The following is a 60948-nucleotide window of genomic DNA, read 5'->3' on the forward strand; positions in this document are numbered from 1 at the left end:
CCTACGTCACATGCCGGCCTCATGACTCGGTCTCGGCACGCTTCCTCTTACAGCGTTAACCTTCGGCACGTGATGCTTATCTGGAGATATGACCGTTCTGTTTAAATCGGAGAGCACAAACCCGATTCTCCCAAAGAAATAGGAACATGTTTACAGAATCTTTCTAGAACGAAACAAGTATGTTAGAATGTTTCTCAAATGGATGCTAATATCTCAGAGATCAATTATTATAACAAGGTAACTCATGCCCATGGGTACATGTACGGACACATAAACTTTAACTTTTCCAAGTCATTAAACTTCTTGTGTCGAACCATAACTTAAGCGTCGGAGTGACTTGCCGGAATCCACTCCTGATGTCATTCTAACCCTCTTTTTGAGTATTTTGCAGGCCTCTTCTTCTCCTTCCGCAGTCTCATCACAGGAGTGTGCACGTCGACAAACCTTGAATCAGTGTTAGAATCATCCATGGTATATTGGTCAGAACAGGTATAATAAAGTGGTAACACATTTGGGAAACAAACAAGAGAATTAATTCAAATCTTAACAAGGATGAATATTCAGTTTTGAATTTATGGTGGATCAATGAGAAAGATTATCTATCTATAGCATTAATCGTGCAAAGCGACTCTTAGAATTCTGCATGCTAATTGCAGTCAAAGCACGCACGTACGGCTTCTCCAAAAATCTTTTAAAGTCCCATAAGATTCTTTGGTTAATTAACTTCTTAAGCAGTCCCCATGGCAAGTTACCTGTTACCATAAATATGCCACAATATTTGCACAAAATCCAAACCAAGTTCTCTGCTCCATCTCCTCCACCGATCGGACGTTGCCTGAGCTAATTAGACATATATGGCCACTGATCAGCAGCAAATCACCTTCAAAGTCTTTGTGAACAAGACCAAGAACTGCGTAGCTTTTGTGGAATCGGACTTGGATTTCGTGGATGTTCTCCTCAGCTTCCTCACGCTGCCTGTTGGCACCGTCGTCCGTCTTCTCAACAAGCAGTCGTCCTTGGCTTGCTTCGATAAGCTTTATGAAAGCGTTGAGCAGCTCGATGAGAAGTACCTGGTGACGGCAGCCTGCAGGTCGATGTTGGCCAACCCAGTGAATTCATCTGGAGTTAAATGCCAGAAACTTAGGATTAATATCGATGAAATGGGAGAGCTATATAAATGCATTTCCGATAGTTGCCATCGGCCTCGCTACAGCTATTATTCAGGCCTCAAATGCCAGTGTGGTGGTGACATTAATAAGGCAGCTAGTTAGTTATGATCTGAATCGAGATGATGTTAATTATGAAGAACTTCATGGCGTATTCATCCAAGGGGCTAAATTTGTCGTTACAGATGCTCTTTGTATACATTTGGTTGACGACCTCATTTCGACTTTAAACAAGTGTGGTAATGGTGACTGTAACCACCTGGAAGAGAGATTGGTAAAGATTGAACGAGAACAGGTAATCAAGTTTTCATCTATTTTTCTTCGGCATCTTCTAATTCCTTGTCGTTCTACTTCATTGGCTGATGGTAATCCAATTGATAAATTCAATGCATTCAGGTTTTACTTATTCTTAAAAGGTCCCTCATTTCCGACACTCCGCTAACTGATGTTTGATTGCAAAATGGAGAAGGCACCATACCCAAGTTTTCAGATCCTTCAGTTGAAAAAACGGTTGAAAAAAAGGCGTTTGATAAGGAGAAGAAGATCTACAAACTCAACATGGTTCTTACTCGTAAAAAGGTGTTGTATGCTGTGGCGAATCAGGACTTCGTTGATTTAATTTTCAGTTTTCTAACCTTTCCATTGGGTTCTCTGAAGAGGCACTTGGGCAGTCGATTCCGATCCATTGGATGTCTTAATAACTTGTATGGTAGTGCAGAGTGTTTGCGGTCATCAGGTTATATGGTTGCAGGCTGCGAAGAGAGACTGCTTAATCCTAAGCTTGCGCCATATTTCAACTGCAAGAATCAAGTCATAGGAGTGGAGGAGGAGAAGCAAGTTATCTACTATACATGTTTCTACAGGTGCAAACTAAGTGCGACGGCTTTCTACTGCCAACCAGTGTTTTAAAAGGCGTTTTGGAGGCGCGCCTCGGGGCGCGATCCGGGGCGAGGCGTTCCAATACTGCCCTTGGGCGATGGAATAGGGCGTAAGGAATTAAAATAAATAATTAAACAAGTTATTTATTCAATAAAATCACATAGCGCGGTCGATTAGCATGTCTCACTGGGAATGGGAGATCATGGGTTCGATTTCCACTGCAGTCATTTTTGTAAAAATTCTTCATTCCTAATAAAGAATTTAAATTAATTCAATAAATAAATAGAAAATTCCTAATAAAAAATTTAAATTAATTCAGTAAATAAATATAAAATTTTCTTAACATGGATGGGGCTTATTTCAATTTAGAATTATTTGTTTTTTTAATAATTAATATTGAAAAGTATGTTTTTTTAATTATTATTTAGAATTGTATAATGATAATTTTGTGTTTATATAGTTTTTTTTAATTTTATTATATCTATTTATATTTTTAAAGTATTTTATAATATATATCATATTTTTATATATTTAAAAATTAAAAATTTATGGGACTTACGCCCGACGCCTCGGGGCTTTCGCCCCGTGTGGACGGATGGTAAACGCCTCGCCCAACGCCTTCGCCTTTTAAAACACTGCTGCCAACCAGGTAACCATTTCGGGCCATATACGGCAACACTTATAGACCCCAAAAGTCAACCCAGAGGAACAATTTCTTCACGTGGAAGCTACTGTCAGGAACTAATGTACATGGTCACCGACGAACTCGTAGTCAACCCACTATCCCTCACAGAAGTCGTTTCATTTCGCAAGGAAATCTCTGATCCAATCGAGATGGCAGAGTTGAGCGTAGCTGAAGAGGAGGTCAGTCTGGTCGCTTCGCCTTTAATTTGTGTTGGTGCAACTACAAAAGTATGAGATCTATCTAATTGTTGCTCTTGTTTCAGATTCTTGATTTTCTTGCTGTTGCTTTGACGTCCAACACAGCGCTAACTGACGCCTTCTTAGCCAGGGCCGTTGGCGTGTTCACTTCAGTGGACGTGAAGGGTGAATGATCCATCAGAAGGAGAGGAGAGGAGGGAGGGAGAGGGTTGGAAGTAGATGAAGGAAACTGATTAATATTAATTACTTGTAGGTTGTGCTCTCGTTTAATTTCTTATCAGAAAAATTACTAATCGCGTGGTTTTTTGTTTTTGTTTTTGTTTTTGATAATATTTAGCTAAATCTCATGTATACTATCCGATTGTCTTGCTCGACTTTGATAGCCAAGACCTAGCAGTCTTGCTCAATCGATTAGTCTCACCTTCAGACAGGCTATTGGCGAATGGATTGATTGGGTTAGACTGATCGAATTAGGTTTAATGTTTTGTTCATGTTAACTAATTTTGAATCAATTTTATTCTTCAATTAATAGGGATGGTCAGCTTGGTCAGTCTAAATCATCTAAAGTTCCTTCGGCAATTTAGTGAATAACACACGTAAATTTTTTAAATTTCTTAATTACACGCTTTACTTTTAAAATAATAACATACATTTATTTCCTAAAATATCCTCTTTCCTTTCCTGTTTATCATTCTTTGTAATGCAGTTAAACATGATAAGACTATTAATCTATCAAAAATCTATACAGAATATTATGGATCAGCATGTTATCTTGGTAGATTAAGAAATTTTCAATCCAATTTAAGTAGGTTGTCGATTAGACAGATCAATCCACTTATCTATTAAAAAATTTAAAAAGATTAGGTAGATTAAATTCATGAATTCATTAAAAAAGAAAAAAATATATATAGAAAATAATGAAAAATTATAAATTTAGTTGTAGATTAAGTAAGTTAAGCACACGAATCTATTAAAAAAAATTTTATTTTAAATTTAAAAAAAATTTCAACCCATGCAGACCGACTCGTGTGGGTCGTGGGCTTAAGTGGATCAATCCACTTAGATCCACTTTAAAATAGATTGATAATATCAATCCAAATCATTTGAATTATTTGACGGGACAGATCAACTCAATAGACCTAATTTAAATGGGTGACTCTAATTCTTTGCAAACAGACGACAACTCGAATAGTGGTAGATGTGGCTGTGAAATAGTAGTCAGGCAATCGTAAAATAAAATTAAAGCTGAGTTATCTGCGAATTTATGATTAAGCTGATGTGAAATCATGACCAGGTTTGGTTGTGGAACTGTGGCCAAGACTAGTAGCGATGTCATAATCGAGCCTAAATGTGAAATTGCAGTCTAGCTAACTATGAAGTTGTGACAGACTTGGCCACAACATCACAGCTAAGCGGCCACTCAATCAGTTCGACTGGAATCTTGTGACCCACCCCTTTGTTGTTTGTTTGTTTGAGTGGCCGAGCAAGATAAGAAATAAGGAAATGAGTATTCTAGAAAATAAATAAAAGATTATAATTTAAAAAGTAGGATGGGCTATTTAAATATTTAAACATTTTAGGTGCTGCATTCAGTAAACTATTTTGATTTTAATTTTCATTTGTTTCCATTTGTGATTCGAATTTAAGTTAAATCCAAAATTTACCATTTTGTGACCGATCGGGTTCAATTTATAAATCTATGCATTTGTGAAATTGGGTTGCATGGTCTCCGATATTTTGGTTTTAAATCCATTCTTGGTTGGTTATGAACTGAGCTAATTATTTCATGCTCAATAAGTTTTGAACTCTCAGTAATTTTGCGGCAATTAAATTTATTTTTTCTACATTGTATAAAAATTGAGTTATGATTTATCAAATATCAATTGTCTTGATTAATTAAAATTTTTTATTTATAAATTAATTAAAATATTTTCCTAATAATTTTGAAAATGAATTTAATTTTGTAAAATAATTTTAAAGATATTTTTATAATTCTCATCGATTAACATCAACATCTTTTGCGGTTAGTGAAAAATATTTCCACGAATAATTGTGAGTCAGAAGAAGTTGGAAATGTTCTTTTGACCATGGAAGAAATGAAAAACAGAAAACTGCAACGATTAGAGATTTGGACCTACCCAGCAAATGCATAAACTTTACGCTTTTTCCGGAAGAGATAAGGGAACAGAAGAGGAAATGATAAAGAAGGAGAAAGAGAATCTCCATCTTTATTTAGGATGAAGTGAGTTAAAGAGAAAGAGGATACTATAAAAATATTCGTCAAATCATATTAACGATTGAGTAGTGACCGAATTTTTTTGTTGCTATATTTTTTATCACTGACATCAATTAATGATGGAATTTCAAAATCATAAATTTCATCGTTAAATGTAGCTACGGAAATAATATTCCATCGTTAGATTTAGTGACAAAATTTTCAAACTGTCGCTAATTTTAACAACGGATATTTTATTTCGATCACTATAAATTCCATCACAAACACGGCAAATGGAAACATTATTCCATCTCAGTTCTAGCAATGAATATTTATTTCCGTCACTATATATAGCGATGGAATCCTAAAGTCCATTGCTAATATTCAAAATTTTTGCTAAATTTTTTCCGTTTATCCCAATTTTTTATTTATATTTTCATCAACAATCTCTTCTTCTTTTGTAAAAAGGTGGAATCCGCCACCTTAGCGGCCCCACACGGTCGGTCCCACGACCATTTGTAAGGAGGTAAATCGAGAAACTGCAGTTGGTCACGACGCAGGAGGGTATTGCCTGACTTCGTCAGGATTCGAACCTTTGCCCTCTTCTACAACTCTGCTACATCGTAACCAACTCAGCTATGCCCCGGGAGCTTCATCAACAATCTAAAACTATCATAGGTGATAATTTAACAGGAATAAACAACACTACAATTTACCAATTTGATCATAACATATTAAACATGAATCTTAAACAATTTTGACAACACAATAATCTAATCACAAAATAATTTAACAACTTAACATATTCAATATCTGAAACATTCGAATCACGATACAAGTTCTCAATCTCGTAAATCAATTCAGTCACAATATATAAAACATAACATATTAAATATATGAACGAAACTAATTAAATCACAATACAAATATAAATATCAAATATCTGATTACAAAGATTTTAATACAATGATATTATATCAAATGTTTAAATACAATCAAACCTATGAAAAATATCTAAACTCACCAAGTCAAAGTATCCAATCCCGAAAAAAAATATAATAAGATAGGTTAGTAATAAATCAATGATATGTTTCTATTTTGAAAATGCATGTTTACGAGTCATAATTAAAAAAAAATTGCAAATATTAATATACCTCGCAAACAGCTACTAATCAGAGTCATCAGGGTCCTAAGTCTCTTGTGAGTCAAAGTCATGCTGCGGTTGCCACGTTTGACTCATGTCAACCATGAATTCACGCATCTCCTGCACAATCTCCTCGTATCGCAACTGGGCTTAGCGAGACTCTTGAAATGCCGCATCTAATGTGGAGAGTCGATTCTTTAATTCTTGATTTTCTTGCTCTAAGGCTTCTATCCTAGTAGATGATCCGCTGGGATTATTGAGATCGTCATGGTGCAATGCGCGTGTTTATACGTTTCAGAAACATGCGCAATGGAAATAAATAAATAATTAAAATTAATTATTATAACACACGCATGCAAATATATGATAAAATAGTGTATAAGACATGACTGAAATTAAAATTTTCAGAATAATAAATAATTATGTGCGTACCTCGTAGATGATGTCGAGCGGTGTTGGCCTCAATCGAGCAGTCCTTGTCGAAGTCCAGCCTCTATTGATGATCCACGCCAAGCTCTCGTCAGGATGACTTCCTAAGTCACGAGTCGCATCACTGTCTTTGGTACTAATCGACGAACAACAACGATCAAATCGAGAGAAAACTTAATTCTGAAAACACGCAATAATATTTGTCGTGATCGTTTTCCAGGGTTTTCTTGTTGTCACAGAAAATCATATTCCTAGTGTAGTTATCGGTGGTCATCCATTGACCGTGATAAAGATAAATGATCGGAATCCCTTTTCGGTGATGATGGAATAATTCTCTGAAAGCTTCATAAGCTTCCGACAACAATTTGACGACTATTCCGACAGTGATTTCACAAATCACTTCGAAAAAAGATAAAATGGTGATCTTTTCTTCTTCGACAACTGTTGTTCACAAGAATCAATTGTTGGTGTCTAACATTGGTAAGAAAGGTGTTGAAGATCGTGAGATGGCTAGAGGGGGGGGTGAATAGCCCTTTTTCGAAATCGAACATTTTACCTCCTACAAATGGTTAGTACGCAGCGGAAAATAGAAGAAAAACAAATCAAGAAGACACAAAATATACGAGGTTCGGGGATAACTTGCCCCTACTCCTCGGCGTGTCCGTAAGGTGGACGATCCCTTGATCTTCGGTAGATCGAACCCCGGATAAATCCGGCTATATGAATCTCCTTCTCGGTGGAGTTACCTCTCCACAACCAATCTCACAGATAAATGTTAAGTGCAGAAATTATAGAAGGAAATGAGGCAAACAAGTAAAGCTTACAGCACAGCCTCAATCAGTGAATCACTACCCTCAAAAACCTTCCCGAGAGCAAGGCACCACTCCTTGCACCACCTCAGGCCGAAAGCTTCAGGAGGGAGTCGTGAACGTGAGGAAGCAGAGAGCACAACAATCGCAAGCACAGCACCAGCACTTCGTTAGGGTTTCAGAATGAGCGATCCCCCTCTTCCTCTTCCTCTCTTCCTTTTAGCTAACGTACGTCCTCTGAGTCCACTGCACTGATCACCTGATCATCCTCGGTGCAGCTCAGAGCGCCGTTGCCTTGTCTTTTACCTGAAAGCAGTATGTAATCACAAATCGACAAACCTGCGCACAAGGAAAGCAATCCCTTGACTCTCCTTTCTCTTCATCAAATTCAAACTCCACCTGCAATCTCCACAGATGATTAGCAAAGCATATCAGAAGAAACAGTACAATCAGAGATCAGAGCAGAAACCTGAGCGCGCGATCAGAAACATCTTAATCGATCGAACAATCGATTAACTATCGTAATTGTTCCTCAGTGAGCGGAATCAATTCAAATCTTAACTAAGGATGAATATTCAGCTTCGAATTTATGGCGAATCGATGAGAAAGATTATCTATCTCTAGCATTAATCGTGCAAAGCGAAACCTACACTTGAATCATCACAAAAAATAAATTTTTAAGTCCTTTAAAATTTCTCAGCTACCATTGACTCTTAGAATTCTGCATGCTTGCAGTCAAAGCACGCACGGCGGCTCCAAAGATCTTTTAAAGTCCCATAAGATTCTTTGGTTAACTTCTTAAGCAGTCCCCATGGCAAGTTAGTTACCTGTTACCATAAATATGCCACAATATTTGCACAAAATCCAAACCAAGTTCTCTGCTCCATCTCCTCCACCGATCGGACGTTGCCTGAGCTAATTAGACATATATGGCCACTGATCCGCAGCAAATCACCCTCAAAGTCTTTGTGAACAAGGCCAAAAACTGCGTAGCTTTTGTGGAATCGGACTTGGATTTCGTGGATGTTCTCCTCAGCTTCCTCACTCTGCCTGTTGGCACCGTCGTCCGTCTTCTCGACAAGCAGTCGTCCCTGGGTTGCTTCGACAAGCTTTACCAAGGCGTCGAGCAGCTCGACAAGAAATACCTGGTAACGGCTGCGTGCAAGTCGATGTTGACCAACCCAGTGAACTCATCTGCAATAAAATGCCAGAAACTTAAGATTAATATTGATGAAAAGGGAGAGCTATATATATGCTTATCTTATAGCTGCTTTCATCGTCCGTTGAGTTATTACTCAGGCTTCGAATGCCAGTGTGGTTATGGCATTGATAAGCCAATTACATATGATCAGAATCGAGATGATGTTAATCATGAAGAATTTCATGGCGTATTCGTCAAAGGGGCTAAATTTGTTGTTACAGATGATCTTTGTATAGCTTTCGCTGCGGACTTCATTTCGACTTTACACCAGGGTGGCAATGGTGATTGTAACCACCTGGAAGAGAGATTGGTAAAGATTGAACGAGAACAGGCAAGTTTTCTTTTTTCCTTTTGTTCGGCGTCTTCTAATTTCTTGTTGTTCTACTTCATTAGCTAATGGTAATTTAATTCAATTGATAAATTCAATGCATTCAGGTTGTATGTATTCTTAAAAGGTCTCTCATTTCCGACACTCCACTAACTGATGTTTTATTGCAAAATGGAGAAGGCATCATACCCAAGTTTAATTCAACCCCTTCAGTTGAAAAAACGGTTGAAAAAAGGGCGTTTGATAAGGAGAAGAAGATCTACAAACTCAACATGGTTCTTACTCGTAAAAAGGTGTTGTATGCTGTGGCGAATCAGGACTTCGTTGATTTAATTTTCAGTTTTCTCACATTTCCATTGGGTTCTCTGAAGAAGCACTTGGGCAGTCGATTCCGGCCGATTGGATGTCTTAATAACTTGTATGGTAGCGCAGAGCGTTTGTGGGCATCAGGTAACGTGGTTGCAGGCTGCGAAGAGAGACTGCTCGATCCTAAGCTTCCACCATATTTCAACTGCAAGAATCAAGTCATTGGTGTGGAGGAGGAGAAGCCAGTTATCTACTATACATGTTACTACTGCTGCAAGCTAAGCGACACGTGTTTCGACTGCAAATCACATGGCTATGATGCCACGCATGCACTACAGGCAACACTTATAGACCCCAAAAGTCATCCCAGAGGAACAATTTCTTCACATGGAAGCTATTGTCAGGAATTAACGTACATTGTCACCGACGAACTCGTAGTCACCCCACTATCCCTCACAGAAGTCGTTTCGTTGCGCAAGGGCATCTCTGATCCAATCAAGATGACAGAGTTTAGCGTAGCTGAAGAAGAGGTCAGTCTGGTTGCTTCGCCTTTAATTTGTGTTGATGCAAGAAGTATGAGATACATCTAGCTAATTGCTGCTGCATGTTGTTGCATGCTCTTGTTTCAGGTTCTTGATTTTCTTGCTGTTGCTTTGACGTCCAACGCAGCCCTAACAGACGCCTTCTTAGCGAGGACTGTCGGCGTGTTCACTTCGGGGGGCGAAAGGAGTGAATGATACATCAGAAGGAGAAGAAGGACGGGGAGAGTGGGTTGCAAGTAGATGAGAGAAACTGATTAAATAAATCACTAGTTTAATTTCTTATTAGAAAATTTTAAAGCATTGTAGTTCGATCCCAATTGTATATTTGGATGTTTAAAAAAAATATTATATTGAGGGATTATGGAAGTATCCGATGGAGATTCTAAATAATTTTATAATAGTAGAAAGAATTGCAGAAGTTAACTTTGTCAATAGTTAGCATTTTGAATTTAATTTGATAATTGATGAAAAATAAAAAAATGAGTATTTTAAAAAAAATAGGTGCATGATTTAAATTTAAGTTAAATCTATATTGTATAATTGTCTCAGCTTCAATTTATCAACTCTTGAATTTGATCATGAAGCAATTAATTGGACCAAAATAATAAAAAAAATTAAAGTTTTAAACTGAAGAATAAAATTGATTCAAAATTAGTTAACACGAATTAAAAAATTAAATCAAAATGAAAGATATGATAAATCAAATCTAAAATTTGTAAAATTGGGTTGGTCTCCAATAGTTTGGTTTTAAATACATTCTTAGATATGAATTGAGCTAATTATTCCAACTCAATAAATTTTGAACTTTCAGTAATTTTACTGAACTAAATTTATTTATTTTTAAATAGTATAAAAAATTGAGTTATAATTTATCTAATATCGATTTTTTAATTAATTAAAAAAATTATTGATAATTTAATTATAGCTTTTAGAAATTAATGAAAATAATTTTTTAAATTAGTTAAAATTTTAAAATAATTGTAAAAAAATATTGTATAATTTTCGTGGATTAAAAATAACATCAAATATTCAATAAATTAATTTTCAAATCAAAATGCATAAACACGTGCCAGAAGGCTTCTAATTTAGTAGAGTTCTTCTGATTAGCTTCTTGTCCATAATAATCTTGATTATTTAGATTTTTCATTTTATTAAAAAATATTTTAAAGTGCACCTTAGTTAGGATTTCAACTGATGAGTACTTGAGTATCATGCTGAGTGTCTTACCGCTACATTATGTATAGGGGCATAAAAATTGCAAAGGTGATAACGCTCACCCCAAATATTCCCATTATCCATCCAAAGGTGAAATTCACCTAGCCCACGATCGACTCTCACGACCATCTGTGAAGAGGTAAATTAAAAAACTATAGTTGGACACGATGGAAGAGGGTATTGTCTTAACTTCGTCAAAATTCGAACTTGTCCACTTCAATAACTCTGCTCTGTCATAACCAACTCAACTATGCCTCGAGGGCTCCATTATCCATTTCAAAACCTTATGAAAGAGAGGTAAATCATGATATTGAATAACCTCCTAAGTGAGAGGAGCTAATTATCCAAGGATATGCATCCATGAGGATTCAAACCTTACTTTATTATTGTAAATCTACCACCTAAGTATCAATTTATTACGTTTAAAAAAATATTTATTATTATAGTAAAAGGTAGAATCTGTCATTTTAATGGTTCACACGATCAATCCCACGATCATTTGTGATTAGATAAATCATAAAGTTATAGTTAGCTACTATGGACTTCGTTGAAATTTGACTCTTATCTATTATAGTAATATTTACTGTGCAGTAGCTGTCAATCCTACCCAAGTCATAAAAAATATCTATTTCAATAAAAAGTTCTGTGTCATGTGTAAATCGAGAAGTTGCAATTGGTCACCGGACGGGAAGGGGCTTCATCATCAAAATTCAACTTTTATCTATTTCAGTAAATTTGTCCCGCAATCCAATTCAATTATTATGGGCATTAAAAAATATATTTATGAGTACGTAAGTGGTGGCTTTGATTTTTGAAAAAAAAAATAATGAAAACATGACCATTTATTTATGTGTGGGAGAGACCATTTTTTATTTCTTCCTTCACGTTGAAGCAATTTATAAAGCACGGGTTGAAATTAAACAGTATGACTTAAGTGGTATTGTAGGTCCGTCCACGTGAAGAAATGATGAAAAAGGTTATTATATTTACTAGAAATTTAAAAGTTCCTATCATATTGCATTGCATGACTAATTAATTAACTGGTCCATTAAATTCAAATGCTAAATTGACTCATTATTGACATCACACTGGTGTCTTCTTCACATCCATCCTGCAATGCTCACATCCATCGTGCAATAAATTAAATAATACATTATTGATAGAGGGACATAAAAAATCACAGTATGCATTTCTATGTAATAAGTATGTTCGTGTTGGTATAGTAGTAGTTAAACTATAAAGGGAATTTTGTTAATCTATTTTACGATGATTTTATTAAATTAAAAAGATTGATATTATGATATTTTCTTCACTGGAATTTGAATTTCTATGCTATGTGTTGTATTTGTGACTTTAGGGGCCGGCCGGGTATTCATTCATGTTCGGATTACTAATCAAAATCTTTGGAGATTATTCAGTACTATGGTTTGGAACTTTAGCCTACCTTTATGCCTTTTTTACTGGGACTCATGTACGAAGGAGAGAAAAGATTAATCCACTAAAAAAAGGGAAAGGAATCCATTAAAGAAAAACAAAGGATAAAGAGAAAGGTTGAGAAAAAGAATAAAAGATAAAGAAAAAAAAAAATTGCTACGAGATTGAATGAGTTAGCGGATTCACATCCATCTTGCAATGCTCATTCTTCTGGCTAAATACTGTAACACAGTTCAAGTCATCAATCAATGAACAATTTGATGCACATGCTCCAGAGATTAATCGCAAGGAGGATAAAGAGGTCCGAAAGATACTTTAACAAAGAGTTAGGATGGTATCGAAGAAAGATCTCGACAAGTCATTCTGATTCTAAGTTAAGATTTGCTTGAGGTATATAGCTAGAGTAGGAAGAAAAGTAAGAGAGAGATAACTTGATGGAGTTGATGAGAGTGTGTGTGTGAGAGAGAGCCCCCTTTGCACTCATATTTCTAGGGTTTATATAATTGTCGAAAGAGCATCTCCACGTTAAAGCTAATGAGGGGACTAGATCCGATAGTTGTTGGTGGTCTTTCCACTAGTTGAGTGTCACGTGTCTAATGGATGGTCTCAAGGGGACAAGAACTGTACGGTGTTTTGTGTTTTGGAATATTGACAGTTGTTGTTTACATGTGTTCTCAGTGAGCTCCGTAAGGGGCTTGTATGGCCTGAAGAGGGATAAGCAAGTGAAGTCGACGTTGAGTAGTCTTGAGAGTATACAACGTTTGGAGCCGAAACAATGAGGTCGTCGAGATCCAAAGCCAAGGGAGGAATGGTGCCAAGGTCCGAGGCCAAGATTTGAGGATGAGACAAAGATTGCTGAGATCCAAGGAAATAAAATATCTCATTCTTGTATGATCGTCCCCACCGTAGAAGAAATATGATATTTAAACAAAGAAGACATGATTTTATTGCTTCATCTGTTCACAACAGCAGCGCAATCTCTCTCCTGATTCTTTCCCCTCTCCTTCTCTTCTCAAGAGCAGCAGCTCTCCCTCTTCCATTTCTTTTGTTGTTTTTTCCAGCCGACCACAGCCACCACAGCCTCCTTTATTTTCCCCCTTTCCTTGCTATCCTCACATCTTTCTCGGCAGCAGCCGCCGGAGCCTACCAGAGCTAGTCGAGGCCACCGGCGAAGAGGAAAAAGGTGCTCCTTCCTTTTCTTTCACTGCCAGTAGTTTTCTTCATTTTTGTTTTACTCATCCCTAGCAAAAGCTCTCTTGTTCTTCCAGCCAACAGCAAGCCCGCTGATCACCTTTCTTCCAGTAACCATCACTCCTTTCATTTCCTCTTGGGTTTCCAGCAACAACATGAACAACAGCTTCTTTTCCTAGATTCCAGCACCTAGCAGTAGCAAGCAGTCGTTCTCAAAGTGAATCTGGTATCATTTAGTTTTTCTTTTTCTTTTTCTTTTTGTCCCTGCTAGTCCTGTTAACCTTTCCATGTCTCTAATGGTATGAAGGTACAAATTGCCCCTAGACTTATTAGGGAAAAAGAAACTTTTGTTTGATTTTCACATATTTATCCTCGTACATGAATAAATAAAGAAAATTGATTATATATATATATTTATATAGCTGTTCCCAAAATGAAAATAATATTTAAAAATAGTAAAATGAGTTGTAAAATAATTAGGTTGGTCATTTAGATTGATCGATAAGTTATGAATTCAAAATTTAACAATTATATATTGTAAAAAGTGTTAAAGTAAAATAATAAAACTATAAATATAGAATATTAAAAAGTAAAAATTCTGAGTCTAGTCTTATATTAGAGTATTATTTGACCATCTACAATATGCATATGGATTTATTTGCGCGTACATTTATACATGTTGACCTTTATATCATTGATGTCAGGATGATTAAACAATAATGGGAATTAATAAAAGATGATGATAATTAATGAATGATAGCCCCATGCGCAACCCGCCCAACAAATGACTGAGTTCGGGCATACCAATGACAGGAGTCCCCAAATATGGCAATCCCCAAACCCAACGCACCCCCTGCCATCATGCTACTCTATACCTGTCATTTCTCTATTTCTATACTGAATTTATCGATCGATTTCCTTACTCTATTTCCTGGCATCTTTCTTTCTTTCCTGCTTTTCTTCGGTTTCTGTACCTGTTATTTCGATCGATACCTGGCATCTGTCTTAGTTCGATTTCCTTGCGTATGTCTTTGTTTCTTTCCTGGCATCTTTTCTTTCTTTCTCTAGCTCTTTATATAAAAGTAAATTCTCTGTAGCTCGTGATGGGTATAGATGGGTCGGGGACCCCCGCCCAGCCCATCACCGAGCGGCTGGGCAATTCCTAAAATACGACTTATTATTATATTAGGGCATAAGATCAAGTGGAAAGGACTCTTGTTTGAACGAGGGGTGGCCGGGAGGTTACCCCGAAGTGAGGTCAGGATGCAATTTACTTTTATATTAGGCGTAAATAAAGCCCGGTCGACGCCATTCTACAATAAAATTTAAGATTCAAATCCGTCTCAGCCGGAATAGTACTAGGCACAGCCGGTATAGTAAGAGTCTGAGTCCTATATATACTATTTGCATTATTAGTCCCTTTATCCCTAGCAACAGGTCGAACTTAATATATATACGGGGTGTACCTGAGATGTTAGTTCTCTTTCTCTCGATATGCATATTGATCAATCTCTCTCTTCTATATTCTCTAATTATTCGCACTTATTATCTCTATATACTTTTATATTATAATCTATGTGCATTATTCCGTTTATCTCTATATACTATAATATTATAAAAAATGCATACCAATATCTTAATTTACGTAGTTTGAGTTTCACTAAAGGTAAAAAGCACAAATGGGAGCTACTGCGAAGGATATGCAATCCAAAGCAAAGGGCGCTACTTAGTAAAAGAGTTGCGAGCAACTCTGTTGCGAGCAATAAAGACATCGGAAGAATTAAGAAAACCAATAGAGGACATACTCCCAGAATCTGAATCTGAATCAGACCTATCATATGCGGAACTTTGACTAGCTTTAAAGTGCCTAAAAAAGTTGTAGACTTCAAATTAAAAGAGGGGACTAAACTCATAAATACGGCTACAGAGGAGACTGCTGCTGCTACTGATGCTACTGAGGCGGCTATAGGTAGATGATGCTTACTAGTAGACTACTGCTGCTAGGGCTACTCAGGCTACTCAGGCTGCCTTAAAAGAGTTACTCGTACTACGGGGGATAATGCTTTAGTCGCTCTTGCGGCTCCTGACCTTCAGGCTTTCGAGTCCGCGTATTCCGAGGCTTGAGAGTCCACGTATTCCTAAAGAGTCGTGCTTCCTAGAGGACACAATGAAAATACTTAGCTGCACAAGCGCTCTGCCGCGAAGGATAATACATCGCATACGCACGAGACTTACTAGGTCCGAGCTTGCGAGCAACTCTTAAGCGAGCAATAAAGACAGGAAGAATCAATTTAGGAATAGAGGAGACATACTCCCAGAATCAGCGGAATCATACCTCTTACTTGAAGCTGTTTTACTTGCTCAAGTTGTTGACTTAAAAGGTCCTAAAGTCAATCCGGCTTTAGAGTACACTCTTCTTCCTAAAGTATAGGGAAGTCTACTAAGTATAGGGAAGTCTACTGTAGCTGCTATAGAGATAGAGTAGGCCACTACTGTTGATACTGCTGCTACTACTGAGTACACTGGTACTGCCTTAAAAGTCACTGGTACTACGGGTGCTCCTGCTTTAGTCGCTAGTGAGGCTACTGGTCTTAGTGAGGAATATACTTTGTTGGTTGGTGAGTACACTGTTGCTGCTGGTGCAGTTACTGGTCCTACTGGTGAGGCTTTAGAGTACACTGTTGCTAGAGTTCCCAGTGTAAGGGTCTTCAGGCGGGGCTTCGCCTTTTGAGTTTCAGGAATAGAGGGCTTCCCCTTTTGAGTTTACTAAACGGGCACAACTTGGAGCTACTGCTTTGGATAGTCAATCCTTCGCAAAGGGCGCTACTGAGGGAAAGAGTTGCGAGCAACTCTGTTGCGAGCAATACTAAAAGGAAGAATTAAGTCTCGAATAGAGGAAACACTTACATCAGAATCAATAGAGGAAGAAACACTTACATCAGAATCATTAGACCTATCACTTGAAGCTCCTTTAGTTCCTAAAGTTCTTGACTTAATAAAAGTAACTAAACTAAAAGCTGCTCTTATATACTACACTGGTGCTGCTCTACAGTATATACTACTAAGACTACCTACTCTGTTGCTCCTAGTGAGGCCACCCTTCCTGCTTTACAGTCTACTACTGGGGCTAAAGCTACTGAGGCTACTGGGGCTCCTATAGAGTCCTACACTCGTCCTACTCTTAGAGTTCCCATAGTTGGGGCTGCTGCAGTTACTAGGTAGGGGTGTTCCTGATTTAGAGTTCCTCCTCGTCCTTTGAGTTAAACCTTAAGTAAGTATAGGCCTTTTGAGTTAAGGATGTTGCTGCTCTTGAGGCTTGAGAGTACACGTATTCCTAAAGTAAAGAGGACACAACCGCTCGGCCGACATAGTAAATACTATGCATACGCACGAGACTTACTCGGGGATCGCTTGCGAGCAACTCTTAAGCGAGCAATAAAGACTGGAGTAACAAATACTTGAACTAAAGACATACTCCCATAATCAGAATTAGAATTAGAACCAGCACTTAAAGCACTTTGAGTCGCTTTAGAGCTCTCACTTAGGGCTACTTTATCTCACTTAGGGCTACTTTAGTTGATAGTCTTACTGCCTTTTGAGTTAAGTATGGTGTTGCTACTTACTGTTGATACTATTGGGGCTGCTTTCGGAGTTGCTCCTGTTAGTGAGTCCATTGGTCCTACTGTTGCTTTTGCTGCTGCTTTAGTTACTGTTCCTAGGGCTACCACTGTTGCTGTTGCTGTTACCAGGGCTACTGTTGATAGGGTTGCTGCTGTTCCTGTTGCTAGTGTTGCTGGGTCTTCGGCTCTTGAGTCAGCACCTTCCCCTTTCCAGTTTCACTAAAGGTAATAATGTACAAACTGCTCCTATAGAGTCGTGCTTGCTAGAGGACAGAATTTATGTATATACTTAGCAGCACAAACGCTCTTCCGCCGCTTTGGATAGTCAATCCAAAGCTACGGTTGCTACTTAGTAGATTAGTTGCGAGCAACTCAGTAGCGAGCAATAAAGACTTAAGTAATTAATAAAAGGAATAGAGGACAGACTTCCACGATCATAATTAGAAGACCCATCAAAAGAAGCTCTTTTAGTCGCTAAAAAGGACTACTTAAAAGGAGCTACTCTTCCTGCTTTATAGTATAAGATCTCATACTAAGGTACGGCTTTTGAGTCTATACTACTACTACTGTTGCTGATGTTGCTAGTGAGGACATTGATCCTTTAGTAGTTGTTGCTGTAGATGCTTACACTGTAGCTACTGTTGCTAGTGAGGCTGGAACTTAGGGTAGGGAGTTGCTCTTGCAGTTGCTCTTGGGGCTGCTACTGTTCATCCTTTCGAGTACACTGGTCCTAAAGAGTCTTGCTTCCTAGAGTACATAATGAAAATACTGAGCAGCGCAGACACGCTTCCGCGAAGGATAGTAAATCCAAAGCCTATGGTCGCTACACGTACTCAAATTTATTACTTACTTATACACTTTTTAGTTAAAGAGTAGCGAGCAACTCAGTTGCGAGCAACTAATCAATTAAATAATCAAGTCCGGACGGGAGGAAAGACTTCTATGATCATCATTATACCTGTCACTTGATACACTTTTCATATCAATTCGGTGCTAAAAAAGTAGAGAAATTTGTTGCTGCAAAAGTAGCTAAATTAGGTGCTAAAAAAAGTAGACTCAGTTGGTGCTTGAAAAGTAGCTAAATTCGGTACTGCAAAAGTAGATAAAGTAAATGCTTTTGAACCTCTCACTTCATAATCTGTTGGTGCTGGTGCAGTTGTTGATAAAGTAGAATCTTCTGTTGGTGCTGGTGCAGTTGTTGATAAAGTAGAATCTTCTGTTGCTGCTTCAACAGTAGCAAAAGTAGAAGAATCTGTTCCTTTAAAAGTTGCTAAAGTAGAATCTTCTGTTGCTTTAAAAGTTGTTCATAAAGTAGAATCAGTTGGTGCTGGTGCAGTTGATAAAGTAGACTCTGATGTTGCTGGTGCAGTTGTTGCTGCTGATGATGCTGCTGATGATGCTATAGTAGTACTGCTTTTGATGCAGCTGCTGGTGTTGCTGTTGGGGATGCTGTTGGAGCTGGCACTGCAGCTTTAAAAGTAGCTAGGGATGCTACTGGTGCTAGGGATGCTACTGTTGGAGTTCCTAGTGTTGGGCTGGTGCAGTTCCTGTTGCTACTGGTGCTACCCGTACTAAGAAAATGAATGTAATTAATTGTAGCGAGCAACTATGTTGCGAGCAATACATACTTAAGTAAGAAATTCTGGAAGGGAGTACATACTTCTATCATCAGAATTAGACCTGTCACTTGAAGCTGCTTTAGTTGCTGCTTTTGAAGCTACTTATGTTGCTGACTTTAGAGTGTTACTACTGTTGCTGCTTCAGACTCTATTGGTGCTAGTGTTGCTACTGGTATTGAAGCTGTTGTTGCTGCTAGTGCTACTATTGAAGCTGCTAGGGCTGCTCTTTTAGTTGCTGCTTCAGACTCTATTGGTGCTGCTCCTGTTAGTGAGTACATTGCTGCTACTGTTGCTGAGTACATTGAAGCTTCTGTTGCTGCTATTGAGTTCACTCTTTTGAGTTAACTCTGGTCTAGGCTTTGGAGTTGAGTTGCGAGCAACTATGGTGCGAATGTCAATAAGTAACAAACTTTAGAAAGGAGGAAAGACTTCTATGATCATCATGAGACTTTGCACTTGATACACTTTTTTATGTTGAAAAAAACAGCTAAAGTAGAAGAATCTGTTCCTTGAAAAGTAGCTAACTAAATTCGTTGCTACAAAAGTAGATAAATTAGGTGCTGCTGATACACTTTTCATATCAATTTGGTGCTGCAAAAGTAGCTTAAATGCTACAATGTGTTAACAATTCAATATCCAAAGCAATATATTTGCAGCCCATGATGAAAAGTCTATGAAGTTTTTAACTACCCCAAATACTTTCTTTCACTATGATTCATATAAGAAAGTAGGAACTAAAAGAAAAGGATGATAACAAATTACACCTGTACAGAATCATTTACCAACTCCATATGGTAAGTAAATGGGTTTATTAAGTAGTACTTCAAAATCAACAAATGCAACATGAACACTCTTCTTGTTCTGCATCTTCAATTTTAAAAAACCTGGGCATCTACACATTATAGCAACATTGTTTTAAGCATATCAAGTAAAATCACAAGTTAAAGAGTACATTAAGAAAGTTGTAAAACCTTGAAAAGACTTGAGTCAACTCCTTCTCGGTACAACTTGGACCCTAATTAGACACAAAAAGTGTTGGACAATGGGGGATTTGTTTCAGTATCATGAGTGGATGAATTATTCTGTGAAAAAAGGCAATCCATGTTATTGTCACACAACAGTTAACTTCTGAAGTAAAAGCATGCATTGTCCGTGTTGAATAAAGCACCAACTGAAAGATGGAGGAATCCTTCATGATGTTGTCTCTGCATGAGTACTAAAAAACCTTACAAGATAAGCATCTAAAGTTAGAAATGTCAACTAGTAAGTAGAATTCTAGTGTGCAGGCATCTAAATGATATTTGGTCGATGAAAGAGGTCAAAATTTTGTTTAAACCAAGCTTCTTCATGTTCTGAGTTACATAAAAACTATCCTAAGGTTCAAGGAAATTTGATTGATTACAACAGATCAACAGATAACAACTTTTCTTGAGATGAAACATTCATGTTAAGAGAGATTTGATTGGTTCATCTCACAGACAAATGCATGCCACAAGGATAAACTCTGAAGCAAACTGATGAGATACTGTTTATATTAAATTTGAAAAAAGTTTTGTAATCTTCTAGCCTTGGTATAAATAAAACAAGAACATCCATCAACATGACCATACAAACTGAGTTACAGTATAATTACAATGTATTTTCCAGATAAGTCTGAAAGGAGAAAAGGTGTTTTTCCTGTTCTCATCAATGTTAAAAATTTCATCCAAATTCCCCTTCATAGGCTTTGTGAAATTAGATTGGTTTGAAACCCCTATTTTTACCAAAGATGACACAAGGCTTACATTCTCTCTGACAAGAGAAACTAGAGTATATTACTATGATACTTGAGATGCAACTCACCAACTTACTATGCTCTGAATCATAAGCCAATTTTTTGGTTCCTGCAATTAAAGGAACAAGTTATTTGTCAGTCATATGCCTGAATATAAATCAACTGAGCTACAATCATTTTAAGTTGCTCACTCTTCAGCATTTTCATAGCCTAGGTGCAGTTATGTATTATTACCAAGGTGTTTTACAAGTTTAAATATGCCAAAATAAGCACAAAATTGTGCTCAAAGTAGTGTGCATAACCTTTGTGTGGAGGGATAACCATTCAAGCTGTAAGGAGAATAAACCATTCCAGGCATGGGTGTTGCTTTCAGACCTGCTAGTTTGAAGATTGTGCCAAAACGTGTAAACGTGAGATTTTGAGGAATGTGCACCCATGTGAGGAATTATTGCAACTACATCTAGAATTAAGCTAAAATATTTAAACCAATATCATAGACATTAGTGCCAGTAGAGTATGTCTCAGTTCCATTATCAGGTAGCATTGTTGGAGACAGACTACTATATGCAGATAAAATAAGATGGTCAATCCAACAACTATTTTTAGCTGCTAGCAAAGAATGACTTCTACTATCAGAATCTCAAAAGTCTCTTGAATATGCAGCAGACACCCTAACTCTTCTATCAGAAGAATATGCGCTTTCATCTGCTCAAAAAAAAAAAAAAAGAAGTTCAGGTACCAAAAACTAATATTAGATGACCTATGTGTTGCATAAAAATGATGAAGCAAGGCACCTGTTCTTGGACATGTTTGGACCTAGAGTTAGATTTTGCAAGATCAATGTGAAGAGTTGATTCTCTTTCGAGGTCAAACCTTGATCAATACCCTCAATCACTATAGTTCTATAATGAGGTCCTTCTTCTTTATGAACTCTTTCAGAATCAATTGAATCATTAGTTTTCTTTGATGGTTCACCATGTGCATGCCATTGCTCGTAGCCACGAGTGAATCCATTTTTGATGAGGTGATAATGCACATCCTTTTCCTTTAAATTTTTTTTATTACGACACTTACTGCATAAACATCTTATTTTGTTATCATTGACACACCTTGGATGTTCATAGGCAAACTTCAAGAATCCTTTGATCCCTTCAATAAACTCATCGAAAAGATAACCATTATCATCTTTTTGACATCACATCTACATTTTTAGAAAATATACAAATATTTTTCATTAACAAAATAAGAGAACTATATAACATTCAATTGTAAAACTATTGATCCCTAATTATTAACGAGCTAATTTAACCCATTTAGTAGAGGTGTAATCGAACCGAGCCGAACCAAACAGTAAGAGGCTCGAGCTCGGCTCGTTTGATTTTTCCCTAAGCTCGAGCTCGGCTCAAGTTCGATTCGAGCTTTAATGCTTAAGCTCGAGCTCGGTTCGTAACGAAATTAAATAGTTCGCGAACGGCTCGAGCTCGATTTCGAAAATAGCTCGTTTAAAAGTTAAACGAACTTAGTTCGAGCTTGGCTTGTTAACATATTATTTTGAGATCGTTAAACAAGCTCTCGAGCTTGGCTCATTAACATATTATTTTGAGATCGTTAAACAAGCTCAAGTTCAAGCTCGTTAAGCACATAATCGAGCTCGAGTTCGAGCTTGTAAAAATCCCCTATAATACATGAAAATCAACTACATACAAAACATGAAAATCACTTGTAAAAATAAATACATAACATACAAAATCAAAATCAAAGCCACAAGAATCAAATTAACAAAACATTAAACAACTTAAAATGTCAACACATGCCACATAAATCCTTAACACTTAATAGTTTCTAACCATACATAACATGAAAATTACAAGCAAAGAAATTACAATATAAAAGTTTCTAAAACACATAAAACCATCATAAATCATTCTGCACAACAAACAATAAAGTTGATAAGTTATATCACAAGTTCACACCCAAACATAAAGGAATCAAGTTCATGTCAAATCTAGACAGTACCGGACAATTTAACTTGTACATTCAAGTGAGTTGATCCAATGCCCTACAATTTATTTCTTCAAACTAGTAAACCTGCAAAATATAAATTATTGTTATGCATCTAACAAACTCACAGTAAAATAACAGATTATATGGAGCATGTGATTTTCCACATGTTAACAATGATATGTAATTGGCCAAGGAAAATCAACAATGTCAATCTTTTTTAACAAAATAGAACTGCAAATATTATAAAATCATACAAAGTTGAAAAAGGAGAATCCAAAATTAATAAAGTCATGTAAAAAAGAAATGTTGAACTGCTAGTCAAATTGGGAATTTATGACTATGAATGATCACCTATGCACTAAGCAATGAATAACTACTTACAATTGAAACTACCTTACAATATATTGATTAGACAACTGAAACTCCCAACTCAATCAGTCTTGCTTTTAATCTTCTTGCTGTCAAATAATCAAAAGTTGAAATAGTTAAGTACAAGATATTTGAATTATAAGAAAAATTTTAAAAGAATAAGTGGGCGAAATTTTTCAATGTGTTACATGAAACTACATAGGAAAATCACAAGATAAAATGATGACTTTGTCAATACCTCTTGAAAGGTGATAATGAAAGCAACATCTAAGTCAATTGAATTTCTTTAATCTCTGATTTTTTCCTTTTACATACAAATGCATAGTATTAAAAAATTAGACATGAACAAAATAATATACAAAACATATGGTAGCAAGTAAACAACTAATTAAATAGGATGTTTATGTACTCACTTTTGATTTTCTCTTGATTCCATAATGAGCACGCAACCAATCTGATGCACAAAGTAATACTTGGACTGTATCTATTCCCAAAGAGGCACGATGAGGATCAATTACCCTACCACCGACACTAAAAGCTGATTCAGAAGCCACTGTAGTTATCGGAATTGATAGTACATCACAAGCCATTTTTGATAAGATCCTAAACTTTAAGTTGTTAATTCTCCACCATGACAATGCATCAAAGTCAGTTTCATCTTCACAAATAATACACCCTTCATCCAAGTACACATCTAGTTCAGATTTTACTTGCTCAACACTGTCAACATTCTTAATGTAACTAGAAAATTGTGCCCTTACTTTACCTTTTCCTCTTCCATTTAAATTGCTCTGACCAATAGAACTTTCTCTTTGAGTTTCACCTTGAACATTACTACTACCAACACTAGCCTTATGAGCTTCAACATACTCATTGTACAACATGTGCAATGTCTCACGAATCATAGAAATGTGCTCAATTGCATCACTAACAGAATAGATCTCCAGAAAATACCATTCAATCAACTTCATCTTGTTCCTTGGATCTAACATTGCTGCTATAGAGATCAATAAGTTGTTATCACCCCAATATTTATCAAATTTAGCCTTCATCTTGTTAGCCATTTCTGCCATGAAACTTCCTTCATTTGCACTTGCTTCATTTAACAACTTTTTTATAGTGTAAAGTTCAGTAAGGAATAAGTTAGAAGTAGGATATTCACTTCCTGAAATGAGATGAGTTACTTCATTAAATTCCTCAAGAAATGAACAAACAACACTAACCTTCTTCCAATCCTCCTCACTTGGCAAAAAAGTATAAGTTGCATCCCTTGCTACATATCTAGGAAAAACATCTTTAAACTCTAAAGCAGCCAATAACATGCAAAATGTTGCATTCCACCTCGTGCAACAATCCAAAACAAGCTTCTTTGAAGATAGTTTCAATTGCTTTGAAATTTCACTAAATATAGTAACACAAGTCTCTGAGGCAGTTATGTGTTTCACACTTTCACGCACATTGAAAATAATATCTTGGATCTCAGATAACCCATCTTGCACCAAAAGATTCAAAATGTGTGCACAACATCTTACATGAAATAATTTGCCACCAAGAGGAAGATTATTTTTATAGGAGAGATTATCCTTCAACATCCTCACAGCTACATCATTATAAGCTAGCATTATCAACTGTAACTGACCATACCTTATTTTCAATTCCCCATTCAACCAAACACTTATTTAACACATCACAAATGGAAACACCATTATGAGGTGGAGGAACATCTAAAAAATTCAGATTCCGCTTCTGCAAATTCCAACTAGAGTCCACATAGTGACAAGTGACAACCATATATGAAATCTTCTGATCTGACTTTCATAAATCAGTAGTCACACTAACCCTATTCACATCTTTTAATGATGTCATTACTTTTTTCTTCTCAATTTCATAAGAAGCTATGCAATCTTTTTTCACAGTAGCATGACTAATCTTTTGATAATATGGAGTCGTTGTCCTCATCAATAAATTGAATATTTCATATTCTGAGAAAAGGAATGGCAGCTCATGAACAATGATCATGTGAGAAAGAATCTCCCTTATCTTCCCATGATCATACTTGAAATTCTGGACAACATTGACAGTTTCTAATTCAACAATAGTTTTAGAGACGGTAAGATTGTTTTGACCTTTCTCACTAATCTGCTTCCTCATACAACCCTTGAGGTGCCTCAAAAAATGGGATGTAACACCAGTCTTGTTTATTGTGAGTCGATGTTTACAATGAATACATTCAGCCTTTATTGTCCCATTCGGAAGAGTAACCTCTTTAAAGTCATCCCACGCTTTGGATGCCCGTTTTCTTTTCTTTGGAGCATATGGACTTTCATTCTCTTCTTCAATTGTCTCGGGTTGTTGCACATTATTGGTTTGAATTGTTTCACTAGTATTATTTGTTGAAGGTTGAATTTCTCCCAAAATAGGATTTATGGTAGAATCTTCAGTTCATAAATGAGGAGTTGACATTGGATACAAAAGTCCTGCATAAAAGTTGCATAAAAAAGTCTACAAGCAAACAAGTTTTAAGCATCGAATATGTTATGTTAGTCTACTTAACATTAGTATTGCTATATATTTAAAAAAAAGCCCGGGCTGATTGGGTGAATGATGGGTTAAAATAGAGCTAAAATGGTTAAATGTATGGAGAAATTTCTAAACTTCTTCCCTAAACCCTAAAATGGGTCTTCCGTGTTTAGCCCAGGTTGTAACGACCCGGCCCCTCGGCCCCTTAGGCGGCCCAACTGGCGGCCCAATTGGCGGCCCAATCGGCGGTCCCTTGGGCGGCCCAACTAGCGGCCCCCTTGGCGACTCCTATGTCGTCAATCGACGACCCTCGGCCGTGTCGTTACTCACTAGGACTTTCCACCCCTGGCCAGTGGATTTTTTGCCTCCCCCAGGATTCGAACTCTAGACCTCCAGGATAAGTACTAGAGTTTATGAATCCTGGTAGCCAAGTGAAGCGCTCACTTGGCTACCAGGATTCATAAACTCTAGTACTTATCCTGGAAGGTCTAGAGTTCAAATCCTGGGGAAAGGCAAAAAATCCACTGGCCAGGGGTGGAAAGTCCTAGTGAGTAACGACACGGCCGAGGGTCGTCGATTGACGACATAGGAGTCGCCAAGGGGCCCGCTAGTTGGGCCGCCCAAAGGGACCGCCGATTGGGCCGCCAATTCGGCCGCTAGTTGGGCCGCCCGAGGGGCCGAGGGGCCGGGTAGTTACAATAAAAAGGCGCCTTTTTATTGTAACGACCCGGCCCCTCGGCCCCTTGGGCGGCCCAACTAGCGGCCCAATTGGCGGTCCCTTGGGCGGCCCAACTGGCGACCCCTTATGTCGTCAACCGACGACCCTTGGCCGTGCCGTTACTCACTAGGTCTTTCCACCCCTGGCCAGTGGATTTTTGCCTTCCCCAGGATTCGAACTCTAGACCTCCAGGTTAAGTACTAGAGTTTATGAATCCTGGTAGCTGCAAGTGAGAAGCATGTAAAATACCGGAAGATTTGGGGTTTATTCGTAAATAAATTAATCCTAAAATTTATTAAATTAATTAATAAAATCCTAAGTTATATAAAAGGGTTTAATTGCAATTTGGTATAAATTAAATCGTAAATAAATTAAACCCTAAACTACTCAATAAGCTAAATAGGATTAAGGGTTTAAGGGTGTTATTGGATCCTAAAACTTAGCCAACCCGTTAAGAGGTTTTAAAAACCCCGGAACAGCAACCTAAGTCGCGACACCCTGTTTCCGACGCGCGGCGACTTCCTCTGCTCCGCCTCTGTTTCTTCATCTCCGACGCACGCCGCCCTCTTCGCCATCGGTGCCAAGGAAGAAGCCGCGACCGGAGCTTCCATAGACCGGGGCTAGGTCTTGTTGGAGCGGAGGTTGGCTTGGGTGGTGGAGGCGGTTCGGCGGCAGCAAGTCAAGGAAGAGGAAGCCGAATCGGTAAGGGGTTGAGCTAGTTTTCCTTGGATTTCTTCGCCTCTCTTTGGGTTTGTGATCGTTTCCTTCTGTCCACAGCTTGTTGTGTTGTGAATCCGGTTGGTGTTGGCTTGGGTTGCGGCAGCAAGGAGAAAGGGGGAAAACTAGGGCACGGCTGGATTTTAAGGTAAAGGTTTTGGCTTAGATTTCGGGTTTGGATTGCTCTTAAGCTTTCTGGGATTTTGATTTTCAGAGTTTGATTGGAGTTGGTCGGCTGTGGGGCTCTGTTTGGAACCGGCAGCAGCAAAGGGAGAAAGGCCGGCAAGTCTTGATCTCTAGGGTTTTTGTTGAGTTTAGATCTGGGTTTGAAGGTGATTCTATGGACTTGTGTTTAGTTGTTAATCATGAATGGTGAATCTTGAGGTAAGTGGTTGAATTTCTTTAATTAGTTGATGGAAGTGTACTGTTGTATTGGTTTGTTGGAGCTAGGGGTTCTAACAGAGGTGAGTGTTTCTGATTTGATTTGGTTATAATTTAAGGTTAATGTGGAAAGTTATTAGAGTTGTTCAATTTATATTATGTTAGTATTGATCTGTTGATAGATGTTGCTAGGTTCGGTTAGGAACCTTAATGAGGTTGAGTGGGTTATTAAGTATCTACTGTTGAAGTTGTTTACATTTTGTTGAATTAGGGATTTGGTAGTTGATTATGATTAACTGTTGGGTTAGGTTTAATCCACTTAGGGTTAAATCTAATTTAAAACGAAGTAGGGATCTAGAGTGGGATTGGATTGTAGATTTTAATTATTATTATGATGCGATTGTATTTGATAAATATTGTTTATCCTTTTGCAGGATCTTGACTTATTATGCGGGAGTGTATTTTCTGGGGATTCTAGTTGTCTACGATCGTCTGATCAGGTGGGTACCCCTGTACTTGGTCAATACAGGAATTCCTTTTCTGTGCATGTATTGTTGCTTTCTATCTATTCTGTTGATATCCATGCTTTATAGATAGTATTTAGTTGATACCCTTGATTATCACTGTTGATACCTGTTGTTTGATCTTATTATGATCTATTTGATATCATGCTGATACCTTTGTTTCAGTAGAATTTATCCAGTTGGTACTCATCTGATTCGTTGCTTGTTACCTGTTGTATGACATCCATCTGATCTATTCTTGGCTAGAATAATCTTAACCATGATAACATTGACCTATGTTGATCCCTGCTGATTCCTATTGAGCATGCTGATTAAAGTAGCTATTACATGTTGGAATAATCATCATGCATCCATAGTAGTTGTAGATGTTGAATGTTGTTGGCTCTTACCCGATGCCGTGTTGTGGTGTCACATGGGTAAGAGGTTGCACTACAGTTGGGTGCCACCAGGACTGGCTACATTGCCCTCCTGCTACACTGCCACTCCCCACTTATTTTTAGTGGTCAGTTGCTGGAGTTTGCGCAGTATGTCCTGTTGTGCACCTCATGTTCATTTCCGAGAGGAATGGCTGGGGACGACGATTGCAGACAGTGACTTGACTTGTTATTTTTGATTGCGATGGTTGATGCATATTACATGCATTTGTTGGTAGGTTATTATATAGTTTACTTTATTCATACGCATGTTGATTGTTGCATTTATTTGCCATGATTGTTGCACTTGTATGACATTACATGCTTACATGTAACTGATTCTATATCTGTTGCACAGTTGATCTTTCCATATCGTCCCCGTTGATATACCCTGTTGATTAGTTGATACTCTTGATACTCTGTTGATACCTGCTACCATGTAACTGTTATCTTGTTTCTCCTATACATGTTTACTTAGACCTGTATATCCTTGTTGTTCCTTATGATTTCTTACATGCACATTTCCTGTACCCACTGAGCATCTAATGCTCACTACCCAGACCCTGGGGTTTTACCTTGTTTTCTCCCCAGGTAACAGATAGGTACTTGGAGCTTGGAGTTTCGGTCGGCTGCTGCTATCTCACTTTGGAAGGTTTTCTTGTTAGTTGCATTTAGTCTGTCGTGGTCTCTAATTGTATTTACTATTTCATGGACATGTAGTTGTGGGTTGAAGTTGTTATGACTGTGGTTATTCGTGTCGTTCGGTTTTTCGTTGTTTCTGCTTTATGAACTTTGCATATTCTGATTATAGTGCATGTGGTATGATTGGGTGGCCGTGTAGGCCTTATTTTATAGTTATATGTGGTTGTGTGTATTGATCGGACGAGTAGTCCTATTCCAGCCGCCTGTGGCTGAGTATATTATGCATGTATTCAGGGAATTTGTCACAGTTACAGGGGAGATGCTGTCGAAATTTTTCGGACGGCCTTCTCGGGGCGTGACACAGGTAGGCTACATGCCTCTACCCTTATACTTAGTCTCGTGTGGTTACCTGTTTACACATATTTGAGTTACTACTCACATATTCACAATAATTACACTTGTCTTCGAGTTTGTGCATTTTTTTCAATTGCAAATTGACTCAACCAAACTATGCACATGATGTTCTGCATTACTCAACTAGCTAATTTGTAAATATTAATTTCTCGTTCACTTTAGAATATTTTAGATTTTACCAAAAAAAAAGATTGGTAGGATAGTCATAGTTATACCATTCTATGATTTTGCAATCGTAAGGTTTATGTAGATTGTATATTTCAAGTTTTCTTGCTTCATGTCCCAAGTGCAAAAACAAACAGCAATGTTTCTAAATGCCTCTTCTCCAAGCAATGGAAGGAATAGATGTGATACTACTCGACAATAATGTCTCTCCAACGCACGACTCGCAATAATCTGTAAGTCCATTAATCCATTAGGGGTTCAGAGCTTAGTTTCCTATAAAAAGTTGTTATGGTATGAAAATCCTAACTCTATTTTTTTTTTCATTTTTTATCTTTACTATTCTTTACTATTCGAAGGGGCCTCGTCGAGATGATTCCTGATGAGTCCTCTGACGCGTATTTATCTATGCAGGAAGCATCGCCAATGAGATCCAGTGAACCACCAGATTTTGACCGTATCATCCAGTATTAACGTGTGAATTTGTAGAATGGAAAAAAAATGCAGCTTTAAATCTCCAAGAAAGGATGGAGAATGCAAGGGACAAACACAAGTTAGGGAGAAAAGTTCCAGTGTTGCTATTGGCTGTTTTAGATCGAACTGAAGTTGTAACAATTGTCGCTAAACATTCTTTTTTTTTTTGACAAAATCTGGAGAGTGATCCATTGTTCGTAATATTCCTGTCTCACGGAATTATTTTTTTGAGTATCAAAATTTTAGTCATTTTAAACAAATAAGAGCGTTAAAATAAATTTAAAAAGGACCATCAATTACAAAACACTTTGATGGTGTTTTTTATTTTTTATTTTTTGGCAATTAAAAAGTAATTAATATTTTTTAGACTCTGAAAAACTTATATATCATAATTATGCTCTTTACATCTCAAAATTCATATCTATTTTTAGTTTAAAAAGATGCTGGTGATCGTCATGTCTTTTTCAATTCATCATTCAAATTCCATCTTCTGATTCTTCTGTCTAATTTTATAAATTAGAAATTCATTTTATTATTTTATTTTTCATAATTATAGAAAAAGGTAAGAATTTGAATTTCTAAAGGAAATTTCAGTCAATTTATTAGAATTATAGAATGTGTTGAAGATGAAGAATTTTGAAATTTATTTTATTTTTCAATTTAGGAAATTTGATTTTACAAGATAAGATTCAATTTTACAAATCATAATCTCAATTTCTCATGCTACTCCAATAAAGTACTCAATTTGACAAATAAATTATATAAAATGTATCAATCTATTTTAGTCACTATTTTAATCATTCTAAAAGCTAATACAAATCAAATGGAGAGTGAAAAAATAATATTTTCTTAGTAATTTGCAATTTGATTATTTTATTAATCAATCTTATGAGGCTTGGACTATGTGCATCACAAATACCAAAATATTTTGCAAGGATCATAAATACCAAACCTTGGATGAAAATTCACAAACAATATCCATGATCTATTATTTGGAATGGTTCTTACTCTATCATCACTAATTTTACCCATTCATGATCTATTACTTGAGATGTTTTTTGCTCTACCATAATTAATTTTACTTTTATTATATTGATGATTCATTTGAGATTCAATAGTACTTCCTCTTCCGAAGCATGATTAAGTTGGTTACTACGGGATAGACTTACTGAGGTGGACAAGGATCGAATTTCGACGAAACCGAAACAATACTCTCCTCGTAGTAACCAACTGTAACTTTCCGAATTTACCTCCTATGATCGTGAAGCTAATAGTGTGGAACTACTAGGATGACAGATTCCACATTTTTACTGAAAAGATTCAACAATACCATCTTATATTGTTCAATTTCAAAAGAATGTAAAATGCTCATATATTGTTTCATTTTAGAGGTGGAGCCTTAACACTATGAAAAAGTTATTACCGTGTGACTCTACGAATCACAGATTTAAATTGTGGATACAACTTTTTACAATGTAAGATAAATTTAATATGATTCAATTTTTCTTCGAAATCTCATATTGATGGAACCTTTGTGCATTGGACTGTCCCCCTTTAGAATTTGATTCACTGTAATCTATTAGTACAGATGCCAATGGTGACTATATTTACTTTCAGTATTAACCTTATTGATCCAAGGCTTGGTTTTAATAAATAAAATTTGATACTAAATATGTAAAAAAAAAAAAATTACTTGGGAAAAGGTTTGTGTACCTACCTCCACTTCACCAAAAATTACACCATTTTTAGTTCATTCACACCAACACCAAGACAATTTGAGAATAAGATAAGAGTAAGAAAAATTCATGTCAAATAATCACTGAAATAATAACCATTAATTCCAAGGTGCTGTATCCTTTGTTCAGAAGGTTACACCGACAAGAATCAGATATATATACGTGTATGTATAATTCTAAACCTCAAGGTCTTCTATAAGCACCGACAAAAATCTTGGAAAGAATTGAGTTTTTCGCACTCACAAGTAAGGAGTACATACCATAGCAGGGGATGTGGACAAGAGCCAAGCACAAATACCTGCAATATTAGTGTAGTTGTAAGAATCTTGTACCGACAAATGGGCGAGAAAACACGTTTCTGATACTAACCATAGAGGAGCCCAAGGAGTGGAGAGCTTAAGAAAAGGGTAAGGCCACCTAAGAAACTCATGTGTTAGCATCGACTTAAATCAGAAAGCAAATTGTTTACATCTTTCTGCGACCAAAGATTAGCTCAATGATAACAATAATAAGTTATATTTAGGATCAGTTGCGTGAACTTAACTATGAAACCCTCACTAGTTTCCTCACATAGTTTGATTATAGCTGCTAAAGCCCAACCATTCATTTTGCTTAGCAACTGACACTTATTATGTTTGTGACCAAATGCAAGTACTAAGTAGAAATATGAGTGACGAGTTCCGGATGCATACAATGCTTACCAGACATCATACAGTAAAGCAGTGGAGATATTTATGTCTTATATATCTACAACTAGTTGTAAGAATATTACCATCTCACTTGTAGTTTTAATAGGTAAATGTTGATGCAACGTAACAGAAAATAACACACCCACCATGAAAATCCACAAGCGTGCAGGATCCACTGGAAGATTACATAGATACAACTCCAAAGGGTAAAATATGCCATTCGAAACCATGGAAAAGGCTGCAGATAAAACATATTACTTGTTAATTATTGAATACATAACATTACACTTTTAAGTGATTTGTATCTGGCTCGCAGGAAACTTACAAGACTGTTTAGAGCAGTATCAAGGAGAAGAAACACCAAGTTTAGTGTATGCATACACCCCATGAGCTGGCAAGAAAAACATGCATAACAAATTTTAGTAACCTAAGAACAAAAACCTTAAAAAATGAGACACTGGAATACAAATCCGTTTAATGCGCAAGAAAAACATAAAAGTGTATGGTTCTCACTCTTAACTTGTTTGTTTTCTTGTGCTTATTTCTTTTTTGGGGAGGATGGATTTGTGACTAAGTTCACAATGCTACAAGTTTTATCCTCATCACAGTGTAACACTTAGAAACTCATTTAAAATACAGATTTGACCATAAATCTGGTGTCACTGTAAAGAAAGATTCGAGACATTTAGTTCATGCTTTTAAAAAATCTAGCATACAGATAAAATAGTTTCTCTTACAAAAACAAATTATATAAAAAACATGTACTGTTAAGTTAAAAGTTAATTAAAGTATGTATTCAGGAATCAGAACCTACTATAATGCCCACATATCATTGCAAATGAAACAAGATAAAACATAAATGACCACAATTTAGTTGAAGTAGAGAGTACCCACCAAGTCTAGTTTGAAATGTTCCACAGAAAGAAGTGGTACTAGAAGGGCCCAAAACACGAAGTCTGTCAATACAACAGCACCTGCACTAGTCTGCTCAAGTGAATGGAACAACGTCATTTATAAAATTCAAGAAGCTAACTACCAGAAAATTAAACTAGCTATCAGTTTTTATATATCATTAGACTTTGAAGAATGAAACAAGTTCTTAAAATGAACATAACAAAATAGTTTGAAATACCAAAATGGAGATAGAAAGAATCTTAAATAGTATAGAGAAGTTTACCTGATAAGCAATTAGCATAAGGTAACCCAAGAATCCAGCTTTTTGTTGATAATATCCTTGCGCATAGTAGCTATGTGATTTGCTGACATTTTTGTTTCTATCTGTTCCATACAACGTTACTGATACATCTACTGCAACATCTCCTTTAAGGAACGCATTCACCTCGTCATTTTCAGTGGCACACTTTCCATACATCCAACAACCATGAGCAGATATCACACTAGCAATCTGTAAGCATGCAAAATTGCACATAAATGAGCAAGCCATATGACAAACAGAGGATCTGCCAAATCAGATGCAAGTTCAACAAAAAAAAATGATATAAGCAAATGGCATCTAATTATACTAGGTTAGCAAACATTGCACATAGAATACGATCGCAAAGTTTTGATAAAATAATTTAGTAGAATAAAATAAAAGTTGAAAAAAGGAGATGGAGGATACCAGGAAATAGATGATCACTAACAAAAATGTCCACCTGCAGACACAAATTTTAAATAGTCAGTAGCTCGTTCAGAATCTAACAACAAAATGTAGACTTGCCATGAATTTCTTTCACAATAACAATGCAGTTACCAAGTGAAAATATAAACTCTAGGAAAAATTTAACGCAATACTACATATACTTCAATAGATTAAATCAGCTCATGACCAGCGATCCGAACCTAAAATCAGGAAGAGGAAACCTATGAGTTTAATGTGCAACAACCATGGAATCTAATTTTATTCTTGCAGAAAATTTCCCCGAAATCTAATAAATCCATTGTTGTTCGATCGAATCCAAAAGAAGCAAGAATAAAGCAAAAATCCGACATTATCAAGCCAAACAGTCCATAAAAAGAGATTTACTGCTTATAGAAATAGAAGGCGAAGATACGACAACAAACACAAGATCGATAGGGAAACAACTCAAAGCCCTAGGAGCCAGAAGGCACTGGCCTTCTTCCATCACGAGAACAAGAGATCGGAGGATCTGAGGGGTTCCTGACCGCAGCCAGTACCCCAGGCCTTGCTCTACCGCGTCGCCGGCGGCCATGGACGAAGGCGCGACGCGACGCGGGGAGACAAAACGCCGAAACGCCTGACACATCTGCATTAAATGGGTCCCATTGCTAATCGCACATCCCACCCAGCCGTTTCCTGAACCGATGCGGCCCCCAGTGTTCCCACAGGGCAGACCGTTGATGTACTCGATGACGTGGATGCCAATCCTCGAGTAATTTTTTGGGTCGAACTAACTTTATTATTATTATTATTATTATTATTATTACTTTTATCTTGGAAAATAAAAGGACCTAAAATTGTTTCATGCAACGAGACATTATCATTCTTAAACTTCGATCTATTTTTAAATTTACAACAAATATTACAAAATATTCACTAATCTTTAATATTCTCACAATTCAAATTTTATTTCAAGATAAATTTAGAAAAATTATTCACCCTCTAGCAAAAAAAAAAAGATAAAATCCGCTATTTTAGTGGTCTCACGATTATCTGTGAACAGGTAAATCAAGAAGTTATAGTTCACCCGACCACAACATCAGTTTCATCAAAAACCGAGCACTAAGATGAGAAAAATTATGCACCCACAACAATATAAACTGAGCACTAGAGTACCGAGTACCAACTCGCAAGCAACCAGTAGAAACATAGCGAAGGGACACCAACCATTATTCTCTAACTAATAATATATTTTTTGGCATTTACTCCCTTTCCCAGCAAGATCAAGCTAAAGAAAAAGATTATGATTTTATTGTCCTTCCGAGCATTATCACAACTCAAAGATCAAAATCCATAGAAGAAGCAACCGATTGTAAAAGAAAATCAAAATTTGAAATTGTGCTGTGGAATAAAGTAAGATGCTTTGCTTCTCCCGGGTTACCCAGTTCATAAGGAAGACTTCATGAAAAACAAAATTCTTCCCCAAATAAGAACGAAATGCTCGTGTAAAATCGACGAAAGAAGCAACTCGATCACCGAAAGAACTGGAATTTTGAAACCAGAGATGCCGAAATTGGGTAGGGTTACCTACTCCGTGTAATACAGCATGATGCTCCAGTCGTAAGTGCGCAGATCCCAAATCAGGACCCCGATCATGGCGGCGGCCGCGGCCAGCCTCACCGCGAGAAGGGCGGCGGGGTGCACAGCCCGACACCGGCTCAGCCACAGCTGGCACCCCAACAATCCATCCGCTCCTTCTTCTTCGCCGGAGCCGTGGTCACCGCCGTCTCCGCCGGCGGCGGGAAGCAAGCTGCGGTACACGGAGCCGGCCCGCTCCTTGCGGCTGCGCTCGCCGGCGAGGATGGCGGCGAGGGAGGCCACCAGCGCGGCGGCGAGGAAGCCGAAGCAGAGCAGAGCGTACCAGTGGAGGGAGAAGGCCATGGATCGGTGAATCTGAACCCGTGGCCTCCGATTCAAGCTTGCGATCGGAAATCCTCTGGGCCTGATTTATATGGGCGTGCGGAATGAGGACTGGAAAACTGGTAGTTCGGACTGTGTGGTTTGAACTCCGCATGATCACGACACCAAATTATATGAACAAACAGATAAATAAATAAACCACCAAGGTCGGTTCCTAGAGTCGGATGACTGATTATTAAAATATAAATTTATTATAATAGACAAAGTAGAATCTCAATCAAATGGAAATAAAATTTTGTACGTAATGATCAAATGTAATTTTTTGATGTATTTTTTTATAGATAATCATGAAATCGATCGTATAAAATCGTTAAGTGATAGATTTTACTTTTTATTACACTGAGTCTGATGACATCAGTACGAGATAGGACACGTAATTAATTAAATGTTTATGGATTAATTTATGAATTAATTTCTTCAAGCAAGAAGACAATTATAAAACTTAGTTATAGAGTGATGTGTTACTTACACTTTCTGATTTATTTTTATGATTGATAAAAAATTTGAATGGATCACCTTAAGATGAGATAGATAGAAGAATTGATACAGCAAAAAAATTATTATTTAAATGATTATTTGTAATTAGATAGAAAGCGTGCCAGAACATGATTAAATTGATTATTATGGGACAGACTTGTTGAAATGGATAAGGACTAAATTTCGACAAAATCAAAATAATATTTTTTCCGTAATGAGTATATGAACTACTAAGGTGACAGATTTCATTTATTGAAGTAATTGGATGGGAAACAAGTTAAGTGCTGGATTAAATCAGAGAAAAATGGGGAATACAAAATTGACCCGGCGTGTTGATGGGCAAGATCTATGATTCTAAAAAAATCATAGATACTGCCAAAACACACACTCGACAAAATGAAATGAAAAGAAACTACAGCCAAAAATTTAGTAACTACGAGATTGATAGGTTTGGACAGTGGGCACACCAATTTTTGAGGCAAAAGGAAAATAAAAACAAATGGAATGAAAGGGAATTTTAAATCTACAGTTTGGATATTTGTTTTGATTTCTGTATGAAAGAATATGGGAGAAAAAATTGTTGCTCTAGATTGAAAGCAGTATGATGAGGGAAAATATCACCCACTGTAAAGCAGGCACCAGCATTGTCCACTGGCTTTAAATAGTTGTTCTTCGAGGGCATGTTCCAATTGCAGTAAACAACAGAAAGTATGAAGCATGAACAAATAATCTAAGAGCCTCAAGCAACGATAGACAACCGGGTGCAAATTGAAATGTATTTCGATAAATTATTTCAAAGGCTTCCAAAGATCATAATCTGGCAAGAGCAGGTGCTCACATGTGAATGGGCTTGTCATAGGTTGCCATTGCAGCTTCCTTCACAGCCTCGCTCATTGTCGGGTGAGCATGGCATGTTCTAGCAATGTCTTCGCTTGAGGCTCCATATTGGAGGGCCAGGACAGCCTCATGGATGAGTTCCCCTGCATTAGGTGACATAATGTGGACGCCGAGGATCCTGTCGGTCTCTTTTTCGGCTAGTATCTTCACTAACCCATCCGCATCGTCAATAGCCTTTGCGCGGCTGTTGGCCATGAATGGGAACTTGCCGACTCGGTATGCTACCCCCAGGGACTTCACTTGCTCCTCCGTCTTGCCAACTGAAGCCACCTCAGGATGAGTGTACACCACTCCTGGGACCATGTCATAGTCGACATGACCTTCCTTACCGGCGATGAACTCTGCGCATGCAACTCCATCTTCTTCTGCCTTGTGGGCGAGCATAGGACCTGGAATAACATCGCCAATGGCATATACTCTGGGCACATTGGTCGTGAAATGCTTGTCGACTGTGATCCTTCCTGCCTTGTCGGTTTGCACACCAATTGTCTCTAGTCCAAGACCTGCTGTATAAGGGATTCGACCAGCAGACACAAGAACAACATCTGCCTCGAGTGTGCTCTGTTCACCTCCAGCTGCAGGTTCCACTATCAACTTCACCCCATCCCCTGACGTGTCGACCCCAACGACCTTCGTCTTCAACATGAACTTCATTTTCTGTTTCTCAAGCATGCGCTGGAACTGCTTCCTTACCTCACCATCCATCGAAGGTACTATATCAGGTGCAAACTCAACGACAGTGATTTCGGAACCAAGCCGTCCCCAAACGGAACCCATCTCCAAACCAATGTAGCCTGCACCAATGACCACCAATTTCTTTGGGATGGCAGACAAAGATAGAGCCCCAGTGGAAGAAACAATTTTTTTCTCATCAATAGTAATTCCAGGGAGAGATTTGACATCAGAACCAGTGGCAATGATGATGTTTTTGCCTTTGACGACTGTGTTTCCTCCATCAAGGGTGTCAACAGAAACTTCTGAAGGTGAAATGAACTTGCCCCAACCTTTGACATAGTTTACCTTGTTCTTCTTGAACAGGCCTTCAATACCTCGAGTGAGACCAGAGACGGCTTTATCTTTTTGTGCCAACATGGCAGGTAGGTCGATTTCAAGCTGAGCGAACTTAACACCATGATTTGGAAATGCATGCTTAGCTTCATGATACATATGAGAGGAATGAAGGAGAGCCTGCAAACAAAAAATATATATTAAGTCCGGTGTAAAAGGTAAAAAAAATCCTAGATGATCTTTAACAAATAAGAAAGGAGCAACCTTTTAGGTGGATCCTTGATTCCTAAAAATAAAGACATTATAATCATCACACTTCTGTTAGTCAAGCTGTTGCAAGAGCTTTGCAACAGTCTGAGAAATCTCAAAAGTATGAAAACATGCTGCATATCTACTTATGTCCAGAATGCTATTACATTTGTGCGACAATGTTTTTCTTTAGCACACGGTACTCTCATATGCTAAATCCAGGCAAAAGATAAAGGCTTCCTATCTAAGAACTAAAACTTAATTAGAAAAGAGACTATTGCAAAGAAAATTGTAAAATATGAGCATAAATGGATAAGTCTAATAAGCTCTATTCTATATAGGAGCTATCCAACTACTAATACATGTCTAAAGCACATAATCTTGGAATAGAATAGTTGCCATTATGAAATGAAATAGAGTATGAATAAAATATAAATATGTATTCATAAATTTGGTTCATGGAAGGGAATAGATATGCAGGAATTGTGCAAGTACCAGACAAGGAATAACTTCCACAAGATCAAATTATCCTTACAATTAAAACTTGCTTTGGAAGACACCAATCCTAACACGTCAATAGGTTTCCTGAATTAATAATAAAAATAATAGCTAAGTAGGATTAAAAAAGAATGACAATTCTTTTAAATAATCAGGATGGAAAAGCTAGTTCCTATGGAAAAGCTGTTGATATGGTCAATGAAAGAAGTTCTTTTATTCAGTAAAAGCAACCTGAAAAGGGTTATTCAGTAATGAACCTGCAGTAATTTGCAATTCTAAGTTGGCCTAGTCAGGTTGCAATCATGGATTCCTCTGCTGCCCTATGGTTTTCATGGGAGTAAAACATCTTTGGAAGTTGCAACTCCCCTACTATGTTTGTCTTCTCTACCAGTTTGTAGGAATCAGTTCCATTTTTTCCATGGCAGGCATGCTGTGAAGTATGAATGATGACAATGGAGGTCACATAGAATGTACATGGTAATTGGATCACGAGTTTGGAGAGATTGAAACTTGAACAGAGTGATAAATGGTAAGGCAAAGTATTCTGATGCTGCTTAAAAGACAAGTTTCTAAAGAAGGCAGAAAGGGTGCACAAGACTATGGATAAAAAAGTGGACAGAGAGATACCAAACTATGCTACCCCAGACTTTGTATTTGCCCAATTTGCACACCTGTCAACATCGATGCCCGTTTTACCCCTCTATCAGTCCAAGTAGTCCCAAGCTCACCCAAAGCTAGTTCAACAAACCCCAATCATCTGGTTATCCATTTAAACCCAAATCTTGCATCGGCAAAAGTAAACATTTATAACTATCTGGAAAGGTATGACAATCACAAATTCATGTTCCAAAACTTTTATTTGGCCTAGGTAGTGCTCTTCATTTCCAATCATTCTCTTGGTGATCCTCCCCTCCCTTAACATGTTGGCAGCTTCCCTGTATGTTGAGAAACCTTCCTCACTGTGTCTCTACATTCTTCATTGTCGCTGAGCGAAGGTTTCCGGCAATCCTTTAAAATCTGACGAAGGCTGCTTTTGTAGCAAAAGGGCTTTCAGTGGAAAATGGAAAATGTAGGCTTGATTTTTATCTATAATATGCTGGACATTTTGAGTTCATATCAGCTCACAAACTACTTAGTGGTCGTTTTGAATTCTAAAGGTCAAGTTTCTTGCTGGTAAGAATCCAGGAAAGACGTTTATGTGCTTTACAAACTCGTCTGATGTTTTTGGGCCAACAAGAAGTTTTTGTGGAGAACTCCTTTATGCTAATTTTGAACTAAAAAGGATAAAGAAATGCTTCGTTGCATCTCAGGAAATATGTGTGTGTGTGTGTTTGACTTAAATGAGCTATTGTGCGCCATTAACAAGATATATGCTTGGATTAAATATAGGGGCTGCAAGGAAAAATGAAGTATAGAAGTGGTGAATTGAGAAAAAAACAAAAGTTACAAAAACCAAACACAAACATTTCATCATCCTATAATAATCAGAAGTAAAAAAACGTAAACAGGAGTGATGTGACATTGAGAAACCTCACTAGAGAAGAAAGGAAAAATGAGGAGTTTTGGGAGGACATGAGCTTTGATGGGAAAAGCACTATTTGGAAAAAATGGCATAACAAGGTAGTAGGCAGGATGAATCAGATGGTTGGGGCATCCACACGACCAAGTGAATAAATTGGACAAAATACAACTTTGGACGTGGTTTGGGAAAACCCAAAGTTGGGTGTATTATTCAAGAATTTTGCCAACTTCCAGTCATTTATTCATAATTATTGGGTCTTCATAAAAGAAAAGTACAATGTCAAGTGTCAAAATAATGCAATTCTAACAAACCCTTATATATTCAGAAATAGGCTGTCAAAAATGGAGGAAATGGCAAGAGGCATTTCTTATCAGCATATTATTCTGGATTAATTGATAAATTTATCATGAGCTTTTGAAGTTTCAACAAATCTATTCGGAACTTTTGCTTTTAATCTAAACATCACACACCACAAATTTTTTAAAACAAATCTATCATATTTCCGACTTAACAGAATGAACGAAAGCATTTTTAAGAATTTTACATCACAACAGATATTAATTCAAAACAAAACGAAGCGAATTTCGATGCAACTTGAATAGTTTTGAATTCATAAAAAGCTAATAATATAATATGAAAATAATCAAAGAAATAACTAAATTTTGATCACAAATTTTCGATTGATTTGTTACAGATTTGAAATTATATGATAGGTTTGTTAAAATTCAAATTTTGTTATAAATTTGTTAAAATCTTAAAAAAGTCACGATAGATTTAGTAATTAACCCTGTTATTTTCAACTTCCTAGTCTTAGATCTTGACTTTAGAGGTTCATAAAGTTAATCACGAGCAAAGGCATAGAGGGAATGCCGGAACCTATGGAACTCAAAAGACAAAGAAAACAAATCCAGTTCGTCTGCGGCTACTATCGACTACATCAGATCTAATCCGCTCACCTAATCCATAGTAAGCCCAAGTTACCGCTATCCAAGCATCAGTACTACGACCCGAAGCAAACCCCCAAAGATTAAACCGAGAACCCAATCAAATGCGATAAATCCAACAGAAAGCACAGAAAACAAAAAAGGGGGAAATTTTTACCTTGGAAGGGATGCAGCCAACGTTGAGGCAGGTGCCTCCGAGGCTTCCCCTTTTCTCGATGCACGTCGTTTTGAGACCCAACTGCGCGGCCTTGATCGCCGCCACGTACCCACCAGGGCCGCCGCCGATCACCACGACGTCGTTCTCGTCCCCCGCTGCCCCCGCGAACCCCCGGCAGAACACGGAGGCTCGCTGCACCGCTTCCGTTCGGAAGAGATCTCCGGCCCTTCGCCTCGCCAAGCTTACCATCGCCATCGCTTCTTCTCCTCTTTCCCTGTTCTCTCGCACGCCGCAGCAGCGAAAAGAGAGAAGCGATTCTTGGTTGCTATAGGAAGAATAATATCATAAATAAGAAGTACGGCGGCGGAGAGACGTCAATAGTGGATCGAAATACACGACAACCGTCCGATAAAGAAATTATGGAAAGATTTTTTTTTCTTCAAAAGATCGCCCTATTTTTTTTTAAAAAAAACAATAAATAGCAAAGTGACATAAAGATATTATAAATTCTGTAAATTTAGAGTAAATTATTTTTTTTTAAATAATGATATTTTTTAATCAAAATTATTATGGGATATTTATGGGATGACAATTTTAAGATGTTAATTATTAGAAGAAAAGATACACTTTCAAATTTATGCTTAAGGCCGATGAAACAATCTGCACAGGCTAAAATTGAGTTTGCTTATGGGATATTTATTTTTTCTCCTGTATGACTTTGTTCAATACTGGAAGTGGCAATTTGTGAATCAGTTCAAAAATTAAGTTATGATCAGAGCATTCAATTTTAAAGCTCTCTAAATATCTTCGGATCACTTTAAATTTATCAGGGTCTATTGCACCAAGTGCGCCTAAACAATCTGCACAGGCTAACATTGTCGACCAACGGCTGCCTTTGACTCCTCTGCACAACCTTTAAGTAGGAGTGAGCAAAAATTCCTTATTCGATTAAACTGAATATATCAAATTAATTAAATTAGAAAAAATAATTTATAAATTTTAAATAAATAAATTTATAAATCTCTAATTCATTCGTACAATTTTCATAATATTTAAAAAAATTGAATGATTCGGTCGAAAACCGAATTAATCGATAAAATATCAGTTCGGTTTATTTGGTTTTTATTGAAAAATTTGATCGGTTCGGTTGGTTAAAAACAATCGATTTATTCAATTTTAGTTAATTCGGTTCGGTTCGATTTGATTTTAATCGAATACTCACCCCTACTCGCAAGATATTTGTGAATCAGTTCAAAAATTAAGTCATGATCAGAACATTCAATTTTAAAGCCCTCCGAATATCTTCGGAGCACTTTAAATTTATCTGAGTCTATTGCACAAGTGCGCCTAAACAATCTGCACAGGCTAACTTCAACTATCGGCCAACGGCTGCCTTTGACTCCTTTGCACAACCTTTAAGTAGGAGTGAGCAAAAATTCCTTATTCAGTTAAACGGAATAAATCGAATTAATCAAATTAGAAAAAATAATTTATAAATTTTAAATAAATAAATTTATAAATCTCTAATTCATTCATAAAATTTTCATAATATTTAAAAAAATTGAATAATTCGGTCAAAAACTGAATTAACCGATAAAATATCAGTTCGATTTATTCAGTTTTTATTGAAAAATTCGGTCGGTTCGATTGGTTCAAAAAAAATTGATTTATTCAGTTTTCGGTTAATTCGGTTTGGGATTCGATTCGATTTTAATCGAATACTCATCCCTACTGGCAAGATGTTTGTGAATCAGTTCAAAAATTAAGTCATCATCAGAGCATTCAATTTTAAAGCCCTTCGAATATCTTCGGAGCACTTTAAATTTATCTGGGTCTATTGCACCAAGTGCGCCTAAACAATCTGCACAGGCTAACTTCAACTATCGGCCAACAACTGCCTTTGACTCCTTTGCACAACCTTTAAGTAGGATGTGAGCAAAAATTCCTTATTCAGTTAAACTGAATAAATCGAATTAATCAAATTAGAAAAAATAATTTATAAATTTTAAATAAATAAATTTATAAATCTCTACTTCATTCATAAAATTTTCATAATATTTAAAAAAAATGAATAATTCGGTCGAAAACTGAATTAACCGATAAAATATCAGTTCGGTTTATTCAGTTTTTATTGAAAAATTTGATCGGTTCGGTTGGTTAAAAAAAATCGATTTATTCAATTTTCGGTTAATTCGGTTCGGTTCGATTTGATTCGATTTTAATCGAAAACTCATCCCTACTAGTAAGATATTTGTGAATCAGTTCAAAAATTAAGTCATCATCAGAGCATTCAATTTTAAAGCCCTCCGAATATCTTCGGAGCACTTTAAATTTATCTGGATCTATTGCACCAAGTGTGCCTAAACAATCTGCACAGGATAACTTCAACTGTTGGCCAACGACTGCCCTTGACTCCTTTGCACAACCTTTAAGTAGGTGGTGAGCAAAAATTCTGTTAAACCCAATAAACTGATCAAACCGAATTGAATTAAAAATTTGGTTCGGTTATTTCAGAATTTCGGTTATTTTTTTTAAAAATTGATTAATTCGGTTCGATTTCGATTTTAAAATTCTTTATTCGGTTAAACCGAATTAATCAAACTAGAAAAAATAATTTATAAATTTTAAATAAATAAATTTATAAATCTCTAATTCATTAATAAAATTTTTATAATATTTAAAAAATTAATTAATTCAGTTAATTCGATCAAAAACTGAATTAACCGATAAAATATCGATTCGATTTATTCAATTTTTATTAAAAAATTTGGTCGATTCGGTTGGTTAAAAAAAAATTAATTTATTCAATTTATCAGTTAATTCAATTCGATTCGATTTTAACCAAATACTCACCCCTAGTTATCTCTAAAATTAATCATTTTGAAAAATAAGATACCTAAATTATCAAATATATATATATATAAAAGATTTTAATACCCTACATGCTTTAAAATACGTGACTCATGTGCAACATTAAATTCAAAGCGTCCAAAACAGTAAACAATGATATTTTTTATTTTTATTTATTTTTTATTTATAATTAAGTCATTTAAAATTTAAAAATTATATTATAACATTAAGTAAAAAAATTTTAAAATAAAAAAATTGATAGCTCACAGATGTATCCCAGCACTTCTTATTCAGCACACCCCACAAGTAACTATTTTTTTTCATTTAAATTTTGTTATATATTTAATACTATAACATAATTTCTTAATTTAAAAAGAAAATCTTAAATGACTTAACTATAAATAAAAATAAAAATAAATAAAAAATATCACTATTTATTATTCCAGACATCTAGAATATGATATCGCGGATGATTAATGCATTTTAAAGCGTACAGGGTATCAAACCTTTTATATATATATATATAATTTCAACAAATTTTGAAAATTTCAAAGGATAGCAATAAAAGCTGTTTTGAAGCAGCCACAGCCAAGACAATGGTGTCCTCACAAAGAGTAGCTCATCGTAAAAGATGTGTCAAAGCTCCAGCTACAATGGTTTGATATCCAAATTTTGTCTGGTTTCTCTTTCTTGTAATTTGATGTGCTCCACTGCTTACAGATAAGCCACTTATCGCTTGAGCTTTCTGCACCAAATCCATACCCATCTCACAGCAAATTAACACAACTTAATGACAAATAGTAATCATCCTCATTTCATTTCTCAAACACAATTTCGATCCAATGAAAGTATATACAAGAACAAAAATTACCATACCCTTCAGTGCAGTGCCCAAATGAAGGTGATATCATTGCACTCACACCATTTCCACACAGTAAAAAGAATGAAAATTATCACATTCCTACAACGTCATATCATTGCATCAATTCTTAGTAAACAAATGCATTTTGGAACACTTTCCTAAGAACATGCACAGACAATTTCAAGATCACAATCAATAAAATATATATGCTTCAATATAATCCTAACTACATGCAAGCTCTAGATAAGGTTGGCTTAGATTAATAGCAAAATTTGTCAAACCAACTGTGAATTGAACTACTGCTAGCATGTTTTGGCAGGGTAATCATGCATGGTTATAACTTATAAATAAAGTGCAGCTTAAATATAATGTAGAAATGACACAGTAAGCAACAACAAGGATTCTAACAGCAAAAATATCCTGACTGACATGAATACTCGTATTTTATCTGATATTCTGATCCAAAAAGAGAAGCCACATATATATTTTTCTTAGCTGCTCCTTAGAGAACCTATAAGATCCATGTTGATATGTAAGAATAACCAATTCTGAAACAACCAAAAATGTTGACTTTAATTCACCTTCTGATTTGGGTCAGCTTTTCCAACAATTTAAGGATGACTAGTATCTAGTTATTATACAAGAGTGTGAATTTGTCAAGACTCTTTGATGACCAAAGAAAAGAAGATCCAATCCCATGAAGTCTAAATCTGTAATATATTTGAATCATAACTTCAGAAAAAAGGATCAAATTTAGATGACATATTCCAGCTTATTCTTAACCAAGAAAAAACATCAAAATGGTCTCAGGATTTCAAAATAACAAAAATGCCAATACTATAAACCAAGTAACAAAGTGGTGATTTCAAAATAAACAGCAACACAACTAACATGAAGATAGTCTTTACGAAGTTGTATGTAGACGAAATTAAGAAAATAAAGATTAACTATGTTCTACTCTCACTGCTTGTCCAAAAACAATTGTGACACAAGACCAGGCCACAGGGAGACAAACACAAAGTGGTGCAGCACAAGAAAGGGTTTGATTGTTTGAAGAGTGGTGAAGAAGTGTAGAATGGTTGTAGAAAATTTAGGTATCACACCTAAGGAATCCTAGGCACCACACCGTAGGTAGATTTCATCACACAATCTGAAAATTTTCTCAAAACTTACTTTTCTATTTCATATCCCAACAATACAACAAACATACACATTTATACTAGTAGATAGACTCTTCCAATATAGAAAACATAAAGGACATACTTTGTCTGAACTCTAGAAGACTCTTTGACTAAACCTCTTAACAAGAATTTTAATTGAAGCTTCAATTTCCCAAACTTTAGCAATCAAACATTAGAACAATTGGGTTTTACATCATTCCCATTTCCAAATTATGTCAAATTAAAATTAGACTTTGGAATCTTTATTTGTGTGTTTATTTGCTTATAGACTTTTAGAGAAGATTGCCACTTGTCTCCATCACAAAGCACCCCCACAATGATAAATTTATCAAAAGAAAATATAATTGATATGAAAGATAAATTATAAGGGGGAGTTGGGGTCTTTCTAAAAGCTCCCACCCAATTTAAATTTGAAAATATAATTAAACAAATGGGCGAACAAATACATATCCAAGTATAATGGCTTCACAACTTAGAAAATAAATTGACTATGATTTGAAAATATAAAATCCTATTAAACTAGAAAAACTATTTGAATACCTAAAATCTTTCTCTTAATTTGGAGAGACTACCAAACAAAAAATTATCAAATCTTTGACACCTAAAATAAACAATTAGAAAATTCAATCACAAATTTAAATTTTAAAATTAAAATTAATTCCATGTTTATATCATTCTCCCCCACTTAAGAGACGTCCACCCTAGTGAGTTGTCAATGTCTCTTCTTGGGTTGTTGTTTCCAAACATCGGGAATAATTTCTTCGCTAACTTTGTTCAATAATGTTTCTTCATTATCTTTTATGCACTTTATTCTTCTTTTTGAACTATGACTTCGCTTCATTTTTGATAACCTCATTCAAGGAATAAGAAAATGTTTCAGCTTATCACAGGGGAAAGATGATGTCCACTTGACATAATCGTCACAAGACATGAAAGTGGTAATGTCAAGGATGAATTTGCAGAAATAGACTCTGTGAAAAAAGACAAATGCTCGAATTTCTTCTAGGAAATTACCATACCCTTCAAATTGAAAATTAAACTAGTATTTGAGTAAGTTGCTAAAGTAAATAAAAGCATAATAATTAATTTTCCTCACAATATGGCCAAATAATATAAATATGAAAATATAAATGCTTCTCAAGTAGATGACATGAGAAAATTTATCTCTCATGATTACAATAGATCTCCCAATTAGGTGGATGTAAGTAAATAATAAAACTAATTTGGTAGGTAAACAAGCATTAAAGTTTAAGTAACTACGAAAAGCACACGCCAATAAAAATCAATTGGTTTGTTACTTGATGTGTTGTATTCCTACTTCATGATACTCGTGTTGTTTAGGTTTCCCTTTCGGCTTCTCTAGATAACATGAAAAAGTTATAATCTATGATTCTAAATCCTGATCAATGTCAAATTGAGATTTTTCTAGATTATATTTACTAAGGGACTCATCTAAGATGATATTGGAGGATTCTTCTAAAATGTTATCAACAAACTCTTCCAAAGTTGCACTTTCCTCTAGGGTGTGTTAGGGCACTTCTGAAATGTCATCTAAGAACTTTCCTAAGGATCATGTTATTAGGAGGTCTTTTTGAGCCCAATTCTTTTATTTTTACTAAAAGTTTATTGATTATAAGTGAAGTATACTCTTGGAATGATGTCTTTAAATTCAGTTCACTAATGATTTTGGTTTTGTAGGCAATCACTTTTCAAATATGGAGAAACATATTTTTACATCCATTTTCATTTCATTTAAGACCAATATATGATGAGTTCTACTCTTAGCATGTAATGGTGGTGTTAAACACTTTGTCAAAATTCCTTTGCAACTCGTATGAGTTTGTTGACAGTAAATTTTGTTTGTATAATTGAGGTCAAGTTATGATGGTCAGATTAATTTTCAATGTCATCTAATTAATCTAACAAGAAAGTAATTTGATTCTTTTCTAGACATAAGATAATGTGATTGTGAATACACATTAAAATTATTAGATATCAAAGTACATGAAGAATAATACCCATTAAAATTATTAGAATGGTTCATCTAATACTTATGAATCTAAGCTCATCTTCCATACGATGGTAGTTGGTTTATATTTCTCACTCCTAAAATCTCTCTCATGTAATTTGTGGAAGTTTGAGTATCTCCTCTCATCATGTTGATTCTAAGATATCGTCAAGTGATCACGCTCAATGTGACAAAATAACAATAAAAATATACAACAACAACCAAATCTTATCCCACTAGGTGGGGTCAGCTAAATTAACAATAAAAATATGATGCAAATAAATAATAATGTTTAATATGCAAGTAAAGTAGTTATGTTTATGATCCTACTAAAAAAAATTTAATGAATGACAATCAAACTAAATAAAAAGTGGCATAATAGTATTTGTTGTGGTTTTTGATAATATTCAAAAATTTATGAGAAAATTTAATTAAATGTAAGTAATTTAAATTACCAACTAAATAAACAAAAAAAATCAAAGAGGAAATATATTTATACAAAAATTTTGTGAGTCAATCCAAGTCAACATTGTCATGTGATTCGTGTCACACACACTTGAGATGAGTATCACTCAAACAAAAACCATCCTACTTGTAGGATTGGCACTTATAAGATTTATTTTACAATTGCTTTGACTATCCTTTAACAAGTATTGGGGCCACCACTCAACTACTGTTTTTACTCTTATATTTTAACTATGGCTAGAGGGGATGTATGTTGCGGTCTAGGTGGTCCCTAGGAGGTTGTTGCCAATATGGATTGTGACTCATCCTGTAAAAAATGGAATGCAGGTTGAGAGAGGTATGAAATTGTAACAGTATCTGGCAAAGCGAAGGCATTGGTGGAAGGTGGTTATGTATAGTCAAAGGTGGTACAAATGCCACTGGGATGAGGCAGATCAAGAAGTGGTGATGGGGTGAAAGATGACAGAGTGGTGGAAAGGGAGTTGATGGCATAAAAAATAGAAGAGTTGGTTGATCTTGTGGTTGGAATGTGGCAGAGACATAGGGTGGCACAACAATGGTTGGAGGTGGATTACAGTCCTGTGATTGGAAGGTGTACAAAAGAGTAAGGTGGCATAGTAATAGTTTGGGTGGATGAGAAGATGATGAATGGGAAAACAAAGGAGAATAGGGAGAATCAAGTAATGAACAAAACCATCAAGCTTTGAGTCTGGTGCTAATTGACAGAATACCAAACTATAGGAAGAAGACAATAAAGCATCAAGCTTCCACAATGATAAAGTTATCAAAAGAAAATATTATTAATTTAAAAGATAAGTTACAAGGAGAAGGGGATGTTGGGTTTTTTAAAAGCTCCAACCAAATTAAAATTGATAAGAAATATTGCCTTGCTCAAAAAAAAACTTAACAACTTAGGAAATTAATTAACTATGATTTAGAAATATAAAATTCTACTAAACCAGAAAGAATATCCAAGTACTTTAAAACCCTTTTTTCTTATTAGGAGAGACTACGAAATAAAAGATTACCAAACATTCGACACATAAACTAAGACAATTAGCAAATTTAATTATAATTCACAATTAAAAACTTGATTCCCTATTTGCAAAAAATTGGCTGGTAAGTCTCCTAACAGTACCCTTAAGGAATCACTGTTGCTAAGAAATAAGAAGAGCAAGTTACCAATAATATCAACATAAATGTCACATAAAGAAAGGCCTACCAATTTCAAGAAACATGCTGCCCGGTTTCCATGAGACATAGAGCATACATCTACAGATGAAGGTAGCTCAGAAGCAATTTGCAAAGTAATCTCATATTGCAAGAGTGCATCCTCATATTGACCAATCCTAAAGAGTTTGTTCCTTCTTCCTTTGCATCATTTGCTTGCTTAAGAGCTTTCTGCAACATAAAGGAATGAAAATTGCTTAATATAGAAGCATAAAAGCAGCTTCTTAGTTGTTGCATGTCTATGTGAAAGTAAGTTATAAACAATGCTACTACATGTATTGCAATAGTCAATTCAGGAACTCTACTAGAAACAAGTTTTTTTTATGAGTCATCTCCATACACAATGTTCAATTGAGAGTAGATCATTAGTTACAGCTGACATGAACTTAAATTTGATAGAGCAAGTGTACATGATGTTTATTTCCAGAACCCAATTCAACATACGCTTCTTTTTACCAGACACTCATGTGCATAGTTTTGACTGGATGAATACTGAATAATAGTTTAACCAATTCATGCACTAGCTTCATAAAAAAATTGTGGCTTTTGTAAAAGTAGCATGCACAGGTAATTTATTCGCAAGTTCACAGAACCAAAGAAAGGAATAAAACCCATTCAGAAAATCAAACAAAATTTTGAACACGAACCATGCCGTGTTCCTAATTCACCGCACTGTCCTGACAACTTAGTTCGACATGAAATTTAGTGGAATGATTAACACTAAAAATCGAATCGTTTGACAGCAATCCGAAGCTTCAGCTTAAGCATCCAGTTAAACAAGAAAGCAATATTATCATTTGCAAAAGCGAAAAACTACTTTTGTTTAGTTAGCAATATGAACAAATACAGAATGTGGAACAAGAACACAAAATCGAACAAAAATAGAAGTCACATTGAAAGAGGATAAGACGATAAGGTTCTAATCGTGGCAAATTAAGTTACAATATCAATCAGAAAAAAGAAAAACGAGTATTGCAGAGAGTTAACAGACAAATCCCACAAGACAAGACGACAGTGCAGAACTTGAATCCCTGGTCAAAACCGCATTAAAGAAGAGATCAAAAGGCCGTACCTTCATCAACTTCTCTTCTGTCAGGGCGTCCTCAAAGGACTCCTCATCGCCGCCATTTCCCCCTTCCGCCGGAGCGTCACCAAATGAAGCGTCTGCTGGACCTTCCCAGGTTCCCTCGGCGTCTGGTTCTTGCTCGATCAGAACTATCTTCCCTCCAGAGAGATGATCGGAGATCGGATCCGCCGGGTCATCGGTCAGCAGAAGATTTAAAAATTCAATTTTATTATTTTAAATTTTTAAGCCGGGTTATTTTTAAATTGATTATTTAAAAATTCAATTTTATTATTTTAAAATTTTAATTTTAAAATTTTTTCAATTGATTTTAAAAAATTGTAATTAAACAGAATAAGTTAAATTAATCAAAATAAAAAAATAATTTATAAATTCATAAGTAAGTAAATTTATAAATTCTTAATTAATAAGTAAATTTTTTATAATATTTAAAAAATATAATTATTTCGATTAGTTCGATCAAAAATTAAATTAATTGATATTTTATTAATTCAATTTATTTGATTTTTATTTAAAAATTTGATCAATTCGATTAGTTAAAAAAATTTGATTCAGTTTGATGTTGATTAATTCAATTTAGTTTGATTTTAATCAAATACTCAATCCTTTCATCGAGAGATGGCGATGGATGCCAATGATACTAACCCGTTTAAGGTAAGTTTGGATATTCGCTTAGTGACTGTTTCAAATCGAATTCGATGGATAGATTTGGATATACATCCTTAAATGATTTAACATTAGTAAGGATAATAAGAATGCTAATGAAAAGGAGAATGGGCATATTAGGCATATAAATCCTTTCTACAGAGTTCACAAAGTTGATCTGTTCTGTCAAAATAATTTAAATGAATTGAATTAAAAATTATATCAATTCATTTTAAAAACATTATCATATTATCGATCTGTCATGATTGACAACTCTACCTCTATGACTCATTCGTATTGGTCTTGGTCATTCTCTTTGCATCCACTAGCCTTGCTTGAGTATGTTTTTATCACTCTCTTTATTCTCTTTAGCTTCCTTGCCAACTTGTCAATTGTCACCTTTGTCATAAGTGGATAAAAGGGGCTTTTGGCATGAGGGGCAAGGTGATTGAAGGAGAGCACCCTATAACAACTCAAAGACATTAGTGTTAACTCATTTGATGACCAATCAATAAGGACGTTAACTTGACTAAGTAGGGTATTACATTATGGCCAAAATGGGATCATTTGTCTTGTATGCTAAATTGTAAAGTAAATCATTCTATCACCTTAAACGTGAGTGAAATGCTCATGCATTTAACCTCATTTTGATGGGCAACTAGATGAGAAAAAAAATATCATCCAATTTGATCCAGATTTTTAAGTTCTCATTTTCTTTGTTGCATACAAGTTGTCATCCCTCCCCATTATTTTCATACCACTACCAGAATAAGTCCCAGGCAAATAAATCATCTAGCAAGAATCATGATTTTAAAACTCGTAAGGAGTATGATAAGAATCTTGCACTGACACAAATCTCTGTAAACAAGACATGAGCAATAAAAACCGCTTCAAACATTCACAAAATTCTACGTCTAAGCTTGACAACGACGAATCAGTTATTGCTCATACAGAGAGCAAAAGGCACATATATAAACGCACAAATGCTGCTAGTTCTGGAAGGTGATACAAAAAACACTTCAGGATTCGGGTTCTTTTACCACTTGCTTAATTCTTCTCTGGTGAACATCCCAATTGTACACCCGAGCAACAGTAACCTGTATATCATGGATTAAAAAGTAAAATGAGTTTGCCAAAACTCATTCATTCTTGGTTTTATGTTTTTCATCCAGAACTTACTTGAGTTATGGTCACTTGATCCCTTAAGAATTGTAGATCACCAACGAGAACTTCTAAGCTCGCTTTAGCATTTTCCAAGTTCTTTTCTAGGAGAGATTTTGCCTATGAATAATAAAATATATCAGAGCTGGAAGGTTTCCACAATATGTGTATATTAGGCGAACGAAGAATGCCACTTTTCTGACCAACCTCTTCCAGGGAATACTCAAGCATCACATTAGCTCCCAACCAGAGGCAAACAGAATCATTATCCTCAACTTTTGCACGTGAATAAATACCTTCAGCCACTTCAAAATCTGTAATGAGTGCCTGCAATTAATTCTTCACGCTGAAGGTTATACAGACCAAGAAAGGTATGAACTTCAAGAAAGCTAACAAAGAAGGAACTCAAGGATAAAGAGAAAAATTCATATACATAATCCCAATTGTTGGCCCAGTATTGTTTTTTCCGGATAAAGATTCTGAAGTTTTCTTCAAGTTACAGTGTTTCATTGAGAATGTAACCAAAGAAGAAAAGACTGGTGCAAGAAATACATGATAGAAGGGGGAATTTAAGATACGTTACAGTGTTTTAGTTAATTGTACTTGTGATCGAAAAAAAGAAATTAACAAAGGAGCAGAAAATACAGATTAGTCTATCATCCATACCGGTGGTTAAGCTCTCGTTCCACAACTGTGTAGTAATCTACAAAACTTCAAAAACTAGCAGAATGAATTTTATAAGTTAAGATGTTCATAACAGCATCCTAAGAATAATCTTAGGAAAGCTCATTCAGGACAAGTTGTATTTCATGTAACTACAGAATTTGATTTTTAGTATTCAACTAACGTACCATTTCTATGAGTTAAAAAATAATATTTAGAACCTATAAATACAGGATAACCGTAATGAATTCCTAACAAGTAAACGTAGTTGACAAAAATCTCCAAATTTCAGCAGCTTATTAAAGCCTTCAATACCAGAAACAAAATAAACTTTGTTCTAATCATTATTCTAAAGCCTCTAAAGGTTACAGTCAATATCTGCGTAATAATGAAACACAATGGATAAACTGATCTTGAAGCTTCTGCACTTTCATACGAATCACAATTCTCCACAAGAAAACAGCTCACGGGAGAAAATATGGTAAATCAAGTCCATAACCATACATGGACATACTTTTGCTGGTGATCAAATATCAGATTCTATAAGCTATACAATAGAAACTCTGTCTATATACATCTCCATGATATAAATTACAGTTTATATTGCAAATCCTCCTTTCTGGTAAAGCATTTTGTTAGATGTACTTTACATGTAACCAAGCAAGAAAAACATATAACAAAACCACTGATGTTAAATGGCATGATAACAATGTTCCAACCTCAAAGATAGGACTGATAAGACGAAGGTTGCATAATAATGGATTCAAGATATGGAAACTCACATCCTAGAAAAACTAAAATTTCCAAAGATGGAGAAAATATAGAACAGGAAAGTTGGGAATGGCCTAAAAATAGGAAGGATTCACGAGGAGACATGTCATCAAACAGTGCTATTTCTGGTTCATCCAACCATTATCCTTCAAACTGATTCAAGGAAAGCTGGTGATGAATGTATCACTAAGTTGATAATTTGGTGGATTTTGAAACATGTGATTAAGAAGATATAGAAATATCCTAACTTGCATAAATTACACAAACAGTAAAAGAATAATAATTTTTTTGAAACAAACCTCCCCAGCGACTTTCTTTGCCTCCAACATAGCAACAACATCTAAGCACTTCTCAATATCTGGTATCTTTGCCTATAAATTATTTACAGAAGTTAGCTTCCACAAATCTTCTGGGACAGCTGATAATAATTTGTCACAAAAAGCTACTTTTAGAAGCATCTCAGACCAACAATAACTAGACAATCTCTTCTTTTTTATTAAAAAACAAACAAATAAACACCTTAAGTCTGGCTATGCAGAGCCAACTTACCTTTGAACTTTATGTGAGGCTACATCACTATTTCAAATCTTTTCAAGCCATCTTTAATTGTATTAAGTAGATTTTTCTTTGTTCCTCCACCCATCACACATTCATAATTGATTCAAGTTCTTTGATTATACCTTTAAAGCCTGAGATATTGGGTTTCCTAGGCATGATACATGGTGGAACTTGCAATTGGCTAGAGGTTAAAATTTGATGGTTCAGAATCATGTGTGCTACTACAACCACATGCCTCATGGTTTTGAACTCATCTTCCTCCCCCACCTCATCGCTCATTGTTTGCAGTGCCACCCGCATTAAGCTAAGGAAACTCACAAACATGTTCTCGCAACCTTCCTTCTCATATAATGGTATGAAAAAGATGTCCATTTCTTAATGTCAAACTTTTAAACATACAAATGTAAGTTTATTCCATTAAGTCATTATTGCATGGATTAAGATCCGACCTAGGAACAGTAGGAGGAACATATCAACATAGGAACAAATCATAGGTTTATGAGATTTTAGCACAATTAAGATACTACTTAAGATTTGGATCATTAAGACTCTTAGATTGTAGAATTTTAAGATCCTAAGATTTGGATTACAAACATGACAACCATCACAAGGGCATGCATCTTGAGAGATTTGGATGAAGAAACGACTTAGGGGCAAAATTAGAGTCAAGAATCCAAACCATCATTTCCCTCATTTATTTATTACTTCTGTGACTATGAAGGGGAGACCACAGGCTACATGATTGCTGATCTTTGAATCACTACTTTGGTTAACTTTTGATTAAATCTTGCCTCTTTCATTTTTAGGGACTTCTCATTAATTCTAAAAACAAATGTGGTCAACATCCATGGTCATCACATTGTTTTTAGTTTTATACTCTTTCAAATTTTAATGCACCTTCAGCTTTTTTATCCAGACTTAAGTTAGGCATTGACCATTACTGGTGGTCAGTAATTTCTTCTCTGAAATTCAATGAAAAATTATCTTTTATAATTAAAGTATAGTGAGGGAAGATAACATATCAACAACAAAAAACAAAAAAGATCAGACACATATAAGTTTGATTAGATAAGTAAGACGAAACATCATACATCACATCAACAACAGCTTATGAAAGGAGGAAACAAAGAAGAGTAGCCAACCTGAAGATCCCGTTGCTGAGCCAAAAGTTTCATCTCCACGACTCTGTACTGTTGAAGCCTGAGATGAATAGAAAGTCCGCTTGTTTACGAAACTAACAACCAGGGGTGTCAAACTATTCGATGCTCGCTTTGTTTAATGAAACAGAAGTTCATGTATACTGGGTGTTTACGAGAAACAATAACGGAAAATAAAGCATAAGAAATCCCGATCAGAGCAGCAATCTCAATCTCATCCAGCGCCGCGGCATAGAAGCAAATCAACAGATGGGAACAAAAAAAAAAGGCGGAAGGAGCCGAAAGGAAGATACCTTTCCTGGAGGAAACCTAGGGAGGAGTTGACATCGAGACCGGATTGCTTGAGATAAGTCTCAACGTCCTCCACAAAGGAAGCTGCGGGAATGCCCCTCCTCTCAGTGACTGCGGCAGTAGAAGCAGAGGCCGAGATCTCCATCGGCGAGGAGACAGGGAACAAAGGAGGCCTCCGATTCCGGTGATCGCCGATGATGGAGCCCGTCCTCTTGTCTTCGTCGATCTCTAGTAACCCATCGGCTTCGTAAGCAACTGGAGCAAGGACTCATACTTGATTTCTAGGGTTCCGGTATTAAAAATAAATTAAATTAATAAATAATTATTTTATTTTGATTTGCATTAGATTCGACCCGAGTCGGTTCAAATTGGACTTGATTTGGACCGCAATCAACTAGGCCGAACCATGGAATAGCTATTTATGGGTGCGTGTTTCCTTTCATGTACCATCTAGAACACCCCTTCCGGGAGAAGGGAGTCTTGGAAGTTGTAACCCTAATTGGCGGTGATGGAGGGCGGCGATGGGGCGGCGGCGACGGCAGCTGTCGATTCGAAGGACTTGCAGCAGCAGAGCAAAGCCCTCGACAAGCTAACCGATCGCGTCGAAGACCGTCAGCTCGATTCCAGTCGCGTGCAATCGGTCTCTCCCGTTGCCTTCCCTTGTTCCTATATTATTTTTCCCACTTGCTTTTCCTGAATGTTCATTTCCTCTGGGATATAAGCAGTAGCGCTGAATTTCGTTGATATGTTCTGGTTGCACAAGTGAATTTCGTGTCTTTGATAACGTTCTGTAAAAATCGCATGGTGAATTTTTCTTTTGTTAGAACCAAAGTTTTAAGTTTTTGAGGGGGTGTTTGCAGGCCATGGCAGCTCTTGCTTCAGCTAAGGAAGCTGATTGGAATGCGATGCGACTGCGGTGAGTGATTGTGGCCGGAACGAATACTGGTTTGATTGGTTTATGATCTAATTTTTAACAGTTTAACTTTTTCGGATTTGATTGTTTATTTGCATCGCATTACTTATTGAATTCAAAATGTATGAACATTCTAATAAAACGTAGTCATTTGACGGAGGTCTTGAGGTCCTCATGCATGTAGACATCTCATTCAGTTTTTTTTTTTTTTTTTTGGGTGCAAATCAGTATTGATATGCAACACACTCATACATGTAGATTCAAGGGCTTCCTTGTTCTCACTAAGGAGACCTTGAGCAATGAGAGGCATCTTGTGTAGTGGCAAGCATGTCTTTTGCTAGTGGATCTGGAAAGTTGAGGTGATTGGTTAGCCTGTTTTGTGATCCAATACCCTTTCTCTATTGTGATTCTCCCAAAAAAATATTGGATGGAAACTATTCTAGTGTAGGGGAGCTTATTTGGGGAAAAGATGGAAATGATGAATTCAATGAGAGTTATTTACCATCACTTCCACTAGATCTGAATATAAAGTGAAGCAATAAGTTGTTTGCACTAGTTTCATTTCTGGATAAAAGTGGTGGGAGTGTGAGGAATTGTAAGGAAATCTTGATGGTTTGATTGAGAATTTTAATGGACTAGTAATGCTAAGCATTGTTTAGATAATTTGTTTCTACTATAGTTAATCAAATGAGGAAGGAAGAAGTTAAGTGAAAGAATAACATTTATAATTGTGTTTTATGTTCTGGATCCTCACATTTCAATGCCTACATTATATCTAACTCCAAGAGGACTTTAAAGCTTATTTTGAATTAGGAAAATCTTTCTATCTCCTTTCATTCTCTTGACACCTTGATTTGTTGGTTAGTCTCTGAGTGAGATGAATCTTAATTCATCAAACAATTTCAGTTATCTGCACTGTGCATATAAATGAAAGGTTATTTGAGGCATAATTATTTAAGGCGTGAGACGCCCAAAAGCGCATAAGTATTGTGGGGCTTGAGGCACATGGCGCAAGGTAAAGTACACATTTTATCGAAGTAAGTCACTCTGGGTATAAATTTTTACAATTCAAACATATATAAGAAATTTCTATCAAAATATTTCACTAATAAAATTATAATCCATAAAATATTAAACAATAATATAAATATAATATTCACTAGCAAATAAATACGTTATATGCATAATTCAAATTAAAGTTTTTTTTTTCAAATATCTAAATCATCAAAATCTTCATCATCTTCCTTAATCATATCATTATAATCATCATCGGATGTTTCAGATTTGTATCCAGTTGAATTTTTATCGATTTTCTTAAGATTGATTTCTTCTTCTCTTTATCAATAAGTTGACTTGTAGAAGATTTTCTCTTAGTTCCTTTTGATGTAGTTGTTCTTATTTCTTTTGAAGAAGATGAAACTCGAGATCTAAAACTATAGGCATCTTCACCAACTCCAAAAGCTCATGCAACTTCATTCCAAGTCAAATTGTCATTATCAAATACTAAATCATTTTCTTCATCAGTGTTATTTAATCCCCCCCCCCCCCCCCCAATCATTCATTGTTGTCATCTATCTCATCCAAAGAAATGGGATGGATAGTGTCACGCATAGAAACAAGTGTTGCATACATGCTAGGTAATTAATTAAAACGGTAATTAAAGGTATGGGCTGGGCTTTAAAATGTTTTTTTGGGTTCGATTTGCATCTGTACGTCTCATTTCAATGAGGTGAGAAAAATCGTGCCTCAAGTGTGCTTGTTGCCTCTCACAAGGCGCGCATTTAAGTGCGCTTCTTTCAAGCAGTGCGCCTGGCACAAGAGGCTCACCGCACAGCCAAGTGAGCGCCTTTAATAATTATGATGTGAGGTATCCTCGTAGTCAAGATAAAGAAATGTTAATCTCTGTGGTTGATATGCATGTTAATGGAAGTTCTGATTCAATGCTACTAAATGTATTCTTGCCTTTTGGGTTAAGATATGATCCTTTCGCAGGGAGAAAGAGCTTGCTGCCGTGAAGATCAATCCAATTGATGTAGACATTATCGCAAATGAACTCGAGGTGAATATATTTGATCATTTTCTTTCTAGTTGTGGAGACTGAAAATAAGATCATCATTCTTCAGAAATGTATGCTATTATATGCAGTTGGACAAGAAGATTGCTGAAAGAACACTAAGGGAACACAAAGGCGATGCTGTTGCTGCGGTTCTCCATCTACTTCGTTGAAATCATCGTATGTTTGTTGCATGATTCTGTAGAGAAGTAGGAAATGGAAGCCATTAAAAAGATCGTTGCTTTGCAGAATCTTCTGCTGCTGATGGATGTTTGAAACTATTCTGTACCCCCTCACACTATTTAGACATTTATTTATAAGCAATCGAGGTCTGAGGGGAGTGATCAAGTTGTTGACACGTCATCAAAATGACTGATACTTGACTCTTAAAAACTTTTTTTGCATATCAAGTTATTGATACAAAATTAGGTTTTGTGCAGCAAGGGGAGATCATTTGCCAGGTGCTACTCACTCCAAATGGGCCTAGAATAAATTGATTAAATTTGGTTTTTTTATCTTGAGATTTTCTGGTAAATCAACCCTCCTCACTCTCATTATCATTTTGTTAGAGATTGATCACTTAAGGGAGCATTGCAGTTAAGAAAGTTGACACTGAAGATTATCCTGCTGCCAATGGGCTCTTCCTGTAAGTTAGTTTACATATTGCTTGGATTTCATTGCGGCAATGATTACTTTAGTTGGACCTTGGAGAATATTTTAATGTAGTTAATGTCTCAATGCTTTTTATATTCCTTTATGGAATTTGAATAAAGGAGATTTTTTGGTTATGCTTCTGATTCTATAACCCATTACATTAAGACCTATAATTCCGTTAGGGTTCATTGAATTTTTTTCCCAGAGTAATACGAGTTAGAGGGATTATTTTACTATCGTACTCTTGCAAACTTGATTGCCACCATCATGACGAATTCTACCCTCCTTCCCCACTTCAAAGCTGAACCATGTAAATTCTCTATGATTAATTGTCTTTTTCTTCTTTTTTGAACTTCGTCTGATCTCTATTTTCTCATAACATCTGTATTGTGATTATCAATTTTAACTAATTGGATCTGTTATGGGTGAGTCTGAGTCATTTGTTCCTTCCTTCTTCACTGACTCACGATGAAATCAACTCTGTTTTTTTATATCTATATAGTTGGTAAATAAGTGGAGTGATCAAAATACT

At 36.0% G+C, this 60948-nt stretch overlaps 5 protein-coding genes and 1 pseudogene across 6 annotated transcripts; 2 read left to right on the forward strand and 4 right to left on the reverse strand.

The window, feature by feature from the left end:
* Window positions 1–854: 854 nt before the first annotated feature.
* LOC141827211 (uncharacterized) lies at window positions 855–10096 on the forward strand (annotated as a pseudogene).
* A 13432-nt stretch (window positions 10097–23528) lies between these two features.
* LOC141827212 (zinc finger BED domain-containing protein RICESLEEPER 1-like) lies at window positions 23529–24719 on the reverse strand. Its single transcript, XM_074714451.1, has one exon. The coding sequence runs from the start codon at window positions 24717–24719 to the stop codon at window positions 23529–23531; it is 1191 nt and encodes a 396-aa protein (XP_074570552.1).
* A 7166-nt stretch (window positions 24720–31885) lies between these two features.
* Window positions 31886–36199, reverse strand: LOC141827615 (uncharacterized). Its single transcript, XM_074714905.1, has 8 exons — window positions 35730–36199; window positions 34139–34172; window positions 33695–33922; window positions 33412–33501; window positions 32843–32908; window positions 32664–32755; window positions 32198–32245; window positions 31886–32126 (listed from the first exon to the last, which is right to left on the reverse strand). The coding sequence occupies exons 1-8, from the start codon at window positions 36077–36079 to the stop codon at window positions 32012–32014; spliced, it is 1023 nt and encodes a 340-aa protein (XP_074571006.1). The 5' UTR covers window positions 36080–36199; the 3' UTR covers window positions 31886–32011.
* Window positions 36200–37200: 1001 nt separating this feature from the next.
* LOC141827976 (dihydrolipoyl dehydrogenase 2, mitochondrial-like) lies at window positions 37201–42176 on the reverse strand. The gene is made up of 2 exons (XM_074715326.1): window positions 41871–42176; window positions 37201–38680 (listed from the first exon to the last, which is right to left on the reverse strand). Exons 1-2 carry the CDS (start codon window positions 42123–42125, stop codon window positions 37430–37432), a joined length of 1506 nt encoding a protein of 501 aa, XP_074571427.1. The 5' UTR covers window positions 42126–42176; the 3' UTR covers window positions 37201–37429.
* Window positions 42177–53003: 10827 nt separating this feature from the next.
* Window positions 53004–57069, reverse strand: LOC141827610 (prefoldin subunit 3). Its single transcript, XM_074714900.1, has 6 exons — window positions 56799–57069; window positions 56491–56548; window positions 55090–55161; window positions 53564–53683; window positions 53375–53476; window positions 53004–53292 (listed from the first exon to the last, which is right to left on the reverse strand). The coding sequence occupies exons 1-6, from the start codon at window positions 56939–56941 to the stop codon at window positions 53215–53217; spliced, it is 573 nt and encodes a 190-aa protein (XP_074571001.1). The 5' UTR covers window positions 56942–57069; the 3' UTR covers window positions 53004–53214.
* A 191-nt stretch (window positions 57070–57260) lies between these two features.
* LOC141828102 (uncharacterized) lies at window positions 57261–60493 on the forward strand. 2 transcript variants are annotated; one of them, XM_074715469.1, is made up of 6 exons: window positions 57261–57436; window positions 57657–57712; window positions 59702–59768; window positions 59855–59942; window positions 60203–60223; window positions 60332–60493. In XM_074715469.1, the coding sequence occupies exons 1-4, from the start codon at window positions 57305–57307 to the stop codon at window positions 59933–59935; spliced, it is 336 nt and encodes a 111-aa protein (XP_074571570.1). In that variant the 5' UTR covers window positions 57261–57304; the 3' UTR covers window positions 59936–59942; window positions 60203–60223; window positions 60332–60493. The 2 variants fall into 2 exon arrangements, with proteins under 2 accessions (XP_074571570.1, XP_074571569.1); XM_074715468.1 differs by lacking the exons at window positions 60203–60223; window positions 60332–60493 and having other exon boundaries at window positions 59855–60187.
* The last annotated feature ends 455 nt before the right edge of the window (window positions 60494–60948 follow it).

Source organism: Curcuma longa, chromosome 4 (assembly GCF_044706935.1).
Source record: "Curcuma longa cultivar G26 ecotype Majalengka, Jawa Barat chromosome 4, ITB_CL_G26_1.1, whole genome shotgun sequence".
Lineage (NCBI taxonomy): Eukaryota > Viridiplantae > Streptophyta > Magnoliopsida > Zingiberales > Zingiberaceae > Curcuma > Curcuma longa.

Excerpts from the sequence above, each read along its gene's own strand:
- LOC141827212 (XM_074714451.1), bottom strand. The coding sequence starts at position 24,719 with ATGTTGAAGGATAATCTCTCCTATAAAAATAATCTTCCTCTTGGTGGC.
- LOC141827615 (XM_074714905.1), bottom strand. The coding sequence starts at position 36,079 with ATGGCCTTCTCCCTCCACTGGTACGCTCTGCTCTGCTTCGGCTTCCTC. Across the intron at positions 32,246-32,663 it reads CACGCTTGTGGATTTTCATG|GTGGCCTTACCCTTTTCTTA; the intron begins GTGGGTGTGTTA and ends TGAGTTTCTTAG. Across the intron at positions 32,127-32,197 it reads ACTCCTTGGGCTCCTCTATG|GTATTTGTGCTTGGCTCTTG; the intron begins GTTAGTATCAGA and ends CTAATATTGCAG.
- LOC141827976 (XM_074715326.1), bottom strand. The coding sequence starts at position 42,125 with ATGGCGATGGTAAGCTTGGCGAGGCGAAGGGCCGGAGATCTCTTCCGA. Across the intron at positions 38,681-41,870 it reads TTGGCTGCATCCCTTCCAAG|GCTCTCCTTCATTCCTCTCA; the intron begins GTAAAAATTTCC and ends TTTTGTTTGCAG.
- LOC141827610 (XM_074714900.1), bottom strand. The coding sequence starts at position 56,941 with ATGGAGATCTCGGCCTCTGCTTCTACTGCCGCAGTCACTGAGAGGAGG. Across the intron at positions 56,549-56,798 it reads CTAGGTTTCCTCCAGGAAAG|GCTTCAACAGTACAGAGTCG; the intron begins GTATCTTCCTTT and ends TATTCATCTCAG. Across the intron at positions 53,477-53,563 it reads TTGAGTATTCCCTGGAAGAG|GCAAAATCTCTCCTAGAAAA; the intron begins GTTGGTCAGAAA and ends TATTATTCATAG.
- LOC141828102 (XM_074715469.1), top strand. The coding sequence starts at position 57,305 with ATGGAGGGCGGCGATGGGGCGGCGGCGACGGCAGCTGTCGATTCGAAG. Across the intron at positions 57,713-59,701 it reads TGGAATGCGATGCGACTGCG|GGAGAAAGAGCTTGCTGCCG; the intron begins GTGAGTGATTGT and ends ATCCTTTCGCAG. Across the intron at positions 59,769-59,854 it reads TTATCGCAAATGAACTCGAG|TTGGACAAGAAGATTGCTGA; the intron begins GTGAATATATTT and ends TATTATATGCAG.